The following is a 72,089-nucleotide window of genomic DNA, read 5'->3' on the forward strand; positions in this document are numbered from 1 at the left end:
TGCTAATGAGTATCTGCGGCCAGATTTGAACTTCAGTCTTCCTGACTCAGGGCTCAGTGCTCTATCCACTGTTCCACCAGGTGCTTTTAAGGCAGGAAGAGCCCTGAAGACACACAAAGTAACTAATAACGGCTAATACCCTGGGCTCCAGAACCTGAGCATGTCAGACAAGAAGTGACAACTTACCCTCTATTCCAACAGTTGACAGGAGAGAGATGAAGGCTTCAAGTCTAGAAGAGAACCACAACATCAGGGAGGTGATGCCATGATATGCGAGTGAATTGGATTTAGGTGAGGGAGGGCCATGCAGTCATATAATATAGCTTCTATTCACCAGGATGTTCAGGAAAACTAGCTTGGGGGGAGGGAGGGAGTTAACTAGCTAAGGATGATGGAGAAATGTAATCTCTCTATCACTGGGAGAAATTAGTGTTAGGAAAAACCTTCAGTCCAGGGTTGTGCCAGAGCCTTCCCTGGCCACCACACGCAGATTAGGGCATGAGACTATACCAGTGTTTCTGAAGTCTTCCTGTAACTTATGGGTAGAGGAGTAAATATGCATTTCCCACACTATGGGACTGTGCAACACGTTAAACAGGTTTTTTTTTTTTCAGCTCTCAATAGGGCAATTTCCTGGGGTTATGTGCTGGCTAGAATTCCAAGATGTCCATAATAAATTATAGCACATAGAGTCGGAAAAACTTTTAAAGGTCATGGATAAGTACCAAAGTTGAAGTTCAAGTCCATGTCATGTAACTCCAAATCCAGAGCTCTTTCAAATACATCATTCTATTTTTACATTTTAGGGGGTGGAATGATTTTTGTTAAAATGACCCCAAACCTAATCTAAATTCTTCATCTCCTGATGAAGGCTGTAATGATTTCTGAGTTATGATTCCAGAGGAACAAGGCAATGAAGAGCCAGAATAGATCTGAGACAGGAGGGAAACATCAGGACCAGGGTAAAACTCATTCCCACATCTTTTTAATCTCATCTACCTCTAACCCCTGGGAATCAGAAGTCATTTCTGTAGTCTCTGGGTCTTACGGTTCTGGTAAGAGATACAGAGAAGCCTGAGACAACAATCAATGGTGCTTAAGGGAAAGCTGGTGGGGCTGCAAGAAGGGCTAAGTTGAGTTGGACATAGCTATCACACGTGATGTATACCTCCATACACCACTGATCTTAGGGATAGACAGGCTCTTTCCTAAGGCCAAGACTGTCAAGGTAAGCAGAGTACAGTGCCTGGGAAGAAGGAAAAAAATAAATATCAGGTTCCATCAGAAAGCGGGAGAGAGCCAGACTCTGATGAAAGGAGGTGGAAGAGACTGGCTGACTGGGCAGCCCAATATATGGCTGTGTTTTGAATCCAAGATTTAGTGGCTTTTCCCAAATCAGTTGATTCTCACTGTAGCAGAAACCTCAAAACAGCACTTTGCAATTAATTCTTCAAGGATTTGATTTCCACAAGTCTAATAAAAGTTCTTATTGATAGCAAATGGGAATCCTAATATTTATAACCAATGAATGGAACCTGGTCAAATCAATTTTTCTGCTGAGAAAAGGAAAATTTACTAGAAATTGTCTCTGCTCAGTGACAATCAGTGGAAAAGTGGTTTATCAGAAAATTATTACAGAAGTCTTTTGGCAAGGTTTACTGAACGTAAAAATTGATAAAGACAATCATGACAACTTTTTTATAGGAAATGAGATTTGAAATCAACCAAGTAAGAACTGAAAGCCTGTCTTGAGGATTAAATCTGAGATGAGTACTTCAACCTAAAGCTGTTTAAGAGAGAATATGAATTTGTAGCTTATAGGACCAGGAAGAAAATTTCAAAAAGACTGAAGAGACTGATTTACAAAAGAATTCCTAGAGGTGAATATACTTAAAAACAGGTTCCTAATTTAGTCAGATTTCACAATGAAAGCCCTTAGTGCCAAATGGACCTTTAAGGAGCACTTAGGATAAATAGAGGAGTAAATCTTATATATGCCAGGGAGTTATGGAAGTCATGGGACTAAGTCAGCTGACAAACATGGAAGTAAGAACTTGTACTTTTACTTACATTTGACAAGTATAGTTGCATTAGTGAAGTATGTGAGGGTATTCCCTGAACTTTCTAAGAAGCAGAAGGAAGTCTCCTCAAAAGGAATGTCTTCTGATATCAAGTGATGTAAAAAAAATCATGTCACTGATTAATAAGGATGTAAGTCTAAAGATATAACATAAATATGGTCAATTTCATACATTAGGCTGGTCACACAAAGAGAAGGAAAGGGGAAAATTAATGCCTATTAACTCTGAAATAAAAATTCAACTTTAATACAGATTTCTGTTAACAAAAAGAGAAAAAAAATCAGCTCTACCTTTAGTGCCAAGGAAAAGAACTACATTTAATTACTGTTTTTAAAAACAGCGCTGTTTTTGGTATTGCCAGTACATGATCTTGTAAGTGTTCCTCATTTTATATTCAAAGGATAAGATTTTCATCCCCTTTCACCATTTCCATTTCAACTCACCCCATTTGCAATCACAAAAATCTCCAAACTTCAGATGCAACCAAAGAAACTGTTCACTAGTATAATAATGACTAAATCTTCCACTTACACAAGTAGGCAGTATTGTTAATCTGTTGACATTGCATTCATATACCTACTTCCATCTTCAAGAATAAGGAATGCCTTTCTTCTGGAATAGCTGAAATGACCTCTAGAAGTACCCTGCAGTTTTAGAAAAATGCTTTTTAAAAGTCTTTTACATTGTTGTCATCTGTTTCCCTAAAATAAACTATCAATTGAACAAACTATAAATATTTTAACCTTGGTAGAAGAACTATTGTTAGGCTTTTCTTTCTTAACTTAGCTATTACTGATGCCTAAAAACTTTGGCTTCATGTTCCCTAGGAACTTCAGCACTTTCAAATTCAGAACCACATAAAATCCTCCACACTGAGAGTAATGAAATATTCATGCCTCTCATTATCAATGCTTAACCGATTGATTTAAATGTGCAATGTGTAAACATATACACAAGTACATTTTGCAATTACCATCACTTCAGAAATAGAAATAATTCTCTTTACTATGTTTCAAATGAGCATATCTGAAGTCTGATTTTAAAAATGTAAACGTACAACTAGACTTTACCAAGTAGTAACGTTTATTTCACTGAAATTCTTAAAAATATTTATCTGTAGTTGTCACATAAAACATCCTAATGTAAAAAAATGAATGGTTTAAAAAAAAGAAAAGCATGAAAAACAGACCCAAAATGTTACGGTTTTATTTACAAAGCTTCTTTTGTTGTACAGAAAGTAAAAATGGTATTACAACCTTGGTGTAACTGGTAGCCATCGACAATCATGACTCACCTATCACAGCTGCTCTTCCTGCTAACAGCAATAGTCTTAGAGGAAAACCTAACAACTCTGCCTATTTTGTGGGGTTAATTCCCCAAATTTACTGGTAACTGGGATATCCAATGGGGACTGATTGGAGGAATGTAGAATGTCACAGGAACTACTCTTTGGCTCTTTGGATGTCCTGGGGGCTTGGATTATAGCTACCACTTCTTTTACAGCTACCAAATCAATAGGAGCAGTCCACACAATACTGAGCAGTTCTTTTTTCAGATAACCTGGGGTCTTAATCATCTCCTTCTCCTTCGTCATCTGTCTCTCTCTTCCTTTTTTCACCTTTTCCAGTCTCTTCATCCTCTGTACAATAAAGAAGACACATTGTGAGATCGCCAGATAGGAAATTTCCAAAGGGAACATACTTAAAGTTGTTATTAGCTAAACTTTTTCATGTAAGGTGACGACAACAGAAGAAGTTTTTTTGAGCCCTTCGGAGCATTTTTTTTTAATGATTACAAGAGCCATACGAGGTTCTTTTCTCTTTCTGCTAATTCTAACGATCTTACCAGTTATGAGGGAATGCTGTACACATGGCATATTTTAACATCAGCAATATATTTGATAAAATCTTCCGAGTGTATAATGAGAGGGTCTTCAGACTTACTGGTAGACTTATTAATTATGAGGCCTTCTGCTACAAGGTTGTTCTTGATGAAACAGGACTATTCTCCACAAAGTTGGTAAGTATTTTGGGGGGTTATGCAGAGGAGAAGGTTCCAATTCATTCCTTTTTATTGAGCAGGTCAGGAAGGCATAGGGGTAGGAAAAAGAAATTATCCCAGTCTCTCAATTCTATGTCAAAAACTCTGTGGAAGAATTCTCCAAAAGGCAGAAGGGTGGATATCCTTGGATTAGCAGCTCTAGTTGTCTGACCCTTAGCAGACTGCTGAGAAACCCGTCTTGAGAGGTACTAAGAAATTAATAAGGCCCTTTAAACTCACGGAAATGGATCTAATACTCACCTAGAGGAGAAAGGCCCTCAGCTCACAACAGGCTGGTCACAGATACTACCAACTATGCCTGAGGCAGATAGGAACCCTCTACAGATAAGATCTCTCATCCCCGGAGCTGATCAATAGTCCAGGTTCAGGGAGATGGAAGTAAAAAGGGACTACCCCTTCCCCCAGACCATGTGGTCAGATTTTTTTTGTCTTCAAAAAGCAGTGAGTATTACTCACATCTGTTAAACCTCAGCAAACAGGGTGTCAGGGCCATCAATCACATCCAAGATCGTAGAGGGGAAGAACAAGCTGAACCACTGACCGATGCCAAGGCACATCATGGCCAGAACCATTGTGACTGAGAATAAAGCGTGTACTAGATGTGGGTTTATAAGGGAAAGGCCCACCTACCATGATTCTATAAAAGCTGCAGTTGAGAAGTCTCGCTAAAGAGTATTGGAGCATGGAATCTGGGGTTCTGCTACTTATTCTGGGAGATACCATGGACAAATCACTTCAACTTGCTAGGCTACACAATGAGGGGATTTAGACTGAGTAATCGCTAACGTCCTTTTCAGCTACAGGTCCTATGATCCTTAGAAAAAAGACTAGTGTTATCAGTTTCCAGAAATTGGAGCTGTGGAAGACATGAAAGGGCATGTGGAGAAGAGTGAGGCTAAGAACGTCAGACCAGGGTTTCTATGTCTGGTGGGTGTTTGTGCCTCTGGTCCAGAAGGGGACAGGGCACAGGGACACAATCTCTCTATGAGGTCACCCCAGGGGCCTCTCCTGATCAAGAGCAGGAACATTTCCAGTATGCCCTGAACTGGGCCAGACTACACTACAGAGGCTGAATTCTGGGCACCACAATTTTAACAAAGTGGTATCCTTCTAGGTGGGCAGTCAAAGTGCTGAAAATCCTTATGTTAATATGAAAACATGTTGGAAGAATGGGAATGTTGAACATGGAGAAAACGCTAAAGGATACGTAGCCTTATGTATATTTATGTATATTTTAACACTGATACTATTTTCCAAATATTTTAAGGACTGTTCTGTAGGAGACATAGGTTTGTCATTCTCCGTCACAGTGCTGCAGCTTAAACCCAGGGACGCCAAAAACGGTTGCAGTTTCATGGTGTGTTGTGGTGGAACCATCAGAAAGAATTCAGTCACACCATCTCTAATCTAAGTATAAACATTTACTGAAAGTGACACCTCTCATGGAGCGGGCTAAGTTCCAAGGGGACCCAGCACCTTCAGAGAAAGCAAGATGGATTTGTATAGGGTAAAGATGCAATTGCATAACAGAAATTATGAATGTTAAAAAGGCAGGAAAGGTTTGCTAAGAGATTAGGTAACAGGGGAGTGGGTCCCGGCCACAGTGGAACTGTGCATGTGATTACCCGCAATGCATACAGAGAAACCCATTTAAGGGTGTGTGTATAATTACCGCGCAGGTGCCTGCTCTACATCCTGGTGGTGGTGTCTTCTGATTGGCTGGTTACTGTGGTCCTGTCTAAGGCTAGATGGATGTAGTTGTGGTTGAGTGCATGGACACACCTGCTGCTTCTGTAGGAAATATGAGGAATGGGTCTGGGGGCAGGGCCTAGGCAGAGGCAGTGACTGGGTTCCCATGCCTACTGTTTCTGTGAGAACTATGAGTTCATGGACACACTTACTGTTCTAGTGAGCAGTGGGTCTGCTGTTCACTGGGACCTATAAAGAAGTTAGAATATTGGGGCTGGGGGTAGCTTTATTAGGACTCCATCAACAGGACAGAGTTAGGACCAACAGGTGGAAGTTACATGGGGGAAGCATGCAGTATTTGCCTACTAGGATTGCTGAGATGATCAAAGGAGATATTGTACATAAAATGCTTTTCAAACATGAGTATCTTGCTTTCATTACTATAAGAATCACATGCTGGCTCCATACAATTATATATGTAAGGTGCTCTGCAAACTGCAAAGCACCATGGAAAGTAAATCTTTATTTTATGTTAAAAATTAAAACTTCCCAATAATTAAATGAATTATGTTGTGTCCTGAGTTTCCTATTATTGGACATATTTAAGTAGAAACTGTACGATCAAGCACAGGTGAGACAATGTGCCAGGCAAGAAAAGACCAAGCACATTCTTGCTGAGCTCTAGTTCTCCTGCCCTGGCTTTTCACCTAGCAGTTCTAGTTCCTAAGTTTTATCTTGAGAACCCTTGTATCATCTGGCTGTCTTAGCTTAGATGTGGACAAGCCCTTTTCCCCTTTATCTTAGCCCATCTCTAGGGGAAACTGAAAGAAGAATATTATTCTATCATATCATCTGTCAAAGAAAATTTGGAAGCAACTCCTTGAATGAATGAAAAGCTGGACAAGATGATACCTAACGACCTTTCCAGCTCTATGATTTTCACTCTTACTCAATCAATGCCAACTTCCACCCTGGTGGAAATAATGGTTTTGTCGGATGGATGAAAAGGAGGAAGGAGAGGGCATAAGCTCAGCAAGATAACTAACATTTACAGAGTGCTTTAAGGTTTGCAAAACACTTTATAAATACCATTCTGTTTGATCTCACAACAACACTATAAGTGCTATCTATATTTTATAGATGAGGAAACTAAGCCTGGAGGGCATGTGCCTTGTCAGAGTCACACAGCTATTAAGTATCTGAGGCAGCACTTGAACTCAGGTCCCCTGACAAGTCCAATTACCACCCACTCTGCTACTGAGCTGCCTCAGTATTTTCTGGTTATTGTTTTTTATACCCACACTACCCATCTCAGAAGGAATATTTAGGATTTCTGTAAGGCCTGATAAAATACCACAGCAAACTTCCTGTGTTAAAGGAAATTAACTTTAATAATCCTGCAAAAAAAGCTTTACCCTAATTTGTAAATGCTCATCTAGAAATTATATAATCAAATCTTTTTGTATCTTTACAATAAGCCAACTGTAAATGACTGGCAAAGGAAAGCTTTCTTCCTCTAGATTAAAAGCCTTTCAGTTTGACCTAATTTCCTTTCTAGTTATGCAGGGGGAAATGAGACAATGCCAGATTTTTTCCTTTCATTATGCCTACAGGAAACTGAAGTCCATTACCTCTGAGGTACAGACTGACAATCCAAGAGCTCAGACAACAGGCAGTAACTAAACAGCTGAGACTGCAAAGAGGGCCTCCAGGTGCAGTAGAGAAAACACTGAAATTGGAATCAAGAGACACCTGGCTTCAGACTCTGATTGCAAAGCTGACTGTTCAACTTTGAGAGAATGTACCACGTACCACCCACCTCACAGGACTGTGGTGAACAAGTGCTCTGTGACCCTTCAGGTGCCACAGGAATGTGGAATACCACTGTTGTTGCTGCTGCTACTACTTCTAGGGCAGAAAGGGGTCTGATTTTATAGGAAGGAAGAAAATATTTATTAGGTGCCAGCTCTGTGCCAGGATCTTTACAAATGTTTTCTCATTTGATCTTCACAATAACCCTGAGAGAGAGGTGATATTATTATCCCCATTTTACAGCTGAGGAAACTGAGTCAATCAAAGGGTATGTGATTTGTCCAGACTCAGATAGCTAAGGATATGTCTGAGACTGATCCAAACTCAGGTCTTCCTGATTCCAGTATCTTTCTCTCTACTGGGCCAACTCCTGCCTCTAACATCCTGGCATACTTTTTTCACTGTATGAATATGATTTGATAGACTAAGGGACAGGAATATTTTGTTTTCCTCTCAGGCACAGTTATGGTTTTAATATACTGAATAATATCTTCTCAACCTTAGTCTACTTTCTTCTTAGAAGCCACTGGGATCTCCTCTTCCCTCCAGTCTTACTGAGAGCATCACTCTCTCATTCTCAGAAGCAAGCTGCCCCTCCCATCCAACTACCTGCATGCTTAGGCCCACAATCCCCTTCTCAATGGTTATGGTTCCATAACCTTAACCTTCCTACCCCTTGGCTGCAGGGTGGACAAAGTCACTCACATTGCTTTAATGAATAAGAAATTACAAACTACAATTCTCCCAGTAAGATGGTGGACTACTTGGCCTTACCATCTCTCCTGCTACTGAACTCTATGGACCTCCTGACCTTATTCTAGATACCTGGATGCTGAATTCTACAGTTATCCCAAGGACCAACAGGCCTTTCTATTAGCCCCTCAACTGAACCCTTCCATATATGTCCATATATGAGCTTCTCGAGAACAGGAGATGGCATACTTTTGTATTTGTATATCCAGCACTTAGCATAGCGCTGGGCATACAGTATGTACTTAATAATAAATACTTTTTCATTTAAGAAGACTACATGCCTTATAAAAGCAGCATTGTACAGTAGAAAGGATTTGGAGTTGGAAGATGTAGGTTTAAATTCTGGTCTGCTACTTATTAGCTGTGTGACTTCTCTGGATTTCAGTTTCCTCATCTTAAAATGAGGGCCAAAGAGATGAAAGGAAAATGACGTATACATACAAAAATATTTATAACAGAATTGGAAACCAAGGGGCTGTCTGTCAACTGGGGAATGGTGAAACAAGTTGTGCCATACGATTGTGATAGAAAACTACTGTGCTGTAAGAAACAAGGAGGTGGATGGTTTCAGAAGAACCTGGGAAGACTTCTATAAACTGACGCAAAGTGAAGCGAGCAGAACCAGAGGAATGTTCTACACAGTAACAGCAATATTACAATCAGCTGTGAAAGACTTAGTAATTCTGATCAATACAATGAACCACCAAAAACTCCAAAGGACTCATTTTGTAAAATACTATCCACCTCCGACTAGAGAACTGATGGACTCAAGAGGGCAAAATTGAAGTATATTTTTTATTTATTTTCCTTGCTGTTTATTCCAGAATATGGCTAATAGAGAAATATGTTTTACATGACTTTATATGTATAATAGGTTTTTCTCAATGGGTTGGGGGGAAGGTGGAGGGTGGGAGGGAATTTAGAACTGAAAACAAAAATTAAAAATAAATAAATAGCTTAAAACCACAAAAAATAAATTAATTAAATGAGAGGGTTTGGTCTAGATGACCTCCAAAGTCCTTTCCAGCTCTAAATCTATGATCCTATAAAGGCAAATATTCCTGAAAATACAATGAATAATTTAGGCATACCTTCATCTTCATCATCCTCATCCTCATCTTCGTCATCATCATCATCAACTTCTCCATCATGTCCAAATTCTTCTTCCTACAGAAGAAGACATAAATCCTACAATATTATGGAAATATCTTGATACTATTTTCCTTTTTTTAAAAGGAAAAAAGCAAGATGCTGAAATGCATATTACAGAACCTCACTATATTTTTGAATGACCTAAAATCATACTATTATACAAATTTACTTTTCAATAAACTCTGTTTGAAAAACATGTTTAAATTAGTTAACTATTATAGGCTATTGTTCCAGAGCATAAAAATTTCATGATCTTAAATCTGATAATATTTAAGGAAACAGTTCCTTTTAAAATCCCACTTATATGAGACTTCAATAAATAGGGAGTTTTATTACAAATTTTATATACAGAGAATAGAACCATGAGGCAGGAGCGGCCCTATTAATTTTGTACTATATTGTGCTAATTACAGTTTAGTAGAAAGGAAATGACTTGTTGCTAATATGGGAGTTGTTCTCAAATTAGATGGGTCCATTTATTTGTTAAAGCGAAGAACAAAATTTGTGAAAAGCTAGAGGAATAAAAGGCAGGAAAGAATAAGTACGTGTTTGGAATATTTTGATTTTGACATATTCAAACAAGTTACTGATGATGAAAAATGGGATACAAATGAAAGGACACAGACATGGCTTATAACAACTTCATAGGAAAGTTCAACAGGAGTAAACCAGTTGCACTATCAAAGAGATGAAAGGGGCCTAAAACTTGCTTTAGTCAGAAAACATTTGACTTATTTTTCCAAGTGGGGATATATGGCAGCCAAAGGCAACACTGTTTTAGAAGATTTTATGGAGATGTAATATAAAAGTGAAATTTATACTGTCTCAATGTAGTGTACAGTTGTATGCATGTAATTTGCATATGTGTAATGTGACATACATTTTATGAATAATATGAACTCACAGAAAAGAAAGAAGATGTTGAAAGGTAAGATCAATTTAAAGGAAGTTTAGGAAGAGACCTATCTAGCCATCATCTCAAAGGCATTTAAGGGCACTGTACACAGAGGGAAAGCTGAGGTAAGCTTATAGGAGGACATGGACAGAGTTACACAGAGTGGCACAGAAAACATGGAATTTTTCCAGAGAAAATTCGTTTCCCCCCTTTTCCTTCTCACAAACATCACCAATATACAAAAACAGAAGTCTAGGTTTGATAAAAACTATTTCTGAATAGGTATAAAGCATAGAGTAAAGCAGATTTGGTTTTACCAAGTCAGCTAAATGCAAAGTCGTCTCTCTCCAGACTTGAGACCATTTAACGAACCCTTCAGTAGAGTAAGAATGAGGTATCTGAGCCTGCCAAGCAGTCTAGGTCAACGATCCTCAAGTCTCCCAGGCTGCCACCGCCTCGTCACCCTCTGAGTTTGTGCCCTTCTTCCCACTCACCATCAGGGCAAATCCTTCCTCCGCTCTGTCTAGCTCAAATAAACATTGGCTGGACTTAAAAATAAATGTGAATAGCTAAATGTTCTATTCATGACATTTAACGCCAGCAATCCTTCACATGTTGGTCGTTCTCACCACTGTCAGGAACGTAGCAGGGGGCAAAATAGGAACATGAAGGCTGGCTTGGGAACACTTCCATGACACAGACCTCTCCACTGACATCATATTCATGATCCTCTCCTTCTACATCATCCTCTTCATCATCATCTTCTTCATAAATTTCATCTTCATAAAATTCATCTTCATCATCTTCTTCATCTGGAAATACAGAGTTACATCTGCTTAGTTTAATATTTTAAGTGCCCCTCAACTATACAATGCAAAGTCCTACAGAATCTGGCACCAGCATACCTCTCCAGATTTATTTTACATCACTCACCACCTTCATGCACTCTATGGTCCAGTCAAAACCAGCTTACCTGTTGTCCTTCCATGTGACACTGCAACTCACATCTGTACATGTACATGTTCCACCTTCCTTCTTGGAATCCCTGGTTTCCTTCAAAGCAACCTACTACGTAAGACCTTTTCCTGATTCCAACACTATATTTGGCCCTCTTCTGAAATAACTTTTTGTGTCTATATACGTACACACACATACGTGTATTAACTACTAATTACATATTTTTCTCAATAGACTCTTGAGGGTAGCTGCCGTCTCGTTTTTGATTTAGTGCCTGGCATATGGTAGGTGCTTAATAAATGTAGTTGACTGCATATATTTTGCAAAAATCCACGTCAAGAGCCTTGGATGAGATGATAAAGTCTAAGGAAGAAGTAATTCAATTTGAAGGCACACAGTCCAAATCAGAGGTACACATACACTGTTGTAAAGGTGGCAATCAAAGTCGGAGGGTGGTTAATCCGTCATCACAGGGTGACTCAAGTCAAAGCATTGAAGGCATCCCAAAAAATGCTTTGAGGTTTCTGGGATACAGCAGAACAAGCAGCATTACTGTTTGCTATACAGCCCCCAGCACCATCAACTTTGACATATATGGCATATTCTGTCAACCTGACAGAAGATGTGTTCCATGCTAGCATGGAAGTGCATGAGCATCATAACACAGTTTAGGAAAATGTAATACATCATGTGAATGAGGATCAAAACAGAAGAAAAACTAAGGTATGGCCCTTTCCCCACGGTATCACAGTCAGGAAGCATTTATTCAGCACCTACTACATGTGAGGCACTGTGCTAAGCACATGGGACTGCAAGAAGAAGAAGTATGAGGACGTAAGTCATCAGAGCCAAGACAATGTGTAATACAACAACAATGCAAACAGAAAGAATAACCACATGTACAAAGAAGGTCAAAGTTTAGCGCTTCAGAATGATGAAGAATAAGCAAGCCTCAAAATAAGAGAGAGGAGAAGAAACCCCACCCCACCCCACCGAGGTGGGAGGTTCACAAGTGTTGTACATCAGACATCATTTCACACTCTGTCAATGTACTCATCAGTTCGTTATACTGATTTTTTCTCTTCTTTAACAATATTAGTTGTTACATGGGCCTGTTATAAGCTCTCTGTTATACAGATTGTTATATGGACTCTCTGAGGGGCTGGGGTAAACATATTAGGGAAACTATGGTAATGTAAAAAATACAAGATAATAAAACCTTTTTTAAAAAGCAATTTGAAAAGATAGGAGTGACATCAAGTGTAAATGAAGTATTCCATTTTTTTCACCATTTCAGGGATTTGTACCTGTGAAATCAGTCACTCCAGCTCCTGCAACATATAATTTCACATCTAATAGTCTTTGAGAAGAATATAGAACTGAAAAATACCCCATTTGGTTACACGGATGTTGATTTGCACATGACAATCTGGAGGCAACATCAGATTCCCTAAAAACCAAGCCTAAGCACAATCTCTTACATGAGATCTTTCCTGATTCTTCCCCCTAACATGACAGTATCCTCCCAAACTTATCCTGTTTTCGCTTTATAGAAATACTTTTATGTGTACATGTTGTTTCCAATACTAAAATGTACTCCTTGAGGGCAGGGCCTATTTCATTTTTATCTCTGTATTCCCATGATCTAGTACAGATACTGGCACAGTGTACAGTAAATGCTTAATAAATGCTTGAGGGACAGATTTCTGAGTCATGAGAATAGCAAGACAGAGGACTAGACAAAAAGTTCCGCAAGTAACCAGGAGAAAGACATTTAGGTACAAAAGTAAGGAAATTCCAATAATGCAAAACTATTCTGCACTCACCAGAAAATGTAGGTGGGAATGGAATACTGCGTTCCAGAGAGCAATGGAACTTAGGATAATGTGTCATCTATTCTGCAAATGTGAACTTAGCCATAAATGAAAATAGATGGAAATTTTCAACAACAAAGGGTGTTTGAAACATTTTTAGAAAGAAAAACAGAACTGATGAGATGATATTTCCGGAACAGCTCAAATAACAGAAATAGAGGAGGAGCACATAAATACATCAGCCAAGGACAGCAATGGTGACAGCAGGGCAAGAAACTTCTTTCTATGTGACAGAAAAGGAAAATAACAAAATGCTGGAGGTGCCACAGAAAAATAAGCGCACTAATGCACTGCTGCTAGAGCGAGTTCACAAACCAATATTATATAAATGTATATGCTCTGAATTATTAGCATCCAAGTTCATATGAGAAACATTATCTGAGCTACAAGAGGCAGTGAGTGACACAGAAGTGACAGGAGACTTCAACATCACTCTTTTAATTTTGGATGAGTCTAAGAAAGACAAACAAAAGAGACAAAATGGAAATGAACAAAACTGCTGGAGAAACTAGAGATGAAAGACTTATGGCACCTCCTAAATGGGACGGCAAGGGCAGTTAGGAGGTTCAGAGGACACAGTGCTGGCCCTGGGGTCAGGAGGACCTGAATTCAATATAGGGCAAGTCACTGAACCTCAACTGCTCCAGAAAGTAAATGGGACTGCAAAAGAACACACATGGACACACACATGGACACACACACGGACACACACACGGACACACACACAGACACACACAGACACACAGACACACAGACACACACAGACACACACACACACACACACACACACACACACACACACACACACACACACACACACACACACACACACCCCTACCCACATTCTCAGCACCACATGGAATCTCTACAAAAATTGACAATACACTAGGGCTCAGATATGTGGCAAATACATGTGAAAGGGCAGAAATACAACAACAATCAACATAATTAATCGTGTTAAAACTAGGTAGCTTTGGACAGCTACATTATTATCTTAATAGATGCAGAATAGGTCATTGACAAAGTACAACACTTTTACAGAGGTACCTTTTTTAAAAAAAATCATCAAATGAATGTATCTAAAATCAGAAGTAAGCATTATATGCAATGGGGATACACTAGAATGTTTTAAAATACATATGAAAGTGAAACAATCATTGTACTCTGTCCACCATTATTTGATATGGTTCTGGAAATGCTGTTTGTCATATGAGATGGCTCTCTGGGAAAGGAAAGGGGAAACATATTTGGGGTAACTCTGATGATTTAAGAAATAGCAGGTATCAATAAAAACTCATTTAAAAATGCTTGTTGATTGAGGTTTAGCTTTATGACCACTGGACTCCTAGGTTTTCAAAGAGCTCCAACAAGGGATGCAGAAGCACATACCCTTCTTTTTCATACAGAAGTTTTCTTGTGACAAGGACATGATTTTCACGTATGACTTGAGAAACAAAGAGCATCTGCCTGAATGAAGTAGGTGCTCCAGGTTGTGGATGTATGGGACAGGAATTTGAGTGATTAAGGAGGAATGACTTTACCTAAATAACATCTTTAAAAACTCTTGCTGGGCAGGTAGCTCTGAGATTTTCTGGGTTAATTCACTAAGATTAAGAAATCCAAATGGAATTCTCCCAACATGAGTGAACAAACAAATCCTTACACATAGAATGGGCAAAAAAATCAGATTATGTCCCTACTCCAGAGAACGGTCATGGAGTCATGGAGGTAAAGCCAGGGAGGGCCAAATGTTTCAGGGGGAGTGTGGGTTCCAAATGAAACAATTCCTTGTGACTAGAGAGAAGGCTGTAGTAAAAATGGGATTTGGTCCGGAGATTGGGCAGTACACATTGGCCTCTTATAACTCAACAGGAATATGCCTGGTTCTTATGGAAATGTATCTCATGTCAATCAAACCAAGAGGGACTTCCTATGTACCAGGCGCTGTGCTAGACACTGGGATATGAAGACGAAACGGACAATTCCTATTTTCAACCTAGAGCTGCAGAAGCTCTGGAATGAAGGGCTGCCTGTGTAGGCACTTTCCCACTATCTCACAGTGAGGACAAGAGAGGATGAATAGATGGCAAAGATGGAAGTTTCCAGAAATCAACCCCATCGTCTCAGAGTCAGGGTGGGGAACTCCCCTGGGTTCAATGGCTAGCTGCAACATAAGTTTGCAGAACAATGCCTGAGTGTGCCGCTTCTCTGTCTTTGAGCAGCGCCTCCAGGATATCTCTACTTATGGTGGTTTGGGGTTGCTAGAAATGTCCTTGGTAGGCCTTCCACTTGCTTTTCAAGGGAAAAAAGTTATTAAATAGTTATTAAATAGTTCAACGAACTACAGAAGACCATGAAGCACTTGAAGTTAGTAGTCAGTCACATCTTTTGTGGCCAAGTGTAGATCCCTTTCAGAATGAAAATTCCTTGATTAAGTCTCGTTCCACAGTACGTTGTAGAATGGTACTTGAACATCAACAGCGCAGCATGGCACAGACACTAAATGGTTGCTTTGGCTACGTGACCCACATAGTCCGAGGAGAGAGTCAGAAAATGCAGTATAGGAAGCTTCTGGTTATAGGCTCAGGGAGAGGTTCAGAACGAAAGTTACTAAATTAAGACAACTACGTAACCTCCCTGGGCTCCAATCCAATGGCTTAGGCTAAAGCAGAAGGTCTGAGAAGTACGGAGCATGAAGGAGCAGGGATCGTGTTCCCGGGGAGACAGAAGGCACTAGCTTGTGGATGGCTGAGAGCCGAATTATCCCAAATTATCCCTATCTCTATAGCCAGAGCAGATCACAAGGTGTGACACAAGGACCTGGGTCAGAAGATCAACTACTCTAACGAAGGGCATGTTGAGGACAGAGGAAGGGGATGAATTCTAGTTCTAACAAGTCATGCTAACACAGAAGTACATTGTGATCTTCTGCATCACCTCCCTGGAGCCAGTTTCTCCCTCTTCTCTCCCATCTCAGACAGTTACCCGATTATTCTCCCTGCTCAAGCGCCTTCAGCGGATCCCTAGTAAATATTAAATAAAATCCAAATTCCTCACCTCTGTTCTCTCCACCCCTCCTCCAAGTTTGGTTTCTTTCTAAATCTTATCTTTTTAGTTCTTTGGAACTTTTTTTTCCCTTTTTCTTATCCTGTTCTTATCTTAGCAAGTTATCTTTTCTAGTTCTTTTATGTCCTGGGCTTTAGTCAAACAGGACCACTCAGTTCATGATAACTGCGTATTGTCATGGAAACCTTTCTTACAGAAGCTCGCTCAAGGGTGCCTCAGTATAGCGCTCCTCAGTCTATATGGGAATTCAACATATAGACATACATAATCATCTCTGGTGAGTATTAGAGTAGAAATGTGCTAGTGCCTGCAATACAGAACCCCAAACCATATGTGCTAGGTCCCCAGTCCTCAGGCCAAATTGTACGCACTCGGACCCCTCATTTCACAAACTCCATGGGCCTCGCTTTTCTCAGTTGTAAAATGAGGGTGCTGGATTTAATGACAGTCGATGTGGTTCCCTCCCAGTCCTAGATTTATGATCTAAAAGGTGACTTGGCTATAACTACAAAATGAACACTTCCAGTTATTTATAATATATGGTTTAGCTGAAGTAGGGTATTATAGAAAAATATAAGGTTTACATAAATAAAGCAATCTTAGAGGTCAGAGATTTCTTACTCCTTCTGTAGATGTACAAATGAATATATTTTTCTTTATTTTGGTAACTGAATCCAACTTCTTCAAATCTATTAACTATCTAAAATTACAGTTAAATATTAGCAGTCTAAGAGTTCTGGTATGCTCTAGAAAATAGAGTCCAGGATCTTGGGTCTCCAAATTCTTAAAACCCTGACTCCATAAAGAAAGCCCTAGACCACCTATGTTATACTTAGTTGACTCTGATGTCTTGATCTTGAAAGTCAAAGGATTAAGCTGTCCATGCTCCAAATATAATTAAGAATTTAATGAAGAATTTAAATGATCCCTTTTCAAAGGAACAAAATTCAGTACCTTAATATAATACCATGAGAATTCACATTTTCAAACTCACCTTCATCATCTACCCCGTCTACTTCGGCATCAGAGTCAGGGGCTTCTTTGTCATCTTGGTCATATCCATCAAGGTATGTTAATTGTGGAAGGAGTGTGAAGACACTTTCTCGGTAATCATTCAGTTTTGTCACCTCACAGTTAAACAGGTCCAGGTTTTTTAGATATTCCAGCTTTTTCTGAGGTAAGGGATCAAAAACAACCAGAAAAATTTAAAAGGGAAGCTTAAACAATTAAATTTTACTTCCTATAAATCAGTTAGGTGCTGCCAATTTTATTTTGTAGGTAGAATAAAGAAAAAATTATCCTTATGAAATATTTTACTGGCTCATCAATTTTCTTATTAGCCTTTTTTCTGATACGATAGGATATGGCATGTCCTAGGGACATATGACTTTAGCAGTCCAAAGAAATACAGAAATAGTAATATTAACTTCCATTAACGTTTAGATTTGTTCACATGGTTTCTCTTGCACTAAGCCTCATTTTATGGTGTGTGTTACGATGAATCAAATAATCAACCAACAGCTGTTTTTACTGGTGCTTACAATAATCCCAGCCCTATTCTGTCAAGGACATTCAAGACATGTATGAAATGACCTCTATATTCAAAAGACTTATGGTCTAGCTGAAGCGATGATGGAAATCAAGAAAATAGAATCCTGAAGAGTTTATGCAACAGAGAACAGGGAGTATCCCAACTCTTTTACTGCTATCAATGAACTGGAGACTGGAGGAAGGGGACATAAAAGTGTAGCCAGTACTAGAAATTATAGCTAAGAAAGCGGTATCATTCACAAGAAGCCAGGTCTCAGTGAGTAGCAGAAGATGGAAAGAGCAAGAAAGGATGACATTTAATATGAGTAGTTTGTTCACAATGGAGCAGGAGTTCCAGAGCACATGTTAGAATAGGCAGTCTGGAGGGGGACTGTGGGGAGGGGAATGAGGAATGTTAAGCATGTTAAAATGAACTCGATCGATAGAACTAAGGCAGCAACATTTTACCCATGATGACAGGCATGTGAAAACTGTAAAAGACATTGATCATCAAGGATACATAAGGCCAGAAAGGAAATGAGCCGTCACTCACTAACAAGAATGAGATAACAGATGATAAACACAGAGAGCATGCTGATATTTTCAAAGAAATGAAAAGAATAGGTTTCAAGTAGCCTGGGTGGACTGTATCCTCTGAACTATTTATGGGAAAACAAGGAGGCCCTAGGGAAGTTAAAATTTTTAAATCTAGATAAATGAAAGGGATATTCATATTGACAAAACAAGTAGGAATCTTTTTAAAAAAATCAACATTTAAATAATACTTCATTTATAACGTAGAACAGGAAATTATACATGAAATTGCTAATCTCAAAGCTTCCCACAGAGGGAACTGAACTTCCTTTTGTTCTCTTCTATGTATTTTAAAAGTTGTTTTCCTTCACACCGCCACTATTGTTATATGAACTGCTCTCTAGGTTCTGCTAGCTTCACTCTGCATCAATTCACACATGTCTTGCCTAGGTTTTCTAAAGGAATCCTTTTCATCGCTTTTTATGGTGCAATGATATTCCATTACATTCATATACTGTACTTCACTGCCACTCTCTAAAAGATGGGCACCCCCATTTTCCCAGTCTTTTGTTATAACAAAAAGAACTACTAAAATAGTTTTGAACAAATGGGCCTTTTTTCCTTTATCTTTGATCTTTTTAAGGTACAGGCACTACTGAGCCAAAAGGATATGGACAATTTAATGATCTGGGGGATACCACTGCAAATTGCTTTCCAAAACGTCTGGACTAACCCACAGCTTCACCACCAGCATGCTTGTCTTCCTGCAGCCCCTCCACCAATCATCATTTTCAGAGTTGCTTTAATTAGTTCTCTAAGGCATTTAAAAAATATACGGATTTCTTCCTTTGAGAACTAGCTGTTTGGATTCATTGACCACTTATCTACTGGGCAATGGCTATCACTCTGACATATTTGAATGAGCACTTTATGAACCTTAGATATTAGATTTTTAAAAGAGAAATTTGCTGCAAAGATTTTTTTTCCCTCCCCTAGTTAACTGTTTCCTTTCTAATTTTACTTGGACTCTTTGTGCAAAACCTTTTTAATTTGATGCAATCAAAATTGGTCATCTTATCTTCTTTTATATTCTCTATACACAAACTCATGTCTATGTATACGTTGTTATAAAAGGCATTTTCTTTCTTGCTACTGGGTTTTTTTTCCTTTGTGATATTTTTTATTTAAGTCATACATACATTTGGAATTTACCATGGTATATAGTCTGAGACACTGGTTTATACCTAATTTTTGCCAGACTGCTTTCAAGTTTTCCTAAGAGTTTTTGTCAACTAGTGAATCCTTACCATAGTATTTCTGGCCTTAGGATTTACTGAAAAAATAAAATATGGTGTTTATTTGCTTCAGTATATTATGTATTTAATCTTGATCAAATTTTCTATTTCTTTAGCTAGTACCAAATAGTTGAGATCTGATATGGCTAATACCTTTTTTTCATTATTTCCCTTGAGAATTCTAATCTTGTTTTCCCCAGACTAATCACACACACACACACACACACGCACACACGCACACACACACACACACACACACACACACACACAGTAGTTGTTTGTAATTGCAGTCATTTAGTTCCTGAACGTCTTGTTACTTGTGCTCAATATTTTATACATTCTGTAGTGATGTAGCAGACTGAAATAAATTCTGCCTATACTTTGGATTGTACCATGTAGTTAATCATAAAAAACTATTCCTTTCAAAATATGAAACCACAAACCTCTCAGCACAGTGTCAGGCTTAAGAAGAGCAAAGTCGGAAACCAATAATTAACTGACTGAAAAGAAATGAAAGAATTTTGAGCTTTAAAAATGGTCTAAGTACATGAAGTACTTACATTTTATAAATAAAAACTATAGTAGTATATTTCTTGATAATAAAATAAAATTACTAAAAGCTTTTCCAGTAGTAAAATGTTAGGCCTTACAAACTGAATTTGAACAGTAACCAATCCCTCTTTCCAAATGGTTTATTACTCACCAAAGGTTCCAAGGCACTGATATCTTTCAGTTTGTTTCCACTTAGGCTTAAATGTGTGAGATTTGGAAGTTTTTCTGCCAATACATCCAAGCCTCCAAAAATTCTATTGTCACTGAGTTCAAGCTGGAAAAGAAGGAGGGTAAGGGGCTATTAGTTCAAAGGAAATGTGGCCACTCTATTTATGTGTCAAAGAAGAAAGTTCCCAAATATCTGTTGAACTCAAATGAAGCTTTTTTCTACAGTTCCCACACATGTAGCTAAAGCTACGCCCTAAGCTTTGCCCTATAAATGGGAGGAGGAAAAAATGAGCACTATATTTTGTTATTATGTTGATAATAACCCACTTTAGAAATTTTTATAATACTCATAATTCTATGCAGTGATTTTATATTATTTATAATGTATATTGTAATATTTTTCTACTTCACATGGACTACTTTGATAGTGAAGCCTAGAGACATCTTTACAAAATAACATTTTTAAACATGAAATAAATTATGTAAGTTGAAAAAGAATTAAAATACATTGAAATATAGTTATCAAAACATACTTTTTTAAAAGTTTGTGGAACCCAAGTAGAATAGGATCATGTCTTATTTGTCTGGGTTCTGAGAGTTGAGGTGAACTGCCCACAACATGTGTCAGAAGCAGGCCTAGAATCCAGATCTTTCCCAACTCCAAGACCAGCCCTTGGCCCACCATCCACTATGCCAATGTTTCTCCAAGTACGGCCCAAGGAAACATGTGGATCCCCGAGACATTTTCAGGGGGTCCATAAGGTATAAAACTTCTTCTCATATTGATTTCTACCCAGGCCCCGTTCTCTATCCACTGCACCACCTAGCTGCTCTACTTGTTCTATCATGCTGACTCATTGTGATCCATTTGGGCTTTTCTTGGCAGAGATACTGGAGCGGTTTGTCATTTGCTTTTCCAGCTCATTTTACAGATAAGGAAACGGAGGTAAATTAGGCTTAAGTGACTTTCCCAGGGTCACACAGCTAGTAAGTGACTTGAAGTCAGGTATGAACTCTGTCTTAAGACTCCACACTCTATCTACCAGGCCACCTACTATGCCTGGCTAGAGACAGATGAAAGACATCAAATGTGAAGTGCACAGATAGAAAAAGGGCTATATATGATCTACAGGCCTTTATAAAAACCCAGGAAAGCACTTGTTGTAATATAGATTATTTCCCATTGCAGGGAATTTATTGTAGCCACATGAACAAAACCTTTTAACTATGGGCCATCTTCTAAAACACTAAAATTTAAAGATTTTCATATTGCTTTCTTTGCAATAAAAATTTACCTTTTTTACTTAAATCAACTTATAAGAATTAGAACAACTGCACCAGAATTCCTGAAGATTCTAAATGATTTTACTTACTGCTTATCTAGTAACAAAAAAAAAGTAATCCCAAACAATTATGTTTTCATTAACTAGAGATACTCTATAACTTTATAATGAAGTTGTGAGAAAAATAAACAATTATAGTTATTTAACCCTGTACTTTCCTTTAAAATAGTATGCTCTTGCGATGCCATAACTGGTAACACATTCTCCTCCCAGATTTTCTTCCCAGGTATTATTTACTTTTCAGATGGGAACCTATTTTATGTATTTTTAACATAAATTAAGCCTAGATGGAAATTTGGGGTAAAATGTAGCACTCAAAGCATTATCATCCGACTGTGTTCTTAGAGAGATAGTTTCAATTATCAACCCTGCAGAAAATGAAATGGGGAAAAAATTCCATATCAAATTAAATGACCTAAAAAGTAAAATATTGGCTAACTGTAGAAAAACTACCCTCAATATGAAAATATTAAAAGTTCAACTACTGGGCAAGTTGTTCGAATTGTCTGGTTCTATTTCCTCATCTCTAAAACAAGAAGGCAGATTTCTGACTAACATTTTGTCATGCTGTAACTGAAACATGATCTACTACACGCATACAGGATCATGTATATCCTCATCAGGAAATCCCTATCTTATTGTTAGAACAAAAGGATAAATGCTTACCTTTTTCAGCTTAGGTAGTTCAGGGAGATTTGAAACTGTAGACAACCCAACATTTATTAAGCTGAGGAACTCTAAATTCACAAATTCAGCAGTTAAACCCTCAATTTTCCCGTCATCTGTCCTACAATTGTCCAGGACAAGTTCTTTCACCTATGAAGGAGAAGAAAAAAAGTGATGTTAAAACAAACACAATCAGTTCCAGAACCCACTTTCTCCCAAAATGCCTTCCTAGGAATCTTTTCACAAAGAAATTGTTGTGTAAATGCAACATGATTTAATGTCTTTATAGTGACAATATCGGAAGGAGCCACAAGATGGAGGTGTTACTCTATAAGATATTTCAGCTACAACTAAAATGACACATTTTATACTTTTCAAAGAAGTAAATTTAGTTTTTGGTCAGTAAAAAAAGAGGAAAATGTTATCTCCTCCAAGCTTTTTAATTTTTTCTAAAGTCGTTTCTAGAAGTGACAATATTTTAGAGGGGAAAATGCCAGTATCCACCTTAACAAGGAAGATATTACTTCAGAGGGACTGGCCACACAGAGAGGTTTTGTTCCCCGCTTCAATACCAAGATCATGAAGTCCAAGCTTAAAACTGTAAATTTTGTGGCCAAAGAGGGGTTGTGCAATAATATCAATCCTATCTTCAGTCTCTTCAGGATTCTTTCATCTTCGATAAAGAGAACACATGGCTTAATTTCTACAGTCTTTTAAGTAATATAAAGGATTCATCACAACAGCAAGGCCAAAAGAGCTTAGAAACTGTTTAAGCTGTCAAGTAAATGATCATGTCAAGTCATTCATTTCTAAAACATTACCGAAGAAGACAGTGAAAGATCCTAAGAGCGATGTCTCACAGAGCAGCAGAAAGTGGAGGAATAAAATCCAATTATGCCCAATTATCTCAGCAGCATTAAACAAAGATTAAGCAGGAAGCAGAACAACAAACAGATGCAAAAAGGGACAGATCTGCTGGCATTTCCGTGGTGATGTGTTCTCATCATCAAAAACAGTAGTAATGGTTCCACTAACACCAGAAAGCGAAAACATAGAAAATACAAAGTTGGCAAGGACAGCTGAAGAGCTGTCTGCCCAAATACAACAGGACAGAGACATAATTTTCTTTCTTTTTCACATATCAACTTATTTTAGTTTTCAACATTTACTTCCACAAGATTCTGAGTTCCAAATTTTCTCCCCATCTCTCCCCTCCCCTCACCCCATGAGGGCATGTATTGATTCTTCTTCCCCTAATCTGTCCTCCCTTCTATCACCTTCCCCCTCTTATTCCCCGGTCTCCTTCTATTTTCCTGTAGAGTAAGCGAGATTTCTATACCCCATTGCCTGTATAACCTATTTCCCAATTGCATGTAACATTTTTTTTTAACATTAATTTTTAAAAATTGAGTTCCAAATTCTCTCCCTTGCTCCCTCCCCACCCACCCTCATGAAGAGGGCAAGCAATTTGATATAGGTTGTACACATGTAGTCATGTAAAACGCTTCCATAACAGTCATGTTGTGGAAGACTAACTACATTTCTCTCCATCCTATTCTGCCCTCACCCATTTATTCTATTCTCTCATTTGACTCTGTCCCTCCTTAAGTGTTTGGTTCTGATTACCCTCTCCCCTAACCTGCCCTCTTTCTCTTACCTCCCCTCTTTTATCCCCTTCACTCCTACTTTCCTGTAGGGTAACAAACAGATTTCTATACCCAAATGAGTGTGTATGTTATTCCCCCCTTAAGCCAAATCCAGTGAGAGTAAGGTTCACTCATTCCCTCTAACCTTTCCCCTGTAAAAGCATTTTCTTGCCTCTGTTATGTGAGATAATTGATCCCATTTACCTCTCCCTTCCTCCTCTCATTACATTCCTCTCACCCCTTAATCTTATTTTTTAGATATCATCCCTTCATAATCAACTTACCCTGTGCCCTCTGACTATATATCCATATCATCTATCAATCTATCTATCTATCTTCCCTCCAACTATCCTAATAATGAAAAAGGTCTCATGAGTTACAAATGTCATCTTTCCATGTAAGAATGCATACAGTTCAACTTTAATAAGTCCCTTATGATTTCTCTTTCCTGCTTACCTTTTCATGCTTCTCTTGAGTCTAGTATCAGAAAGTCAATTTTTCTATTTAGCTCTCATTTTTTTCTCAAGATTGCATTCCTCTATGTCATTGAATGTCAGTTTTCTCCCTCATTGATTATACTCAGTTTTGCTGTGAGTCTTGGTTTTAATCCCAGTTCCTTTGACCTCTGGAATATCATATTCCAAGCCCGCTAAATCCTGTCTTATCCTAATTGTGTTTCCACAATACTCAAATTCTTTGTGGATGCTTGCAATATTTTCTCTTTGACTCTGGAATGTGGCTATAATATTCCTAGGAATTTCCCCTTTGGAATCTCTTTCAGGAGGTGGTTGGTAGAGTCTTTCAATTTCTATTTTTCCCTCTGGTTCCAGAGTATCAGGGCAGTTTTCCTTGTTAATTTCTTGAGAGATGATGTCTAAGCTCTTCTTTTGATTATGGCTTTCAGGTGGACCAATAATTTTAAAATTCTCTTTCCTGGATCTATTTTCTAGGCTAGTTTTCCCAATGAGATGTTTCATATAGTCTTCTGTTTTTTCATTCTTTCGGTTTTGTTTTATAATTTCTTGATTTCTCATAAGAACCATTAGCTTCCATTTGCTCCATTCTAATTTTTAAAGAATTATTTTCTTCAGTGAGTTTTTGGACCTCCTTTTCCATTTGTTCAGTTCTGCTTTTAAAGGCCTTCTTCTCCTCATTTTTTTTTTTGCACCTCTTGTGCCACTTTGTCTAGTCTACCTTTTGTTTGTTTTTAGTTGCTATTGTTGTTTGGGGGAAGGCAGGGCAATTGGGGTTAAGTGACTTGCCAAGGTCACACAGCTAGTAAAGTGTCAAGTGTCTGAGGCTGAATTTGAATTCAAGTTCTCCTGACTTCAAGGCTGGTGCTCTACTCACTGCGCCACCTAGCTGCCCTTAGTCTATTTTTAAGGTGTTATTTTCTTCGGTATTTTTTTTGAATCTCCTTTGTCAAGCTGTTGACTTAGTTTTGCATGATTTTCTTATTACATCGTTCTCATTCTCTTCCCAATTTTTCCTCTATTTGCCTTACTTGATTTTCAAAATCTTTTCTGAGCTCTTCCATGGCCTGAGATCAATTCACATTTTTCTTGGAGGCTTTGGATGAGGAGCTTTGACTTTGTTGTCTTCTTCTGATTGTATGTTTTGATCTTCCTTGTCATCAAACTAAGATTCCACAGTCTTCAGTTTTTCCCTTTGTATGTTCAACTTCCTAGCCAATTACTTGACTTTTTAGCTCTTTGTGGGCGTACTGTCAAGCTTCAGAGGTTTTGTGCAATTGTTTTCAGAGATACTTCTGGGGAAGTTTTCAGTTCTTCTAAGGTATGATCTAAGGAGAGGTGTTTACTCCTCTCCTGGCCTGTGCTCTGGTCAGTAATAAACATACACACTCTCCTCTGCCCTGAAACTGTGAGTGAGGAGGGTTTCCTTTCTACTGCTGCCAAAAGCTCTGCTATGCCAGTGCTTGCCCCCATCCCAGGACTGCAACCCACATCCAAGTATAGGCAAAACAATAAAATCCTGCCCTGTAATCTCCTTCTGATCAATTGTTCAATCCCTTTACTGTCTGTGGGCTAAGAGCTCTGGAAGCAGCCAGTGCCATTGCTGCTGCCACCCTGGGACTGGCTGGTCTATACTTCTCTCTCACCCAGGTCTGATAGACCTTTCCTACTGACCTTCTAAGTTGTCTTTGGTGTTTGCAGGTTGAGAAGTCTGGAAATGGCCTCAGCCACCAGTGATTCAGTTCCCTGAGGCCTGCTCCTTTCCCATCAAACCATCCAGGTTGTCTTGAGCTGGAAATTTGTTTCACTCTGTCTTTTTGTGGGTTTTGCTGCTCTACAATTTGTTTTAGAGTCATTTTTTTTTTTTTACAGATATTTGGAGGTGTTTGGTTTGCTCAAGCAAGTTCCTGCTTTTACTCCACTACTTTGGCTCCATCCCTCTGGGATTGTAATCCAAAGACATAATTTTCAAAGCACTGAGTGAACAATTTTCAAAATATCTCAAAGAGGGAATGATATCAACAAAAGAGAAAAAGTGATGTTATTAAAATAAGACGAAAGACTTAGATGACTTCAACATTTCTGTATCTATATACCGACTTCTCATTTCCACAAACTCTTCACCAGAGTGATGTACATATTAATTGAATCTATACTTAACAAAAATGCAAGAAGAGATGAGTCAGGCTTTTGTAGATTTTCTGCTGCAAGGCATAGCTTCTCAATTAAAGGACCGCCTAAAAGGTGCTGATTACAAGATCTCATTGTACTTATTTATTACCAAAAAAGTGTTTAACTTGATCGAACAAAAGAGAATCTTAAAGACTCTCTTCCAATAAGGTATTTCTCATATATACATGTGTCACAATCATATAAAATTTCCTGATAGATGTGATGCCATGGTGTTAAACGTGTCAGATACCAGAACACCATAGAGCCTCCTCAATGAGATTCACAGTCACTCAAAAAGAAACCTAACAATCTGTGAAGGAAAAATCAAACAGATACAGAATGTATTTTGTTATGGGTTATGATGGGCTGTCAATTGAGAATACCACAGATTAGACAGAGAGGTAGCTAGATACTGCACATGGCTAATGAGATAGGCCCACAATAAAGGAGCAGAAATTGCATTTAGGAAATTGTACAGAGGTTTCAACAATCCCAAGTGGCTCCCTGATACAAAAATCCATCTAATACCAATACTCTTCAAGGCCGTGAATCATGGACTATCACAGTCTCTGAAAAATCAAATCCTAATCTCAAATTGTTAGCTATGTGACCCTATTATCGCAGCCTCCCATCTCCTCATCTCCCAAACAGGGATAATACCTATTCTGTCTACCTCAAGGATTTATTAAGATTAAATGTGTGGCAGTACTTCTTAGGCTATAGGTTACAAGTTTAAGTTACTTATTACAATGAATAGTTTAAGTCCTACCTGAATGGCTCCTTGAAGTAAAGGATTTTCAAGATACCTATGATTTAATGAACAATGTAAACCAAATAAGTAAGCTATCACAATCCAACACACAGCCTGTAATAACTTGGGTCATGACTACAGATTTCAATAAATTTGGAGACTTTGACATGCTATATTAGTCAAAAGATTTCACTAGTCAATTTATTTCATTTTCAGATAGCTCTATTAAAAAGTCCTACTTTTCAGAAGTTCTACTTTAGTAGAAGAGCTGAGATCTGTTGCCCTGTTAACATACCTACTGGTCCTTATTCTCTTTATTCTCCTCTCTATGGCTACAAAGAATTATGGGAACAGTTATGTCTCTTCCAGATGTCAATCTTACAAATATTAAAAGAGTTAGCACAGCTAGTAAGCCAGGCTGCAAGGCTATAGTTGTGGCTAATAACATGCATAGTCTGTCTTTCATGTTGGTACTGCTAGCAGCCGGAACATAAAATAGGGGGAAGGAGAGGTTCACTTCTGGTTTTGAGACTAGCCTTCACAATACTGTTTATGTAAAATCCTATGGTGCTAAATGAAGAACAAAGGGACAGATGGAGCTGTGCTCTAACAAATAAATGTTGCTAAGAGGTTCGGCATATTCAAGGTTGCCTTTCCCTGTGTATCTATCTGCTCTCTCTGTGTTACATGTGCTCTCCCAGCGGTTTCAGGGGTGCTGGGACATGCTGTTATATTGACTGAGGTTTGAAACACACATGGCACTAAAAAATTTCTGAAGTGATGAATGAATCTGTATCCCAGATTATCCACTGAGATCCAACTCTCTTCCCTAAGGTCACCTGAAGTCAGGGGATCCTTGATATAAAGACCACTTGATAGCCTACATTTCTGTGGCTCAGGTACATTATATCCCTGACCCTTACTCAGTCTTCATTTGAGAAGCCTTAGGTTTTTTTTCCTCACAGAACTGCTAAGAACTGATAAGCCATCTCACTCAATCCTGTACATGTGCTGTTGATTTTTTTGAAGATGCAACACAACATGGCAGAAAGAGCTCTAGAGTCAGAGGACCTGCCTCTGGAGAAGTCACTTAGCCCTGACTCTGGGTCTCAGTTTCCTTAAAATAAGGAGGTCAGACTAGCTTGCCTCTGAAGTTTCTTCTAGATCTATTAATCTGCTAGACTTTTTACTTATCCCTCCTGAATTTAATATCTTGTTAGATTTTCCACATTATTCTAGCCTGTTAAAAGCATCTGGGATTCTGTTTCTATGTAATATTCCTAATTATTCCCAACAGCTTTCTGTAATTTAAACTTCAATATGTATAACATCTTGTATTTCAACTGAGTCATTGATAGAAATGTTAGACAATAAGGACCCAAGACAGATCTTTGTGTTACACCACTAAAAACCTCATAATAGGATCCCAAAGTCATAAATGCTTTGGGGCTGCCTCCTTTCCACCTAACTATTCTTGCATTTAGCATGCATTTTACCCTAATTCATAAAGTCCCCTGATGTCAGGTAACTATTACTGAAAATAGGTATCTAAACTTCAGTAAAGCTTTCAATGCTCTTTCATATGTATGTATATATGTATATTATTTATAGCACGTGTTAGATTTTATGTATATTTGTATAGACTAGTTCTTTCTCATTCCCTCCTATCCCTGCCCGTGATTTTCTGGGAGAACTGAGTCTATGTCTTCCTGACAGCTAGGTCAGTTCTTTATCTACTACCCCACACTGCCTCACCACATATACCACTATCAAAAAAGATTAAATGAGGTTTGCGTTGCTTTACATGATAAACAGCCTTGCTATCTGGTTATAGACAGGTGTTTCCTGTAAGATTCAAGGGCAGGTACTGCCTGTATACCCCAAGTATGATCAAAGAAAAATCACAAGCAACATGGTTTATTACTAACAGCTGATCGCCTGTCTTCATGACAACATCTGTCCAACTTATTGGAATCTTGTATTATTGCAGGTTTCTTAATTTCCAACTCAGTCATCTCTACTTGCTCCAGTCCTCCCTAAGTGAATTTGAAGGTATTTATTACAAAATATTAACATAATTAGTCATTTGGTCTTGTCTTATCCCCCCCCACACATTATAAATGGCAAAACTGCTTTCATTCCTAAGTCAACAAATCACTTGAAAGTTAGCTAGATAATTCTGTACCTGAACTCTCTCCCGAATGCACAAAATACATGTTTGGGAGAAGGCAATGAAAGAAAATGACTTTTTTTTTGTCAGGGGAAGTTATAAAAGCTGAAGTCATGTAGCAAAGTCATGTAAGTCCAAAATGGTACACACTCTCCGTTACAGATACTGGAAAGGTAATCAGAATCAGCAGAGAGTGGTAGACTGCTAGAAAAGTTTTTAAGATGACTAATGCCCAAAGGCTGAACAGCCAAGGTACAGCAAGTAAAGTGCAGGTCAAAATGACAAGTTTTCATACTGAGTGCTATACCAAGTATAGCCTAAAGTTAGAAATACAGACTAAGACTAGAAAGTCCAGGACCCTAAAACAAAAAGCAATCAATGTACTTATGCCAGGATTAAATTACATAGTCACTTGGCAACATCTGAAGATTTTTTTTTAAGAAAGATTTCTATTTATATTCACGTGTGTTTAAATTTTATTCTATTGTTTTTCTTAAAATTGTTAAGCAAAGGTAGACATCAGATATTATTGAGTTTATTTAATAAAATTTTACTTTAAATCTACTGGTGTAGAAACAGTAACTCTTCAAGTGTTAAGTATTCATTTAAAATTTTTCAGTTATCTATGCTGGGGGAAAAAAAATCTAACCACAAGTTTTGCACACCGAAAGAGAAAAGACTACTTTTCACCACAAGGCAGGTATGTGTAGGTGGGGGGAAGCAGCAAAGTAGAAGATACAGAATAAAACATGAGAATTAGCTTCTTTGGGGGCTTTAAAGTTCTTGATAGATTCAACTTTTGACAACCAGGAAGATGAAAGTGGTCCTTTGTCTATGTAACACACATTAATATTACCACAGTTATTCTCTGGAGCTAATGAAGGAAAGAAGAGGAAGAGTCTGAGGAAGGTACTAAAATCAGTGAAGGGCCCCACTGCTGTTTCCTTTTTTGCTTAAAGACATTACAAAGGACTTCCTGTTTCAGAGAAGTTTGGCTAGAGCACTGGGGCACAGATGAGCGTAGAGTCACAAGGCCAAACACGGATCAACACAAAGAGAGAATGGTCACATAAACACAGACCCAAGCAGACATCCACACTCAGTCACAAAGACACAAGTACAGCCACACAGACAGACATCCTCATCCTTGCAGTGACAAAGACACACAGAAACATACTTAGTGGCAAAAAGACAAACATGACACAGCTCCTTGCTTTGTGTGTATGTACATATACACATTTCAGTACAAATACAGTTCCTCCAAAGTCTGTAATGGTTCCTTGGCATCTCTCCAGGTTCTCAGGTCTTCTATACAGTCTCTACACTGGTATTAGAAAGAATTTTCTGATGCATGGATCTAAGCAAATCACTTCCCTGTTCTAAAACCTTTAATGGCTTCTCAGTACATCCTGCACAATGTCTGAACTCCTGAGTCTGGCATTCAAAGCCCTCTGAAATTTTGCTTCAGTATACAGTATGCTTTTCCAGACTATTTCACCTATTTTCTTCACAGTTTACGCTTCAGACAAATTCAGTGAAGTATATGCTAGTCATTTCTCTTAAGAAACTGAACAAGCCAAGATGTCCCATCCCATGACCTCTCTAGTTTACTATAGTTGTTGGGGTGTGTAGGGTGTTCCGGGAGGACTCTGCACCTCCAGTGTGAGGGCTGCCAAGACCTTTTTAGGGCTGCTCGTCCACCTTCGGTGTCCACCTTCACCTAAAAAGGTGTAGCATGCGCAGCACCCATACCCCTGTAAAATTGTCTCAGCAGACATGCTAAACCAGGTTGAGGGGAACCACCAGGTCTCAAACCAGTTGTGAGTTAGGGGGGTGTCTGCCACAAGCACATGAAGATTTCCCTCACTGCAACGGGGAGATGAGAGTATTTTGTTTGTTCCAATAGCCATGGAGGCGGCTAAAGCAGATGCTGTGGAATGCTTAGAGTCTGGCCAGATACTGAAGATGCCAAGGTCATCCATTGCATCCCAGGCCACTGCCAGTGGTGTTGACTTGTGTCCTTCCACAGGACTTTGATGCCTGAGGAAGAGAAAGGCTGATGACATTGCTCAACCCTGCCTCATTTAAATCCAATTCAAGACACATCTGTGATTTCCTCAGTCCTCTTTGAAAAACAAAGGATGAAGAACACTGTCTGCTAGTATTAAAGAGTGTGAACAAGAGCTGGGCAGGATGAGAAAGCACAGAAGAACTGAGGGGAAGTGAGGCGGCAGCCCAGTGGGTCCCAGACAGTTATTCGCTCATGGCCCTGGGCAAGCAGATGATTTAACTTGTCTGCCTCAGTTTTCTTGTCTATAAAATGAGGGTAACAGCAGCATCTCCTTCCCAGGATTATTGTGAGGATAAAATGAGATATTAACATCTGTAGAGTGTTCTACAAGCCTTAGTGTTCTCTATAAATGCGAGCTATTCTTAATGCGCATTGATATTGATGAAACCCAACGCGATCAAGGATTCACTAAAGTATCAAACTAGGATCAGAGACAAAAAAGAAAAGACACAAGCAAGAGATAAGTGTCACAGATGGTTCATGTACCAAGAAAGTGACACTACAGCATCACATGAAAATGTACAGTCTCATTAGCAATTTTTAGAAGTGCTAATTAAAGCAACTTCACAGTTATATTTACACACATGCTCCTATCAGACCAGCTAAAACAAAAGCAATAAAACACAATCTCAAGAGTCCTAGGGAAAAATGGGCAGATTGTCCAGGGAGCACTTCAATTGTTTAACCTTTCTGGAGAATAATTTGGTAATATGTAGTAAAGGTTTTTCATACCCAATCCAAGGTAGGAGAGGCGTGGTTACGTACTAATTTGTCTGAAAAGATCGAGGGTATCGGTGGACTGCGGTACAACCCCAATGGATCAGCAGACCAAAAAGCTAATGTGATCTTGAGTCGCATCACTCCCAGGAAAAGGGGGGTGATGGTTCTTTTGCAGCCTGGTAGGCCTGTAGGTGGAACATTCAGGATTGGGCACCCACCACGGTTTCAGGGGGGTACTGATCATCTGGCTAGCTTATAGGAGAGCCAGACAAAGACGGTGAGGGCTCCTGAGTTCATGTCACATAATAACAATAGCTGACATTTTACATATAGCAACATAAACCTAGCTACATATACACATGTGGATTACGCACATCTATACATGTGTGCCTGCATTTATTTATTTATTACATGTATCATCTCACTTAATCCTTACTTGCTATCATTTTACTGATGAGGAAACTGAGGCTGACAAGGTTAAGTTGTGCAGGGTCACACAGCCAGCAAATTAACAGGCAGCATTTAAACTCAGGGCATGAGGAGCCATTGAAAGAACTAGACATGCTTCACTTAGAGAAAAGAAAACTAATGTCATCTGGTTTTCAAGTGTTTGAAGGGCCACTGTGGAAAAAACAGGATTCTGTATCATTTGGTTTCAAAGACCAAAAGCAAGAGTAACGAGTGGAAGGAACACATTTGGGCTGGATGCCATCAGAGTTTCTAACAAGGAAGCCTGTCCAGAGGTAAAATAGGAGATGATGGGTCCCCTCTAGCCAGTCACCAGTGGAGTATGCTGCTATCCTTTTGGAGTTGAATTAGATGACTGCTGAAGTCCCTCACAACTCTAAAAATCTTGTGATTCTAAGTAATTCCATTTTGGAGATAATGTATCCTAAGGAGGTAATCCTAAAGGAGAAGTAAAGCAGTTTATACAATGATGTTTATAAAAATGAAACTGGAAACAACATAGATGCTTATTACCTGCTTTAACCTTTTGTGAATCACTTAACTTCCCTGGGTCTTAGCTTCCTCATCGGTAAAATGAGAGAGTTACTGTACTACATGGTCTGAGGAGGTCCCTTCTATCTCTAGACTGATGAGCCTATGATGTCATACGACGTAACATAAAGCCATTAAAAATGACAAATACGTAGGCTCTGTCAATAATTGAAATATTTACATGAAATGTTATATGAAAAAAAGTACTAAGTACCAAGTAACATAAAGGTGACTTGAAAAAAAAAAAACCCAAACCACAAACCAACCTTAAATATTCAGAGAAATTTTATTCCCAATATCACAAATTACTTAGTGAGAAGTATGGCTTTTTTTTTTTTTTGGTTTGTTTGCTTGTTTTTGCTATCAAAAAGCATTTTATAACTCAGAACAATAATTTAGCATTGGAAGGAATCTTAGTCATCCAACACTACCTTCGTGTTTTATACACAAAGAAAGGGAGCATCACAGAGGTTATCTGAGTCTCCCAAGGTCTTACTGAAGGGGCAGGCAGGTCTTCTCATGCCAAATGTAGTGCATTTTCCACTACGAAGAACAGATCTGGTATTTCAGCAAGCTTGTTTCACTTCATTGCCTTTACATTTTAAAATTCCATTTTATTTATGATATCCTAACTTTATTAGAGTAGCAGCGTGGTGTACTGGAAAGAACTGCTGGATTTGTAGTCAGTGAGTAAGAGGTTAAGATCTAGGCCCTGTCATTCATGAGGTATGTAACATTGGGAATGGGAAAAAGAAGGAAACAAGTATTACTCTAGGGCTTAGTAAGTGCTCAGCACTGTATGAAGCAATTAAAAAATATATATTATCCCACTGATCATCATAACAATCCTTCAAGGTAGGGGCTATCACCGTCCCCCATTTGACAGTTTAGAGAAAGGAAGCAAGCGGAAGTTAAGCACCTTACCCAGAGTCACACAACTGTAATGTGTCTGAGGCCAAATCTGAACTCAGGGATTTGTTAGTCTGATCACCACCATGACAAAGGACCAAAATCCTGACAGATGACAGACTCAAAATGCAAAATGAAAAATGGATTTTTGGGCAGAGTCAATGGGAGAATTTGCTTTACATATCTACTGATGTCTGTCGAGACTGTTTCTTCTTTTTCATTTAGTGATGAGAGGACAAAAAATTCTTATTAAAAATAAAATAAAATTTAAATGAAAAAATATACCTAAACTGCTTTAGGAAGGCTATCTCCTAACCAGGCTAAAGATCATACTTCTTGAACAAAACCTTCCCAATAATTTAATTATTTTATCAGTCCCAAAGGTAAAGAAAAAGACTTTACACCATCAGCTAATATGTATCTAATTGTACAGGCATGTATGATACAATGTAGGCACTTAATTGTAAGGATACACAGCATCCCAAAGTTATCCTAGGTGATCATGTTCTCTCCATGCTTCTTTGGATAAAGAGAATCTTTTAGTTAAGGCCTACTCTACTAGGACAGTATTTGGCTCAGCTGGACACGGAGTATCTGCCTGAATTCAATAAATTCAATTCCATCAAGATATATTAGGTGTGTGCCATGGGCAAGTCAATGGGGGAGGCCCTCCTGCGGAATCAGAGAGGGAACCGGAGGCCTTGCCTTCCAGGAGCTTCCATTTTGTTGTGGTATATAACCTGGACACCAGGAGATACAAAGTATCTAAAGAATAACAGAAAATAATTAACAGAAAGAACCGAGGCACCAGGAAAGGCCTCATGTGGGAGATGGCTCAGCGCTGTGAAAGCGGAGGCAATTCCAAGTTACTCAGGTAATTGTCCTCATTTTCTACTGTATTGATGGTCATGATACAACTACTTTATTCATCTACAAGTTTTCCTCCCGAGGCTGAAGCGCACAGGTAAGATCTGGAGCTGAAGGAGACTGCCGAAGTCGCCCAGTCCAGTCCCTCCTTTTATCGATGAGGAGGCTAAGGCCTCCAGAGGTAGGCTTGCCAACATCAAGATCGACTGTGGTTCGGCAGCTTCCTGGTCATGCCCACTCCTTGTGGCCTGATCCAGGGTCTTCTGGGCAGAGACACTGGAGGGGTTGGCCACTTCCTTCTGCAGCTCATCTTACAGATGAGGAAACTGAGGCAGGCAGGGTGCAGTGACCCGCCCACGGGGTCATGGAGCTGGCAAACGTCTCAGGGAGGATCTGCACTCAGGTCTTCCAGATGCCACACCACCCACCACAAGGTGCCCGGCCGACAACACCCCGAAGACTTCGCCTGGTACGTCTGTGCTCGGCCACGCCCCCGTGTCCTGTCACGACGTCAGCACCGCCGGTCTCCTCGGCACCCCCATTCCCTTTTCTCCACCTAAGCCCCCACTCTGAGGGGGGCACGGACCCCACCAGGCCGCCGGAGGCCCCCAGGGCCTGACTCGGAGGCAGAGCGGAACTTCAAAGGGTCACTTTCGTGAGGATGGCGGTGTAGACATGGCGGTGAAACTCTGTAATGTCTAACTGAAAAACTCGTGACTGACTTCCTTTGGGACCCTGAGCACTTTGATGGTTTAGACCCTGCTCTGAGGGGTCCGTGACACACACACACACACACGCACACGCGTGATGAGACTGATGCACGCACGTGTCTACCATCAGTAAAGGACTGAGCCCTTACTGCGCGAGGCGGTGAGGACTGAGGAGGGGCAGGGTTTGGGAGGACACCAGGAGGCGGACACGAGGAGGGAGCCCACGAACACGCCCCGAGTGGGGAGTAGCCAACTTTAACGCTCCGCCCAGGCGCCGTCCATGACCAGAAACGCCAAGCACTCCTCCAGGAGGGCGGGCAAATGGAACAACAATCACTCGTTAAAAACACCTCTTTCTGGACTCGCTCAAGCCCCGCTCACGGGCCTTTGGCCCAAGATCACGCTTCGTCCACCCTGTGCACCGCGCCTCCAAAGGCCAGAACCTGGACCTGACACCTCCGGAGCTTTGCCCCGCCCCCACCCAGAAGCGCCCCAGAATTCTCAAGGCGCTCCGGCCAAGTCGCCACACCTAAAAGGGGGTTCTGCCCAAGGGCCGGGACCGAGCCAGGGGGCGGGGGACGGCGCGGCAGGAGCGCGGGGGAAACACACCCCCTCACCCCTCTCCGAGAAGGCAGCACCGGGGCCACGTGGCCCTCCCCCTCCCCCCCCCCGCGCGGAGCCCCCAGCCCCGCCGGCCCTCCACCCAGGAAAACTCGTGGAGCCGACACGGCCCCTTTAAGAAATGAGGGGGGGGCGGGGAGGCCAAGGCCGAGGGTCCCGCCGTCTGCCGCCTCCGAGGAGGCTGGGCCGCGCGGGCCGTCCGCAGGGCGGGGTGGGGGGGCGCGCGGAGCCGCGAGGACGCGCGGGCGGCGGCTGGCTGCCCGGCGGAGTCGTCTCCGCGGAGGGAGACGGGATACGAACAACATGGCGACGTCGCGCTATGGCGCACCTACAACCGAGAAAGCCCCGGCCGCCACCCGCGCGGAGGGGGAATCGAGCCCCCGGGGGAGGGAGCAGGGGCCCGCCGCTCGGGAGAAGCCTCCCCTCCCCCTCCGCGTCCCGCCAGCTTCCTCCCCAACCCCCTCGTTCAACGGAGGAGAGACGGAGAAAGAAGCGGGGGGAGGGGAAAAGAGAAAAGTTTTATTTTTAGCCTACAAAAATGGCGGGAACCGAGGCCCCTTTTTAAAAACTTGGCCCCGAGAGGCGGCCCTCGCGCGCCTCCCCTCCCCCCGGGCCGCGCCCTCCTCCCGGCGCCCCCCCGCCGGGATGGAGGAGGGCCTTCCCCTCCCCACCTCCCTCCCTCGGCACTTGGGGTTCGGTCCCCGCCGCCTCCGAGGTAGTTCACGGGGTGTGTGACGGTGGGGGCGGGGGAGTCACCTTCGCGCTCCCGCCCAGCCCCCAAACCTGCCCCAGCGCCCCCCGTACAACGCAGCTCGCCCCTTCCAGGGCCTCCCCCTCCTCCCCCTCCCCGCAAGAAGCCCCGGGGCGAGCCCGGGCTCTCCGCCCCCCGCATCCCGGAGAGAGCCGGTCAACATGGCTCCCGGCGTTACACAATCTCCCCCTGCCCGGCGCGGGCCGCCCACCTGCACCCCCGCCAGCCCGGCCGGGAAGGGCCCGCGAGGCGCGAGGGGAAAAGTTTGTTCCCCAGCCTCCCCCTCCCGCTCCCCCGAGGGCTTGGGCTCCGGGCGGCGCCCCAAGAGTTCAGCCTTCTCGGGTCCCCAGCTCGAGCGGACCGCCGGGGGGTGCCCCGCTCCGGCCGGGCTCCGGGGCGCCGCCCCCCAGGGGGTCCCCATCTCCTGCAGGGCCGGGGGCTCCGCTTACATGCGACGGGGTCTGGTTCCTCAGCTCCAGGTGGATCCTCCTCTTCATGTCTCCGTTCGTTGGCCCCCCCCCTCTTCAAACTAACTTTCCGGGGGCAGCAGAGGGGAGAGGAGGGGCTGGGCGCTCGGGAGGACGAACTGTCCGAAGGCGCGTCCTTGAGGGCGGCCGGAGCGCTTCTCCTCCCCGAGGAAGGCGCGAGCGGAGCCCGAAGCCCGACTTACTCACAAGAGCGAAGCGAAACCATGGAGGGAAAGCGGCCTGGAGAGCGGCTGGGCTGGCCTCGCTACCGCCGCCCCCGGCCGAGCGCGGCACGGCGCTTAAACAGGCGACGCGGCGGCGCAGGGGCGCAGGGGCGGGCGCGGAGCGGGGCAGGCCCGGCGCGCACCGGGACCAGGCCGCCGGGACGGGAGGGGGAGGAGCGTTACCCCCGCTCCGCGCCGGGCCTGGGGGATGAGGGGAGGGCGGACGGGCGGACGGAGCGGGACGGCGCGCGGCGTGTCACCGCGAGCACAGCTGCCTGCTTGTGGAAGTGCGCGTGGGTCAGCTCTTGGAGGAAGAGTCGGGCTTCCGAGGGATTCTCCAGTGGCGCCCTCCCGGGAAAGGTGATGGGTGATGCCCCCACGTCGGGCACCGCCGGCCGTGTGGCACGGGGCAGAGCTGGGAATGTGCCCGAAGGAGGGCCGCTCGCCTCCTGCCTGCCCCGCTGGATGAGAGCGGTAAAACCTGCGTCTGCATAACCGGAGGGGGGATCCGCGCCCGCCTCCTGCGCTGCCGTGGGAGAAGGTCGGCCAGGCCAGCCCAGCCAGGCCGGCGCGGCCCGCGAGCGGTGTCGGGCTTTATTCCACGACGATCCAGACCCCGGGTGTGCCTCGGGCGCTTGGTGCCGCCTAAGGCGAGGGGTGCGTTTAAGTCTGTCACGACTAGATTATATGGGGAAGTGGTCACTTATAAGGGCGCCGCTTTCAGAAAGATCTGACCGCAGAAAGAGCCCGTGTCTGACTGGCAGCGTGCGATGCCAGGCGGGTGCCCCTGGGGCGGGTGGCTGGGATGCCCGCCGCCCTGGCACGAAGCGCGCTCCGTGGCTTCTCAGGGTCCCAGTGCGCTGCCTTCGTGTTTATTCCGAGGAATGAAATCATGTATTTTACAAGTGCCAGAAGTATCTGGTACAAGTTTAAATCTGTTTTAGCTTCCGGGCTGGGAGTGAAAAGATGCTTAGGAGCCGAGACTTCATTTTAACTTGCTGCTCGTTGGCCTTCGATCCTGCCAGGCCGCGTAACTTTGTTTTCTTGAGCGTTAGAAGGAAGGAAGTTGTGTGAGAGAATCAAACGGACGTACAAGTGTGTGGCAGAGCTGGGGGCCGCAGCCTTTAAGATGGAGGCTCTGGGTCAGGACAGACACATCTGGCGAGGGAGCTCGTGCCCTGAACGAGGCCGGCACTTACCGAGTGACGTCAGCTCAGCGCACCGCCTTCGCACGGTGCCAGGCACCGAGGCCCTGGCCCCAAGAAGCAGCGAGCGTGAAGCCGTGCGGTGTGCCCGTCATGGAGCGGTACGGAGGGTGAGCGCTGTTAGGCTGGAGGGGAGGAAACCCGCACCTTGGGGGAGTGAAGAGGAAGGTGCCGACCCCCCATCCTCGTGCTACAGACGAGGAGACTGGCCCAGATGGGAGGATTGAGATCTACTGGAAGTCACGCCTTCTCTTAGTGGCAGAGTCAGACCTAGAAATGGTGTTCTGTGACCTCTGTGTAAACAAGGTCTCTCAGGCCCCTTCCATCCGTGAGCTGTTGCTCTGTCCTGTGATCCTGGAAAAGTCTACCCCCAAGAAAGGACCTGAGGTAGCCACAAAAAAAAACTCTTCAGAAACAGCCAGAACACCTGCCTGGTGTCCTGAGATTGCTAGGTTTTTTTAATTATCTTCTTGCGAGTAAAAGAAGCCTCCAACAAAGTCCATTTCTCTCTCCTTTTTAGCAACATTCACTTTAGGGGCTCTTAATTTTTTTTTGTCATGGACCCCTTTGGCAGTCCGGTGGAGACCATGAGCCTCTTCTCAGAATGTTTTCGAATGCACAAAATAAAATACATAGGATTACAAAAGAAACCAACTGCTTGGAAATAAAGATGTTCTTTTTCCTCCCCCGCAAGTTCAGACCCCCTGAAATCTGACCATTGTCCAAGAATCTGATCCAACCGAGGCAGCGTTGGAGTGGTTGGGCTCCCCAAGCAACAGCTTTGGAATTTAGCATCTCCAGGAAATACAGATGGTTCCTCCACATGTACAACCAGCCCCAGAGTCTGAGGGAATGCTGAAATGTTCTGAAGAGAGACTACAAACCACATGGACTGGATGGGCCCACACCTGGTACACACCAAGCTCCCGGCAGGGAAGTGAAACTGACCAGATTACAAACCACTTGGACTGGATGGGGCCCGCACCTGTACACACCAAGCTCCGGGCATGTGTGAGTCGGGAAGTGAAACTGATTTGGGAAAGAAGAAGGGAAACTGACATAGACCAGAGACTGGAGACAGTCTGTGAATCACTGGGAGAACTTGGATAAAGGTGAGAAGGATGTTCCAGGAGGAGAAGACAGACTCTGAGCAAAGGGACCCGAGTCAGGAGTGATTGTGGTGTGCTTGGAGGACAAAAGAGAACGGGACTAAGATAATGCACAGAATCATATTACTAAGTAAAATGATGTTCAATTCAAGGCTTCTGTGGAATATACCATACCACTAATGTGTAACATATTTTCAAAATATACACATGATCTGCATGACTGCACATAATGTGTAGATCAGATAGGCCGCACGGTGGACAGAATCCCAGATGTGCAGTCTGCAAGACCTCAGACATTTAGCAATTGCTTGACCCTAAAGAGTCACTTAGCTATTCTTGACTTCAGTTTTCTCATCTGCAAAATGGACCTACCTCCCCGGGTTGCTGTGAATGAGAAAATAAAAGATTTTGCAAACTTGAAAGTGCTATATAAATAATAGCTATTGTTCTTCTGACAAGTAGTGTGGACAGTTTGAGTATCCCTGACACTTGATAGCAGCCCACAAGCACTTCATTTTCTTGCTTTCTGTAAATTACAGAAAAGCAGAATTTCAGTTAATTAAGCAGGGGAATATAGTATATAATTTAGCCACCAAGAAGCCGCGTTCACCAAGCAAGCAGCTTCCTCAGACGATATTTAGTGTTACATGCACTGGTTTTCCTGACACCTTTAGTATAATCATAATAATCTAACAATTACTGTTGCTATGGTGCTTTCAAGTTTGTAAAGCACCATATATATTTCATTTGATCCTCAAAACAACCTGGTGAGGTAGGTGCTATTATTATCCATTTTACAGATAAGGAAACTGAGGCTAAGAGATTCAGTGGCCTGCCTAGGGGGTAGAAAAGCTAGTAAATGTCCGAGACAGGATTTGAACTGAGATGTTCTTGACACCAAGCCCACTACTTTATTTATTGTACATTCCTTCCATGCTGCTTAATAGAAGGTGCTTAACCTACAGCTGTGGTATATAACTCAAATACTAAATTGTACATAAGGATCTCTGCAGGCCACATACTGATTTAGAAACATATTAACATTATCCGTGTTCTACTGTATTTTTATGTATTTTGTTAAATACTTCCCAAATACATTTTCATCTGATTCCAGTGCAGCTAGCAATGCTGCTTTCAGGCCTTGTATTTGAAACCTCAGGTTTAGACACACCCCTCCCACCACCTAGAGCTGACCTGACTCTACTTGGTAGCAGAAATGTGAGCTCCAATTCCATAATAATCTAGAGACATGGAAAAAGAGAAGGAAATACGACTATGAAATATGAATAAGAAAATTAGAAACATCTTGATTTGGCACTCACTCCAACCCTAAATTTAAGAACTCTGTTCTCTATTGAGTAACTTCATTCATAAGATGTAGATAATTGACTATTTAGTGGCCATATGATTAATAGCAGCAGAGAAAATAACTGGGAAAAAAGCTACCTCACAGCAAACCTCTAAAGAAATCACTTTACCCATCGCTTTTTACTCTGATTCTCCTCATCAGTTGCTTCAGGGACTAGGAGTAGCTGAAGTAGTTGAAAAAGGACACTGCCTATTGGCCTTGAATACAATGAGGAAAAAAGAGAAGAATCCAGACTTGGAAAAGACCTGAATAATGAATTGGAAGACTCATAACAACAAAGAGAAGAGGAGGTTCAGAGATGCTGGGAAATGTCTGATTTCCAATGCTACCCATTGTCATCTCTGAACTAGTTACCCACAATCAACTTCCAGGAAGAATTGGAAAAATCTGCCAATGTGTCCTTTCCTCTTTCTTATCTATATTAATATGTATTAGTATATCCTCTAAGAGCCTCCACTGATGAGTTAATCTGATGCCTCACCACAGCATGGATTTTTCAAGACTTTGGCAATGGATTTTAAATTCTGGGAAGTCCTACTGATCTAGAAAGGTTGCAGGTTCTCAGCCAGATAGTTGACCTGAGGTCCCTCTTCCAAAGACCAAACCAAATTCAGAAAAACTTTTCATTATAAGATGAAGATTAGTCACCAGGGAATGATTTTTTTGGTTATAGCAACTTGTTAAAGTATGTGATCTATATTGGTGATAAGAATTCCCACACAAAAGTAATCATTTGGAGAAAAAAAGTATAAACCATAAGAGTAAAGTGGGTATATACTGGTAGACTATAAAATCCACCTAACAAGTATTATTTGTTTTAAAAAACATAGTCTTTAATGAGTCCACTGTTTGTATTGGCAAGTGCCAGAGTATGAAATATTCTTTGTATGACTTGTAAATTTCAGGTTCAAAACAGTTTGCTAATATCTTGCTTACAGTTTTTGAGGCCTGTAGTGTTTTCTAAACACTAAATGTGGTAGAATTATTTCGTTTTTGCTACATCTTAAATTTTAAAATATTATATTCCAGTGGCTAGGAGGAATAGATCAAGTCTTTAGGAGTACTCAAAATGTTTTATATTACACGTGCGTACAGACACACACACACACACACAGACACACAGACACACACACATTGAGAAACGAATGCAGTCTTTAATCTTCCAGGAACTAGTTTTGCCTTGTGAAATGCTTTATGAAAACCTTTCATTTCAATTCAAATGTTTGTTGAGTGCCAACTATGTGCCCAAACCTGTACTAGGTCCTGTCTGTTGGGGAGAGTGGAAATGGGAAAGAAATACAAAATAAGTATGACATATTCCCTAGGCTATAGTAATGATCTCTAAAATGGGGGCTGTGTACCCCTAAGGGATCATGGGATAATTGAAGGGGTTGTGGGAATAACCAATTGGAAAGTGAAAAAATAGGTTTCATTCCATTCTCTTTCGAATAGCAAGTGGAAAGGCTTGTCTTCAACATAACTCTACCACTTCCTTCACCTATTTTTGATCTAACACTCATCTATTCCCTCCTACCACCCTTACCCCATGAGGTTATAGTCTGGGGAGGTTATAACCTAATCATGACCAACGTGCCTGCATCAGTTACACCTGTACTGTTGGAGCAATCCTTTCCTTACCCCCTACTCCCACCCTCAGCTCACCAACACTGTGTCCCAGATTACTTCTTGGTTGCAGCAGGTGCTTCTCTAAAAACAGCATCAAGTGACTTACCCAGGGTCATACCGTGTTTGAGGCCAGATCTGAAAACTTCTGACTACTGGTCCTACATTGTATCCACTGCACCACCTAGCTGCCCAAATACTTAGTAACTGATTGATCTTTGAGGGAACTTCCAAGTCCTTGAAACTATAGATTAATTTGTATATCTTGAGAGATCCACCTGCTTGATTTCAACGTGTACAAACTTAACTGGTTCTCTGAATCAATGAAATAAACTACAGAAAGAATAAAATATTTATTTGAAAAAAACATGAGAAGAGATACACTGAAAAAAATGTTCAGAGTTCTAGACTCAAGTACTAGAAAAATGTAAATGTATTTGAAAAAGATATGAATATGATATGAAAAAGATATGCAATACACTGAAAAAATTGCAAAGTCCTAGGTACAAGCACTAGAAAAAACATTTTACCATGAAGTATTTATTTGGCAAGTGCCAAAAACTTTAAAAAAATATTTTTGGTTTATTTTCCTGAAAGAATGACTTCATGTCTAAATATGCTATCAAAAATATCATTGACAAAATTTTTTTAAAAAGCATCTGAGTTGTTTTAAGTAAGTAGAAGTTACTCTTGACTTCAAAAAGAAAAACAAAGGCAGAAAGGTACAAACAAAACAAGAAAGAAATAAAAGACTTCCCCAAACTCTTACCTCCAAAAGATTTCAGAAGCCAACATTTTCTCCACAAAAAAAGTTTTCTGCTTAACTCCAGGCAAAATGTTTGAGTGTTGTAAAATTTGAAGGTGTTATACATTTTATTTTATAAAAAATTGAATATTCTGAATTTATTGACAAATAGCTATCAATAGTATGCTACTTAGCAAATATTTAAATAAATATATAAACACATAATCTGTCCTTTCAAGGTGAGTGGAATAGGTTTAGTGAAGACTTCTCAGACTGGAATTCTTCTCCCAGGGGTGAGGTAAGACCGAGAGGCTCAAGGTTACAATATTTTTAGAGTGCAATAATTCCATATAAGGATATAAATCTGTGTAGTACATTAAGGTCTCAATGATTGGATGAAACTTACATAATTCTTCAATGTCTTCATTTTAAAAGGGATTGGTTAGATTTCGCATCTAGAATGTAAAATCATATTCTCAGCCAATGCAGATAATGGTCAGTGGAGGGAGGTGGGTCTTGCATTAGGGTCTATAAATATCACTGCTTCTCCTTTGTCTTCAGCTTTTCCTGCTCCAGGTGAGCTGGTACAGGAATTGCCCTGCTTCTCGAGAATCAAATAAATCTTTCAGTCATCACTTTGAGAGGCCTCTGAGTAATTAATTTAAGTAGGGATCTGAGCCATCCCACACAGTTTTGGGGGGCATGTACCAGGATCTGTGGCTTTCCAGAGAGATGGCTGGCAACTCAGCTCAAGGACAGGAGCGCCTGTGGGGAAATTCCTCGCATGGTCCTTGGAACGGAGTTGTCAAGCCTCCCTCTCTACAAAGTAACGACCCGAAGCAGAGGAACTCAGTGAGAACAGAAAGAATAGAGATAAGGACTCCAAAGACTCCAAAGCTGTGAAGTGTGTGAAAATGCCAACCGGTTGGTGTTGAAGGTTGCAGTCAGGCAACTTGTATGCATACGACCCGGCAGTAAGCACGGGGGTGGGGACCTGGGGGTCAACTCGAGAGTCTTAGATAGACTCAGGGAGAAGGTGATGACTCCCAACCAAATTAGTGGACTGCAGACCCCAAGGTCAAGGGCCCCCCCCACCAAAACGTTTGCCGGGTGACTGCTAGTGGGTGGGAGACTGAGACTCTCTTGCCACTGAGAGCTGGCAAGAGAGCTAGCAAGGGAGCTAGCATAATTGGTTGAGTCTTAGACTTGGAGGTGTTGGTGACAACCCTCGTGTAAACAAAATGGGACAGAAGCAGTCCAAGAACCAAGCTTCGGAGTGGAGTTAGGAAATACTGGTAAATAGTCCCTTGGGAAATCGATTACAGAATTGACATGAATTACCAAAATATAGAGGAAAGGACAAGAAGATGATTTAAGTATTGTTTCATATGGGGTGAAAAGACATCGGAGGATGAGGCACAATCTGGCCCAAATATAGTTCCTTTGAGGACTAGGTTTGCCAAAAATTTAAACCTATATGTACTATTTTGTTTTGTTAAATGTTTTGGTCTGTATATGTTGTGTTGGTATTTCTGTGTGAATGAAAGTCTGTGTCTCTGTTTTATCTGATAAGATTGTAAATTTAGCCAGCCAGCCTGCAGGAGCAGAAAGGCTGAGCTGAACTGTCCTTGAAATTCCTGTTACTCCTCTTCTTCAACCCTTCTAGATCAGTTTCAGAGGAGTGGAGGGACAAGGAAGGAGAGAAAGGGAGAGAAAAATTATTTTACTGTTCAGTTTATATGGTTGGTAACAGCAAGTAAAAGAATGTAGGAGAAGTGTCAGGTTAAGAGTAGAAAGAAATAAGTTATGTGCAGTTTCAAAGGGGCTTGAGGGAAAGGCAAGAGAATTTAAGCAGGTAGAGATGATGAGAGGAGCAGGGGTACTGTGTAATCAGAAGGCCTGGAAGAAGTACAAAAGGGAGGGAGGGAATTTATCTTTTTCCCTCAGACCAAAGAGGCATGCTAGCAAGCATTTAACCATTTCCTGCCTCACCCAAAAGAAGAAATTTTAGTATAATGGGAAATAACAGAAAGTTAACTGACGTCATTCTGGTCGTAATTGGAATTGTGAATAGGTGAAATGTGTCATTCTTAATTTAATGTTTAAGATAGGTTAGAATTTATTAAAGTTTGGTGGAAGTAAGCAGAAGATTAGAAAGTAAAAAAAGTCTCAAGTAAGCAACTTAGAGCTGAGAGTTTTGAATTTAGGTTTAATTAGATCAATATATTTGATGGCAGACAATGTATTTAAAGTAAAAACTTAAATAAGTTTAAATTTTTAGGTAATCCATCCAAATATTGTATTAGGAATTGCATTGTTAAGTTAATTAATGAATTGGTTAAAAAGAGCTGTTATGAATTTTTTTGTGAGTTTCCTTGTAACATTCTTATTGAGAGGATGAGAAAGCTTTAAAAATGTACATTATATATATATATATATATATATATATATGAGTGTGATTTTCAAGCCTGTTCCATCTGAGGATGTATTATGTTAAAAGTTTATTTCTGCTGTTGAAAAGGAAATTTTAGCTAAAATTGTTTTTGCCATGAATCAAGCATTTACTCTAAAGTTATGTTTGTAAAAGAAAATTTATGGGCAAATGTGAAAAGGCTTTGGGTTTAGGTCTTTTCTGATGATTTCTGTCAATTAGTTTGAAGGGGATTGTGATAAATTGTAAACTGTTCGTAAGAGAGGAAATATTTGTTGTATTAAGAAATACTTTGTAAAATCTTTTGTATGGTTTTTGGCAGGCCTACCTATCCAATTTGTATTTGTAAGTTACATAAGTGAGAAGAATTTAATTTCTCTAATAGGATATGAAAATGCAATTGATGTCATCTGAAATTTATTGTTCGAGTTCATAGCTAAAACAATTTGTTATCACTTATGAAAATTATGTTTGCCATTTATAATTCTAATGCTAAAACCTAAAGCTGGTACACAGTGTGTGTATGTGGGGAAAGAAGCAGTCCTCAGGCTAGTAACAAGTACAGCCCCAGCAGCTGAGGAGATTGTATATAGAACTTGCTTTGGTGAGAATTTGAAAATGTACAAGAAATGATCTTCAGTGATTGGCTTTTTAGGGCAAATTTAAGATCAAAGATGTAAGATAAAATCCCTGGGAACATTCTTTCTAAAATCTAATGGGAATAAATAGATGTTGTATCATTGTTCCATAGAACAAGATTGGGATTTAAAGTTAACTGTAATTGTATTTTATTTACAGAAGGATTCAGGGAAAGGAATCCCTTACAAAAAAGGGTGGCCCCAGGTGGTCTGGGAGCTCCAGGAATGGTCTTGATGGGAGTGGTCAGTAAACTGGAGATTTGGACTGATAGAATTAAGAGTGGGAAGTAGAATAGAGTTGGGCATAGAGTGGGAAGTGGGCCTTAGGAGAGCCAGTTCACGTGGGAAAAACAAGGAGTTTTCAAGGTGAGGTTTTCCAGGGCCTTTAGGCAAATGGGACTAAAACTCTTTTGGGGTAATGGACAAAGGTCCCAACTTGGAATGAGATCTTTACATATTACAAAATGATGTAAAAGCAATTAGCATTAAAACAATTGACTGAATTAATTACTGAGACTAAATCAGAGACATCTTCAGTTTGGGGAAAAGAATTTCAGTCTAATTTTCTTAGAGGTAGGTAGCCTCTGGTAATATTTGGCATTGGAAGTTAAATGATTGTTTTGATTTGAATTCATTACATGAACATAAAAGTTCAAGTTAGTGTTTGCACTTATCACATGTGTAGCTCATTCTTTTAGATTGCGCAGGGTTAGAAAGGGATAAAGTAGTTTGGGAAACGGATATAAATCTATTAGAGCAATGACTTATGATTGTTATTCAATCAGGAACTAGAACATGCATAGAAAGGCATGTAAGCTGCTTAAGACTTGCTTCAAAAGATGTTCCTTGGCCAATGTGAAATTAGTCATGTTTGAAACTGATTATTGGAGCTTGCTATTTTAAGATTTTTGTGGGACTATTAACTGACTGTTCTTCTGAGTCTAACTCCAGGTGTGGATAGCAAGAGAGGTGGTCTGAGCCACTGATCCATGATGCCAGTAAGCCTGTGAGATGCTGGTATGAACTGCAAAAAGGTGATCTCATGGGAAGGTCGGGAGAGCAGCTGTTCAGCCTGAGCTGAGGTAGGATTCTCCTGACTCAATTTCCCCACTGACACCTGGCAGACGTGAAGCCTGGCTGAACGCCAGTTGACAATCTACTCCTGTCTGGAACTGACATGAAGTAAGGGAGATGATGTTTCCCTGCAATGTCCCTACTCTTAGTGGCAAATTCCTAAAATCAGAAGTTTTGTAAGTAATAATACCAGATCTGTTGAATAATAGATTGTTGGTAGGGGAACATCTGAGGTTAAGTTTAAAATTGAGCTAACAGGTTTAGGACTTTAGACCAACAACAATAAGTTAGGGTCCTGTAATTCTTAGTAATAGTGTGGAGATGATTAGGTCAAAGACTTGTGAGACTAGCATGCATAGTTATTATTTTGTCTCAGTTGGTTAATGTTAAAATGAAGAGTGGTTTGTGAACTATATTGTAAATGCTTTAAAAGAAGCATCGCATGATCAGAAGTTGGAATTGTTTTATGATGTGATATGCACTGTGTTAAAAATGATTATTTATTCTATTTATGTAAGTACTGGAGCCTGGTATTGACTCCTTAGTGAAATCTCATCTTCCTAATGAGGGAATGAATAATGAATTACTGTGAAATGTAGAAGCTGCTTTTTAATGTGAATTTTCTTTTTTTTTTTAAAAAAAAAACATGACAATTTGTCAAAGTTTCAATTTTGATTTTTGTAAGAGTGATAGGAATGGTAATCTAAGATGATATTAAGTTTACTTTTATAGGAGAGTGGACATCTGGATTTCTACAAGAAGATAAAGAGAAGAAGATGCTGAGATGCTGTGCTGAAGATTGTTTGAAGGAACATCCAGACCAGAAAACTGCATAAGATGATACTTCTCCCCAGACTGCTGTATGAGATGGAACCTCTAAATGGACAGTTCATTAATTTAAATCTCTGTCCCTGTACTTATAACAAGGGGACTGCCCCTTGTAATTTGCCAATGTGTCAGTCAACTTTGCTCCCTTCCCATATTCATATAAAAAGGGAGATAGATGAAGGGAAGGATTCATAGGGGAAAGAATGTGAAGAGGTATTTATTGATTGGATTTAGGTGTGGAAACAGGAATAAATAAGAGGAGGGGAGGAATATGGATGGGATGTTCTTGAACCTTGAACTATCTATTCCCCCATCCCAATTCAGAAAATGTTTAGCATGATTGGGAAACCAGTAGACGAAGTTATGGAAGGTTATTGCATTTAAAAAAAAATTAAAGTTGTTTACTGTCATTTATAATTATTACTATTAGTTATTAAACTCCCAAGCCTCATGCTTGGAAGACACACTTTGTCAGTATTAAAAGCTCCGTTTAAAGCATGTGTGAGAACACACAGAATTTGGAAAGGGATAGCCAATGAGGCCTGTATATAAATTCATTATATGTCTTGTTGTTTGGGGAACTATACTAGGGTTATTATTGTTTGTTCTTAACAGAGCAGTACTACAACATAGATTGATCTCAGATTATTTAATTGCAGAAGAAGAGGGACTTTGTGGAAAACTCAATCTGTCCACATGTTGTTTGAAAATTCATGATAATGGAAGAATAGTGAAAGAGATCACCAAGAATATCGGGAAAGTTGCCCACGTTTCTGTACAAACTTGAAACTCCCTTTTTAATACATCCTGGTGGTCTTGGTTTGAAGGGAGCTGGTGGAAGAGACTACTGTGGTTTGGCCTCATAGCAGTTAGTGGTATTATATTACTTCCTATTTGTTTACCTTGTTTGATTTCACTTCTTACTAGAATAGTTAGAAATTCTCTACTAAGGCTTGCTAGAGTAGAAGAGAGGACTGAAGGAGCCATTCAGTTGATGATACTAAAGAAGGAAGGATGGGCACCTGTGGAGACAAAGGACAGGAATGACCCTGATTGGGATGAAGAAATTAATAGACAGCGTGAGATCCTGTTACAGAACTTTGGTTGAAATATCCGTGAGAAGTCTTCAGGTTAATAAATAAGAGGAGGGATTGAGTAGAATAGGTTTAGTGAAGACTTCTCAGATTGTAATTCTTCTCTCAGGGGTGAAGTAAGACCAAGAGGCTCAAGGTTACAATATTTTTAGAGTGGTATAATTCCATATAAGGATGTAAAACTGTGTAGTACATTAGGGTTTCAATGACTGGATGAAACTTACGTAATTCTTCGATGTCTTCATTTCAAAAGGGATTGGTTAGATTTTGTGTCCAGAACGTAAGATCGTATTCTCAGCCAAATGAGGATAATGGTCAGTGGAGGGGGGTGAGTCTTGCGTTAGGGTCTATAAATATCACTGCTTTTCCTTTGTCTTTGGCTTTTCCTGCTCCAGGTGAACTGGTACAGGAATTGCCCTGCTTCTTGAGAATCAAATAAATCTTTCTGTCATCACTTTGAGAGGCCTCTGAGTGATTAATTTAAGTAGGGATCTGAGCCATCCCACACAAAGGTAAAAGTGATAGATTTTAAAATATCTTTTCTTTTTATATCACCTTCACTTCTCAATATGTCTTTTACCCCATTCTCCCAACTGTCCCCCAAGAGGTCCATCTCTTATAACAAACAATAACAAACAGGAAAAATAAGTTGTTAAAAAAAACCTAACCAACGCAGCTGTCAAGCCCAACAATTTATACCCTTTTTCATACCCATAGTCACCCAACTCTGCAAAGAAGGAAGAGATGAATTCTTATACATCTTATTGAGCCCAGTGCACATCATTTACCACAATGCCTGGATAGTAGATGTTTACTAAATTTTTATTGACTGACTAACTTGGAGCTGAGCTCGCATTATAATTGCATAACTTTTGGTTTTAGTTTTGTTATTCTTTCCATTTACATTGTTGTAGCCATCCTATATCATTATTTTCCTGGTTTTCCTTTCTTCATTTGGCATCAGTTTGTCTAAATTTTCCCATGCTTCCTTGGACTATGCATATTCAGAATATTTTACGGTATAGTACATTCCATTCCATGAACCACAGTGTGTTTACATCTCCCCAATACTGGTCATCTACTTTGTTTCCAGTTCTTTGCTACTATGTAGCAAGTACCACTAAAAATGTTTTGGTGAATGTTGGGCTTTTCATTCTATCTTTGTTGGGGTATATGGCTTTTGGTGAGATCAAAGGGTTATGAACATTTTAGCCACTGTCCTTCTAAATAGCTTTCCAGAATGACTGGACCATTTACAACAATGTATTAGTGAACCTATCTTTCCACAATCCTACCAGCATGGCCTATTCCCATCTTGTGTTAACTTTCCAACTTTCTGGATACAAGGTGAAACTCCAGAGTTGTTTGCATTTCTCTTATTAGTGATTTGAAGCAATCTTTCATATGGTTGCTGATAGTTTATAATTCTTTTAAAAACTCTTTGTTCATATGCTCTCACCTCTTATCCATTGGGGTGTGTCTGGCCTTTTATGTTATGGACGAATGTTTGTTTCCTATATATTTTGACTATTACAGGAAGGGGACATCTTAACAAAAAAGTAAGAAAGTAACTGCTTTAAAAATAAATTTATATTATAGAGAGAAGATTTTGAAAACGGCTATTTGGAAATGTTTCTATCATTATGAGATTTTGTTGCCAAAAAGTGATTTCTGTGTAAACAATATAAAATATTAAAAACATAAAAGATTATCTTTCAAGAATAAATTAAACCTTTGCACAATTGGTGAGAGGGATTGAAAGTTATGCTTTTTTTCCTATGTGAATCTATGTATCCTTATGAGGAATTCTTTCAGCTTTGGCAAAAATAAATTCAAAATAAGCTGCACTTAGAAACATACAATGTGTATGATGTAGAAATAATGTGAATATGTGTGCACACAATTTTTTTTAATGGATGGTGTGTTCAGTCAAAAAAGTTTGGAAACCCCTGCCGGAAAAAGCGTAGATTCTGGGTGGCATTTGCAGACTTACCAGCATGAGAATTTGAGAACAACATAAGATGAAATAAGCTCCTTTAGAGCAAAAATTGTTTCAGTTTTTAGCTTTTGTAACTTACTGCAATGTCTGGAACATAGTAGATACTTAATACATTCCTGTTGATTAAGTAAAAAAATTAAGTAAAATGAGATATTTGCAAAGCACTTAGCATAGTGCCTGGTACATAGTAGGTATTTTAATAAATGCTTGTTTCTTTCTCCTTTCCTTAAATATCAAATGCAACATTATTTGGGATAAATTTAGGGTACAGGAGAAGGGAGCGATTAGCGTGAAATCAGGAAAGTTATGCGGAGAAAGTGGAACAAAGGGTTAGGATTTATACAGATAGAGTCTAGTATAAGCAGAGCATGGAGACAAACAATTAGGGAAAGAGTAAGTAAGAACTTTCCTAGAATAAAAAGCATTTATAAAGAGTCAGGTTGCAGGGGACCTTGAAGGCCAAACAAAGATTCTTAGACCTTCCCTGCAGGCAGTGAAGATTTACTACAGTTTTTTTCATTTTATTTTTTTTTTAGCAGAAGAGTGGCACCATTAAAAAAAAAGAGGTTAGCATGTAGGTTAAAATACTGTTCAAAGAGTAGGGGCAGAGAGACACAATCTTGTCACTGGTGAGGGTTAGAGCAAGCCCTGTAAGGGATTGTCAGTTCCTTCTAGGAACTATGCTCTGACCTTGGTTCAGTTTTATCAAGTAAATAGTTGCTTGTAGAAGAAACATAGCCTAATAGTTAATAGTTGGTCAACTGAGTAACCCAAGTTAAGTCAATGACTAAAGTAAATGTAAGCACGTCTCAAAATATTTTGATTCAAAATTTGAATGAAAATGATCCCCACTTGATCCTGCAGAAACCATGAAGGCTATATATGTCAGACATAATAATGAAGGTTATATTGTAATGTGCATTTAAGTATGTAGGTAAATAATAGCTATGAAAAGCGAAATTTGTTCTTAGTTACTCTAATGTGTGTAAATGTTTGTTTATATAGCAAATCATAACATAGTTAATTAGTTTTACCAAACACAAATAAATCTGACACCAGTATAGAACAAAGAAAAAAGAAAACAAAGGCAAGCAAATATAAAAAGTGTAGTCTCATATTACTTCTAAAAATATGCTTTTGGAGGCAGCTAATGATATAGTAGATATTCCTAGAATCAGGAAGATCCAAATTCAAATCTGTCCTCAGGCACTTACTATCCCTGTGATCCTGAACAAGACATATATCCTGATTGCCTCAGTTTCCTCAACAGTAAAATAGGGATTATAATAGCACCTACTTCACAAAGTTGTTGTAAGAATCAAATTAATTAATATTCATAAGAGCATTTAGTACACAGTAGGCCTTATATAAAGGCTTATTCCCCACCTTCTCTTCTTCCCTCCTTTCTGTTAACAAAGAGAATATATTCCATTGAAAAACACCCCCTCGTTAGAAATATTCTTATCAACATTTCATTCGTTATTCATTTGCTTCAGTTCTGTCCAACTCTTTGGCCACCCTATTTGTGTTTTCTTGGCAAAGATAGTGATTTGTCATTTCCTTCAGTTCATTTTACAGATGAGGAAACTGAGGCAAATTGGGGTTAAGCTACTTGCCCAGGGTCACACAGCTAGAAAGTATCTGAGGTCAGATTTGAACTCAAGAAGAGGAGTCTTCCTGACTCCACATACTTCACTGTATCCACTGCCTATTTATTCGTTACTAGGTGTACACACACACACACACACACACACACACACACACACACACAAATTTTGGGATTCAGGAGAGAGCACTAATAGCCTGTAGGATTAGGAAAGGCTTCCTATAGGAAATGATCCCTGACCTGATTCTGGAAGGTAGAAATCCAAAGAGGCAGAGGTGAAGGGAGAGAGAATTCCAGGAAGGAGGAACAGTTTATGCAAAGGCAGAGATGAAAGATAGATTGTCATGTAGACAGTAAATCCTCTTGACTGGAACAAATAAGGATAATAATACGAAATAAATCTGGGGATATAGTCTGGAGCCAGATTTGAAGGGGTTTAAATGCCAAATTCTGGAATTTGTATTTTATCCAAGAGATGGTAGGAAGGAATTGAAGCTCCTTGAGCAAAGGAGAATGCCAACTCCTTGAGAATAGAGATTGTTTCATTCTTTGCATTTGTATACCCAGCGCCTAACACAGTGCTTGAAACAGAATGCTTATCAATTGGTGGACCTGTGCTTTAGAAATATCACTTTGGTAGAAGTGTGGAGGAAGAATTAAAGAGGGAAGAGATAAGAAGCAGGAATGCTACTTAGGAAGCTGGGTTTGGTTATGAAAGATGCTTTGGAAGTAAAATTCAAACAACAACTTTGAAGCTGATTGGATATAGGGGGGAGGAGGAGAATGTGAACTAGGGGATTGGAAAAAACAATAGTACCTTTGACAGAAATAGAATTGTTAGGAGGAGGGAATGGATTAGAGGCAACGATAATGAGTTCTATTTTAGTCATGTTGAGTTTGAAATGCCTCTGGGATATCTTGATGGAACTGTCCAACAGGCAGAGTGCTAAGAAGTTCTTGATTTGCCTTAACGGTAGTTTCATTCTTTAGAAGGTAAAGGAAGAAACAAAGTGAATTGCTAGATCTAATCCTGACCAGTAAGTGAGAACTGATTTCTGACGTAGAGAGAACTGCAACATTGGGAAGAAATGATGACTTGCTGATAGCTAAGAAACAGAATACCAGGCAGAGTTGTTCAGTGTTCAACTCTTTTACAACCCTATTTGGGGTTTTCTTGGCAAAGATACTAGAGTGGTTTGCCATTTCCTACTCCAGCTCATTTTACAGGTAAGGAAAGGTTAAAAAATGGCCTCATGTCCTGGACTTCATGATATTAATGATCAGAATATTGATATTAATAATAATGAAGATAGCTTTCTCTCAAGGAATCTCATATGATTTTGATATATACATGTAGAAACTTTGTTGGAGGAGTCTTTTTACTATATTAAATCAAATGCCTTTTTTATATATACAGGGATTATCTTTACTTCTCACCATAAATAAAACCAGAAGACAAAAGAAAGCTGGATGAAAAGTGGGTTCATAGGTTCTCCATAGAGAAGCAAATAGAGGAGTTAGCAAATTTGTTTTTATTTTATTTTCAAAGGCAGCAAGTTACCTTTTCATGGGTATTTGTTCATTAACTTGCTATGTTAATGATAAGCAATTAAAAAAATCACTAGGGATTTGTAGTGTATGGGCCAACATTCATGAGAGGATGTGAAAAGAAAGACATACTATAAATAACTTGAGAAGTCCCTCCAAAAGAAATGGATATATATGTAAGCATATACATGTATGTATATATGCACACACACACACACACACACACACTTATATATGTTTATATGGTAGTTGGCTTTAATGCAAAGAAGGACATTAGGGAGGATGATGGAAAAAATGTATTGGAAAACATGGTTCATGAAACAAGGCCAAAATCTTGTAGATTATAAAGAAGACTCACACTTATAGAACATGAATAATTTTATCTCAAAAGAGAGTAAAAAGGAATTGCATATGCTAAGCTATAAATAGCATCACATACACAGACACACTGATGTGCTTTCTATTTTAGTAGGAGTAGCAGTACTTTTCAAATCAGCTATTGGCACACAATCACAACAGTGATGTATTAGGGAAAAAAATCAGGATCAATGCCAAATTAGGTCATTAAAATTTTATTTAAATTATTAAAAATTAGAATGTTAAAGATAAGAAGATATAGCATGCAAAGAAATGAGGCAACTCATTCCTGATTTATTTAAACAAGGTATTGATACTGGAAAATTTTAAATGGATAAAGGAATAGAAATGGATATAGACTATCACCATTTCCTAAGGAAATATAACCAGTTTAAATCAAATGTAACAGTGAAGAGACTAAAGGAAACTAGAAACTACCCTAGCAGGCAAGTACTTGATCGCTTTGCCAAGCATAATGCTCTAGAAGTCAAGGACAACACCAGTTCAGAAATACAAACTTATAAAATTTTACAAAGAAGCATAGTTGTCATACCTCATAAAATGGCAAGAAGCAGTGGCTAAAAAACCACTAACAAGTTTATTGAAAAATTAGCACATAGACCAGATCATCCCCACGGTTCTTATGCACGATGTTGAACAAAGCACAACAGACAAAAATTTTAAAAGATGTGTAGAGACTATGTTGCAGGATTTTGAGACTTGAGTGGCATTCAGAGTTTTGTAGTTCATAGGAATAAACTTTCCTTTTCCAGCATTGAGACTGAACTATCATGATATTTAAATAGGGAGATGAACTTTGGTCATACCTATAAGTTTTGAGAAAGGAACATGAAGTCTTCAAGAAGTCATTGAGATGAATGGCACATACCATAGACAGAGAGCCTGACTGGAGAGGTTATGGGAAGACAGTAGCATAAAAGAAAGCACCAAAAGGTTGTTATTAACTCTCCCTAAATTCCTCTCTCCATGCCTGTTTGTTAATAAGTAGTTCCACTTGATTTATCTTAGTAGTTTTAGCTGTTTCTTTTTTTCTTGATCTTTCACTTAATGTAAAAGTTCATGATAGATCACGAATGCTTGAATTGTATGTCTGTATGCCTCAGAAGAGGAAGAAATGAAGAAATCTAGTAACTAACTGGGATACACAGACATTTGAAAAAAAAATTCGGTCAGGAGTCAAAACTCTGTCCTAGTCATAGGACTTTGGTTCTGATCTTAGACCTGAGAGACTGTGATTTTTACTAATTATCCACATTTTTAAGCTCTTTAAAATGGCAGCAAAAAAGATACATATGGAATTCTAGATTATTTTACACCTAGGTTAAAAAAGAGCTCATTGTTGCAGCAAGGGGTCAAACTGATCAAACTGCAGGATGCCTTGGGTGAAACTCTGGCCTGAGGAGAGAAAGGGCAGGAACAGAGCTGTTTGTCTTATAGAAAGGGATACCTATTTGGAGGGAATTAAAGAGTGAGAGCTCAGCTAAAATTGCTCTGCAGCACACCTGGTGGTTAATATTACAATAATAAACTCTTTTCTCCCTCAATGACGGTTGAGTCATTTGGTTTCATCAAGATGCTCAATGTACTGCATGAGAAAGTAGTCATTGTAAAAAAGAAAATAAAGTTGAAAAAATGTTCCTCTATTAGACTCATCATACAAAAATGATCTTCAAAATGGAGGCAACACAGTATTGGAGGCATTGAGCAATCAATTCTCAAGATAACTAGAAGAATACAAGATAACAAAGGATTTTTTAAAAAATTACTATTCATTTTATTACCAAAATTATGTAAAGCCTCAAATGAGTTAGCCTCAGGTATCCAATTGGTTTCCAAACCCAAGTTTCAGTACACCAAATCCTTAAGGAATTTAAAGTAAAGCTTTGAATAGTCACAGTTTACTCTTGGTCATCCCTATCAACAAAAAATACTATTTCCCCAAATACCACAAAGAGTTCCTAACATGGGAAATGATCGAGGACCAGATGTTAGATATTTTGGGTCCTCGCCATGCTAATGGACATAAACAGGATTGCTTCTGGAGGGTTCAAATAGGAAGAAAGTAGTAGTAGTAGGAAATGAACCCCAATAGATGTTATTACATTATACCAGTGGAAATCACAGTACCCATATTAGCAATCTGGACAGATTTGTAGGCAAAAAATTATGTTAAATATTCATCAAAATTAAGATAATAGATAAATCACCCCCCATTTAAATTTAGAAACAAAGTTAATTCTTAGTGTGAAATATGGGACCTTAGCACAATAACCAGATTCATTATAAAGTATTTATTCCCAACCATCAGAGATTAAACACTAAAGAAGGCAGCTTATTAACTGCTATTAAAGTCCCTGCTTCTTTATTGAGTCCCAGTAGTTTTAGATGGTCTCTATGTTAATTGGTCTTGTTATCCATGCATATTTTTCTTTGTTCTCTACTATGACTTCTGTCTTCTGTGGCACCATTCCTCTAAATGTCTCCCAGTTTTTCTTCCATCTGAATCATTATTACTGATGGTTGGATGTGGGCTTTTCTATGAAATTTTATCCCATATTAATAAGATTATTATAGGAGGATTATTTGAGCCAGTAGGTTACTGTTACTGCTAAAATGCTCCTCTCATACAACTGTTTTATCCTCACAGCCTCCATCTTGGAGTCCCACACCTTGAGGTGTATTGTCAACCTCTTTTGTGCCACCATAGTATGGGAGAGAATGAATATTGTATAGGCAGAATGCCACTCTCGTACATATGAAAGAAAAATTGTATAGAACAACCCTACAGCTAGGCAGTTGCTGTAAGGCATAGAGCAAGATAGACTCTAGACAACCCTAGCAGGAATGGATGTGGGATTGAAATTTAAAAAAATATTTTGTAAATCATTAATAATTGTGTAAATTATTTTTCATCTATTATCTACCCTTTAATTTCTTTTATAAATTTTTTAAAAAATTTATTTATTTTTAGTTTTCAACATTCACTTCTATACATTTAAAATTTTCTCCATCTCCCTCCCCTCCTCCTTCCCCAAGATGTTGTGCAATCTGATATAAGCTCTAGGTATTAATTCTTATTAAACATCTTTTTCACATTAATCATGTTGTACAGAAGAATTAGAATGAATGGGAGGAATCATGAGAAAGAGTCCCACATTTCTTAACCGTATACATGCACAGAGCCAAGATGTAGGCTTCTTTTTCTAAGTACACTCTAGGAAACATTCCCATTGACCCCTTCTCTTACTTTCTATGACTGTCTATGATCCCAACCAAAGGAGAAGCAGTCATATCACATTCACTAATTAAAGTATAAACCTTAATATTTGCAGTACCATCTCTTCATTCTTGTAGGTCTTCAATTCCTCAAACTCATTTCATTCAAGTTTTAAACAGTTAATTCCAGGATTTCTTAATGCCAATTACTGGAGGATGATATTATATGTGGTAATTTCTTTTGATTTTATGCTCTCAAGCCCATACTAGTACTTCCTGAGCAGCAAAACAGAATCCCATTTTAGTGAAACCACCACATTTGAATTCGAAGATCAAAGTCCTTGATGTGATGCCTAAGGAAATACCAATAGAATAAAAGAAAACAAAGATGGAAAATGCAACAGATCGAGTGTTCAAGGAAGTTATGGAGCTTGAATTTCTAAGATGGTGTATCAGGCAATCTATTTACTCCCACTAGTCATTCCTGATGTGGTTTGGTGGTTTGCAAATGCAAAGCCAGATCTTGGGTAAGTATCAATTCCAATAAGATCTTCACACTCTTTATAATGGATGAAGCCCCCCACATAGTCATCTGGGTGTTCCTTGTTAGGAATATAGTAGGGATTAGTGTCATCATTTTCCACAGGTAGCCTAGGTAGGTTGATCGTATATATCTAACTTGTACAAACTCATTTTCTGAACTTGTTCTGATCCTGGTTTCTAAAGTTATTGAAGGGTGTGTTTTTACATCTCTGCATTAATTACCCACATTGCATCTTTTTCATTAAGTAAATGATGAGCTATGTGATCCGACTGAAGTTTATTAAGATTATTTAGTAAGATGGAGAACTTTTTTCTGATAAGCATTTGTTCATCTCTCTTTATCAACCCCCTAATCTTTTGGTTTAAATAAGCATTAGGGTTAGTGGCTATACTATTTGTTAATAGTATTATTGTGTTGTTCAGTTGTTTCAGTCGAGTCTTACTCTTCCCAACCCTATTTGATTTTTTTTTGACAAAGATACTGTAGTGATCTGCCATTTCCTTCTCCAGCTCATTTTACAGATGAGGAAACAAAGCAAACAGGATTAAGTGAATTGCCTAGGATCACACAGCTAATAAGGGTCAGAGGCCAGATTTGAATTTAGGAAGATGGGTCTTCTTGACTCCAGCCCTAGGACTCTATCCACTGCAGCAAAGACATAAGTAATTATCTACACTCTATCAGTTATGAGAAATATCAAACAGAAATCACCTTAACTATCACTACAGCTGCTGATTTCTCATTTCTGGAACTGTAGTCCTACCATTCACTTCTCTCGGGATATCAATTAAAGTCTCTTCTCAAGAAATCTCTTCTTATTTCATCACAAGATAAGACTTAAATACAGTTCTTTCAGGAGTCATCTCTTTTTTTAATTTTATTTTTCATTTTTAACACAGCTTATGACAGATAAGACAATTCAAACTTTTGGCCAAAAATACTTCTTTTTAAAGTATTTACAATATGGACCACAAAAGAATTTTTTTAAAACATTAACCAACTGAGACACAAATAATATTTACGTTTGCTAACTTCATAAGCTCTTGACCTAATTTTCTCCACAGTATTACTAAGAATGAAAGGACCCTAACTTATTGTTGTTGGTCTAAAGTCCTAAGCCTAACAGCTTAATTTTAGACTTAACCTCGGATGGTCCCCTACCAATAATCTATAATTTAATAGATCAGGTATTAAGCTTACAAACCTTTTGATTATAAGAAATTGCCACCAAGAGTAGGGACATTGCAGGGAAACAATATTGTCCCAACTTCATGTCAGTTCCAGGCAGGAGTAGATTGCCAACTTGCATTCAGTGAAGCTTAAAGTCTGCCAGGTGTTAGTGGGGAAATTGAGTCAGGAGAATCCCACCTCAGCCCATGCTGAACAGCCACTCTCCCACCCTTCCCTTGAGATCAACTTTTGTAGTTCATGCCAGCATCTATCTCACAGGCTTACTGGCATCATGGATTGGAGGCTCAGACCACCTTTCTTGCTATCAATATCTGGAGTTAGACTCAGAAGAACAGTCACTTAATAGTCCCATAGCATCTAAAAATAGCAAGTTCCAATAACTAGGTTTCAAATATGATTATAATTTCACTTTGGGTAAGGAACATCTTTTGAGGCAAGTCTTAAGTGACCTACATGCCTTTCTATACATGTTCTAGTTCCTGATTAAATAGCAATCATAAAATCATATTTACCATTAAAACCTTAACTTTTCCATCAATGCCAAGGAAATTTAGACTAAAATTCTTTCCCCCAAACTAAAGATGTCATTGATTTATTCTCAGTGATTAATTCAGTCAATTGTTTTAATACTAATTGCTTTTACCTCACTTTGTAACAGGTCCAATTTTTCTCCCCATCACTCCCCTCCCCCTGCTTCCTAATACCTTGCATTCTGATTACTCCTTCCCTCAATGTACCCTCCCTTCTATCACACTCCATCCTCCCTCATCTCCATCTTCTCTCTTTTCTTGTAGGACAAGATAAATTTCCATAGCCCATTCCCTGCATTTCTTATTTCCTGATTATATGCAATAAAAATTCTTAACATTCGTTGCTAATACTTTGAATACCAACTTCTCTCCCTCCCCCACTCCCTAACCCCACTGAGAAGGCAAGCAATTCAATACAGGCTAAATATGTATCATTTTGCAAAAGACTTCCATAATAATCATGTTGTATAATACTAACTGTATTGCCCTCTGTCCTACTCTATCTCCCCTTATTTTTTCCCCCTCAATTGACCTTGTCTCTTCTCAAAAGTGTTTATTTGTAGTAACTCCCTTCTCACATTTGCCCTCCCTTCTATCCCCTCACCCCACTTGTTGTCTCCTCTCCTACTTTCCTGTGGTGTAAGATAGATTTTCATATCAAATTTAGTGAGCATATTATTCCCTCCTTAAGCCATATGTGGAGAAAGTAGTTTCACTTTTCCCCTCTCCCCTTCTCCCTTTTCTTCTCCATTAAACAACATTTTTCTTATCTCTTTTATGAGTTATAGCCATTCCATTTCTCCCTTTCTCCTCCCAGTGTTTTCCTCCCTCAACCCTTAATTTTTATTTTATTTTATTTTATTTTGTGTGGATATCATCTCTTCTGATTCAACACACCCTGTACTCTGTGTCTATATATGTGTGTGTGTGTGTGTGTGCGCGTATGTACAATCTCTCCATCTACCCAAATATGGAGAAAAGATTCAAGAGTTATAAATATTTTCTTTCCATGTAGTAATGTAAACTGTTCAGCTTTAGAAAGTCTTTTATGATTTTTCTTTCCTGTTTACCTTTTCATGCTTCTCTTGATTCTTGTATTGTAAAGTCAAATTTTCTATACAGATCTGGTCTTTTCTTCAATATGAATGATTGAAAGTCCTCTATATCATTGAATGACCATCTATTCCCTTGAAGTATTATACTCAGATTTGCTGGGTAGGTGATTCTTGGTTTCAATCCCAGTTCCTTTGACCTCTGGAATATCCCATTCCAAGCCCCTTGATCCCTTAATGTTGAAGCTGCCAGATCCTGTGTTATCCTGATTGTATATCCACAATACTCAAATTGTATCTTTCTAGCTGCTTGCAGTATTTTCTCTAGGAGTCATCTTTGACCTTTTTTTTTCTGTCTTTCTTCAGTCATGATAGTTAAGTCTCATCAGAACAACAATTAAACTCTTTTTCCTTAAGAATGACAGTTAAACCATCATTCTAAGATTCCATTAACTTTTAAAGATATAGTAACTGTTTTTGTGGGAGAAGCTGTTGAAGCTGACGTTTTCCAGAACCAAAAAATTTTCAGTCCCCCAGAATCATTTTAGAATGCACCAACTCCATATTAATATTACAATATATCTGTATCAGAATAGAAATAAAATGTGAAGTGCCATTTGACCGGGCTGCTTTAAGTAAGAAAAAAAATGCAACACTAGGAATGGTAATAATAACAATATTAGTTAAATATTAGTTAACAATATTAGTTAAACAATGTATGCATAATACTGCATATAAATATAAAAAGTGCAAAGCAATATTGCATATAATATAATAATAAATCACAAGTAGTTAAATGAGTAATCACTTCTGCAATATCATAATCTTATTTATAGGGAGGATAGTTCTAATTCTTCTGTGACCTATCAGTCTTTCTATATCTGCACCTAATTTGATTGATGAAATTAGTTTACTACCAATATTTTTAAATTCTGTGGTTTAAATGTGTCTCTTTATTCTAGGTCACAGGTTCTCAAGCTTATTTGGCCTATTGCCCCCTTTAAAAACATTACTCAATGCACTTCTGGAAATCTACCTTCTTTAACCCTTTAATTGTTTTTTTTTTAAAGAAATTTGTGTCATTCCAAAAAAAATATGACTCATTTTTTAAATGATGCATTTTAAATTTAATAATTTATTGTAAATTTGTGACAGGTTTTCCTCCATTGAAATTTTGATGATGTAATATTGCATCATGTAACCATAAAGTATGCATTGCAAACAAGTCATTACACGCATATATTTGTGCTGATGCATGCTGGAATTCCCAACAAGGATGATATAGTAGCCAACATCTGGGGACTAAACCTGCAGGTATAAGTAGAGATTTGGAGAGTGTTGAATAACTTTTCAATTTTCCAAAAGAAATTCATTGCAATTTCCTCCTCCTGTTTAATTCTAGACCTAATTTTTCCATCTGTACTGTCAGTTCCAGATATAAATGTTGTTGGACAAGATTTGCAGAATATCTGTAAATAATATGTTAGTGAAATTTTTATGTTGGAAACAAGAATAGACAAATGAATAATCATGAGTAAAACTGTACCCATTATTCTATATAATGATGAAATAAATATCTGGTTTTTAATGGCAGCTAAAGTTACATGTGTATAACTGGGGAAAAGAAGACAAGTTCAATGCCGTACAGTGTTTGTATTTCAATACTTTCCCTGGTAAAATAGATACCATATTTCAGTGATATTAAGTTAAATTGATGTATATTAATAATTAATTCAGACATGCATTTCAAAATAACTACTCAGTGAAATTAATGACTTTGAGTTCCAAAAGATCAGTTCAACTGAGCTTAAACCAACTGATATTAATGTATCAGTAAGCACCATGACATACACAGAGGGGGGACTGCTATCACAGGTTCTTAGATATGCATTTATAAAAGGAAAGGCAATTCTTGAGGGGTCAGTAATCACTTTTATTACATTTAACATACAGGGAATATATAAGCAGAGAAATAAAGAACAACAGACAGGGTTCTTACTGATTGAATCAAAGCAATAAGCTATACACTTCACATACATCCCTAGATTGAGAGAGCCTTTACATCTGAGCAGTAGGTGATCTGAATATGGCCACTCAGTCTTGACCAGGTAATCACAAGATCCTTCTCATAAGGGAACCCCCAAAGTAAAGTACTAACCTCTCAGTATATATAATGAAGACTCAGCTCTGGATTGGCACAGAGTCAGTAGGCATGAAACCTACATGACTCAGCACAGCTGTGAATTATCAGGGTTCAAAGAAGATTGAACCTTCAGATGCTTACAATTTAGCCTGAACGTGTAAAACAACTCCAAATAAACAAATCCTACTTTGCTTGCTGTTACAATTAGACACTGTACTAAGAACTATTAATTTACCAGTAGAATTTGGTGTTTGATTACAGAGTAGCATAACTATTAGTTTGGATGAGTGGGGTGTATCAAGTATTCTCTCAGAATTAATAAGGAAGAATACATTGCATCTTAGAAGTAAACAGAATTAAGATGAAATGAAGTTGGACTGAAATTGAAGTGAGTCCTCAGGGGTAAAGAGAGTCAAGGAGAGTCTGTGTGAATGAAGCATATAACTGAGTTATACAGCTGGGCAAGTGTTAGGAAAATTCTCAGCTTAATAGCAGACTTAGTAATCTGAAGCCTAACTGACTTTGGTTAAGTTGTAGTACAAGCTGTTGGAAAGTTGTAGTACAAGCTAGTGGAAAGTGACACCCTGCCTTGCAACTCCAATCCCTGAAGTTCCCCAGCTTTCTTTCTGACTGAATGCTATTGTCTCTCTTATGGATAGCATCTTTTAGTCTAAGAAATAAAATCATATATCATATTGCTTGCCTTCTCAGTGGGTAAGGGGAGGGGCTGGACAGAGGGAGAGAATTAAAGCAAAGAAAACCTCATTCTGTGAGAGTTATTGACTTCCTACCCAAACTAACTTGTCCTTTTGTTCTTTTTACTTTATTCTCCTTGAGGAGAAAATTTCAATGGACTTTAATCCTTGTCCGTGTGACTAGTTCGAGCATCAAATAAATATTTGGGAAGAAATTTTGACCCTTCCAAAAAAATTCAAGGCATTATTCCTTTTTGATCATGAACAGAAGCACTGAGAAAAGAGTTAGAATGGAACCAGTTTGTATTTTCCATAAGAGTATCATGATTATATTTCTTTTTTATAATTGTATTTTATTTATTTTAACATTTAAAAAAATTTGAGTTCCAATTCTCTTCTTCTGGAAAGGAAGATAGACACCTCCAGAAAATACGCAGTTAATGGAGGTCATGGCAGTAGTGGCTGCTCTTTCACTGCAAACAGTGATGGAGGACAGGAACGTGTCAGAGTTTTCAGTGTTTCCTTGGCTCACCAACACCCACTCAGCTTTCAGCAGTCTTTCTGACTTCCCACATCTCTGACAGCTACTGTAGAACTGTTTTAAAAATCTCCTCTTTACTCAAACTGCAAATACTAAAAAATTATGTTTTTCTTTAAAAAGTCTTTCCAAAATTCATAGAAAAGATCCTTGGAAAAGGTGGGTGATTATAGGTCAAGGATGAGAAGGTTTTTCTTAGAAAAATGCTTTGGAGGTGATAACCACACTAAACTCTTATTGAGATAATATCATTGCCTTTACCACTCAAGGGAAGTGCTCTCTTCCATTTGAAGGGATATATCCTCTCTGTATTCTATTCAGTTTAGATTCCCAGCATAGACTTGATGTAGATCTCTGTGAGGAGTCCATTTATTTCTTGAAGGGAGTGGTCCAGAAAGGATGGGATGCAACTTAGTTACTCAACAAATTCTGTAACCCAAACTGTATTTTAAGATATCCTTTCCTTTTCAAGATTTCTATAAATGCTACAGGGGCTGAAATCTTTTTGGGGCATGGGTGACTATTCCAGTTTAAACATCTCTCTGTCTCTCTGTCTCTCCGTCTGTCTTTGTCTGTCTCTGTCTCTCTCACTCTCTGTCTCTCTCCCTCTCTCTCCCCTTGTCTTTCTATCTCTGTTTTTCTTTGTCTGTTTCTCTCCAAGTTAAAAATGGCTTGGAAATAGATTAATGATAAATTAAATAAGATTGTTTCTCACACATGTAAGCCTAAATTGCAGAGCACAGTATTAGTAGTAATATTTTTTTCTTCAACGTACCAATCTTAGATGCATATGAAAATCTGAAGTTTGTTAGAATAAGGTGAGGGAGAAAAACTGCAGCTCAAGGTAGTGAAGATGATGGGTATCCTCACTGTTTGAAGAGAGCACAAGACCTTAAACTTTCATCATTGAAGTTGTAAAGGCTAGATCCAAAGCACAAGCTAAAAATGAAGATGAATTTGTTAATCTAGTCAAATTGGGCTGTCTATATTGCCAAAGCAGGTAATTTAGACACCAAAAAACCCAAACCAAACCAAATCCAAACCAAACCACTTAACAGTCTTAATTATTTGGTATTATACACATTGGTTAGAGCAGGTAAGTGGTGCAGTGGATAGAGTTGCCAGGTCTGGAGTCAGGAAGACCTGAGTTCAAATCTGACCTCAGACACTTCCTAGCTGTGTGACCCTAACCAAGTCACTTAACCCCATTTGCCTCAGTTTTCTCATCTGTCAAATGAGCTGGGGAAGGAAATGGCAAACTATTACAGTATCTTTGCCAAGAAAATCCCAAATGGGATTATGAAGAGTTGGACATGACTAAAACAACTGAACAACATTGGTACATTGGTTAGATAAGGCAAATAATTACCATATCTCATTTTCATTTGGAGTTGTGTAGAAACAGTTTAAGGATACTCCTCATCTGAATTATTTTTTTTCCTCAATTCAACAGTAATTTATTAAATACCTAAGATGAATGCTGGGAAATTATAATGACCAAGCTTGGTCCCAGAGTAGAGGTATAAGAAAGCATCTCCCCCTCTGGTGCACCAGAAAGAGTACTGAATTTAGAATCAGAAGTGCTGGATTCCAATCATGACTCTTTCATTTGTGACTTTTCCTTTGTGACCTTGGGCAAGTTCTTGAGGTTTCAATTTCCTCAACTATAAAATGAGAGAGTTGAACAAATGACTTTAAAGGTTCCTTTCAGCTCTACATTTACAGCCTCTTCTTTGCCGAGGTGTGGGGGTGTAGTACGATATGGATGTGCATATAATGTCAGACTTAACTGATGTATTGCATTGTTTGAGAAACTACTTTATCCCTCTTTTTTATTTGTTTGTTTTAAGGGATGACTCTCTGACAAGAGGACTTGAAAGAAATATATAAAGGAATGAAAGTGATGCAAGAAGAAAGTACATAATAAAAACAAAAAATTAAAAAAACCCAAGAACACCAAACAATTGTTCTTTTTTTTTTGGAAGTTATATGTTGAATTTACTATATACTAGAAAAGAAAACTATATGTAATAAATTTGTAACTTCATGTGTTGCTGTTCAGTCCTGTCTGACTCTTCATGACCCCATGGACCATAGCACACCAGCCCCTTTTACCCTCTGCTATCTCCCAAAGTCTTTCCAAGCTCATATTTGTTGTTTCTATGACTGTCCATTTCATCCTCTGCTTTCCCCTTTTCCTTTTGCCTTCTATCTTTTCCAACATCAGGATCTTTTCCAAAGAGTGCTGTCTTCTCATTATGTGGCCAAAGCATTGAAGTGTCAGCTTCTGTATTTGACCTTCTAGTGAATAGCCTGAATTAACTTCTTTAAATACTGACTGATTTGATCTCCTTTCTGTCCAAGGGACTTTCAAGTTTCCAGCCCCGTAATTTGAAAGTGTCCATTCTGTGAGACTCAGCTTTCCTTATAGTCCAACTCTCACAGCCATCCATTGCTAAGGGAAAAACCATAGCTTTGGCTAGATGGACCTTTGTCAGCAAGGCGATATCTCTGCTTTTTAGTCAGCTGTCCAGGTTTGCCACAGATTTCCTTGAAAGGAGCAAGTGTCCTTTATTTATTTATTTATTTATTTACTTACTTACTTATTTATTTTTATAGTTTATTTTATTTTATTTTTTTAATGTTCTACAATCACTACCATAAAATTAAGATTTTAACCCCCCACACTTACCCCCACTACCCCCCTCCCTCCCCAAGACAACATACGATTCTGTATAGGTTCTACATATACTTTCCTATTGAATATGTTTTCACTATTGTCATGCTATGTAGACAAACTAAAATAAATGGAAGAAATCATATAACAAATCAAAACATAATACACAGACACACCCACACACAAACATGATCTGCTACACTCTGTGGATGACTTCCATAGTTCTTTCTCTGAGTGTGGAAGGCATTTTGCCTTAGAAAACCATTGGGATTTTTTTTTTAAGTTCTTGCGTTATTACAAAGTTCAGACAATTATTCTAATAGGATATAATGCTTAAATGTTGATGGCCTAAGTTTAATTGATGGTTTTGGTCAAGGAGGAGCAGGAGGGTGGGGAAGGGCCTCTGTGTCCAATATTGGTGTGGAAAATCCTTTTACCGAAAATGGTCTGCAACTCCATAACTTATACACAATTTTAGGGAGTTGTTTGAGAGAACTAAAAGAATAAATTATTTTCTCCTGTTTACACAGTCAGTGTATGTTAGAAGCCAATCTTGAATGCAGACTTTTCTTACTCCAAGACTTTACCTGCTATCCCACCCTGCCTCTCATAGATCAAACCAAACCAGACCAAAATAAACCCTTTTAATAGAATTATATTAGATTTCAGTCAAGATAGGAGCTAGACTTTTTGTCTTTTGAGCTAAATTGTTATCTTTCCTTCATAATATATTTTTAAAAAAGATTTTCCTTTCTTACCCTTTTTCTAGGTGCAAAAATTTTTTTACATCTTTTTTCTTTTTTCTTTTTTACTCCCCCCCTCCCCAATTCATCCTCTCAAACATTTTCTTAAATCTAAGGGTGTAAAGCTCCTACTATAAATGTGAATGAGGGTAAGAGTTCACTGAATTGCATTGCTTAGCAATGTATGTGCACCTTCCCCTATCCCTCAGATTTTTCTACTGAAGACTAGTTACAAGTGATTGTGGAAAACATTACAGAGATAAAGGTAGGAGCATCACATGCTAATTTCAATCCAAAGAATGTGACTGTGTGATAAAATCATGATGGACGTGAACATATTCAGCTTGGCCATAATACAGAATCCATTAAGGGGAGCCTTAGAAAATAAATCTGGAAAGGTAGCCTGGAGCCAGACTATGAAAAGCTTTTAATGAGAATAATCTGTCTTCCAGATGGCGCAGCTAATACAGTGCTGCACTTGGAGTCAAGAAGACCTGAGTTCAATTCCACCTCTGTTCACCTGCTTGTGATCATAGTTTCCTCTCTCATAAACTGGTTATAATAATTCTTGTAGTACCTACCCTCAGGATTGTTGTGAGACTTACATGAAATATATTTTAACAGTTCTATAAGCTTAAAGTCTTATAGAATGCTATCTATAATTATTATTTCTCTTGTGAATAGCAAGAACCCAGAAACCAAAATTCTATTACTTATGGGATTATCTGTAGTGGGTATGGCCCTCAATGTAATCTGATTTTTTTTTTTGGTCAAGGATATAACATTAGGACATGACATTACATAAATGAGATCAAAAAGTCATTTTCATACTCTGGAATTTGCTGCGGTCTCTAAAAAAGGAGCAAATTCAGAATTTTCAAATGTCCCACCCAGTCTTTTCACATTATTCTATCATAGGCAGCAGTATGTAGTGGCAGGAGCTTGGACATGTTAGTCAGAAGACCTGAAGTTCTACCTTTCCCACATGTATAACCTGGGCTCAGTCCCAGTGTCTCCGTACCTCATCCCTTTGTCTCTCTACCTACCCTAATTCCCTCACAGGGTGATTATGAGGAAAACTATCTGTAACCCTCAAAACATTCTATAAATGCATTATTTTCTCTAGCATTCTGTTCTTCTAAAGGATGAATACATTTATGCCCACACATACTCTTTATTGGTTTATTAATGTGTGTGTGTGTTCATCCTTCATTGCTGAAGAAGACCGTGCCATCAGAGAAATGATGACATGACTTGCACTTGACTTTGTTTTGAGTGAGGGAGGGCTGTGCAGGTCACCAGCCTCACTTTTCCTCCAGAACCATCTGAATCCAGTGACCAGATATTCATCAGGATGACTGGAGTTGACCAGGATGAGGCAGTTGGGGTTAAGTGACTTGCCCAAGATCACACAGCTAGTGAGTGTCAAGTGTCTGAGGTGACATTTGAACTCAGGTCCTCCTGACTCCTGCACTGGTGCTCTATTCACTGCACCACCTACCTGCCCTGGTTTACTGATAGTGAGAAGCAAGAGCAGACAGAAGCAGTATGTGAGCAGTATGTGGCCCTGTTGCCATTTGCAAAGATTGCTTGAAGTCCAGGAAGGTGAAAGGTTAACTTTTTACTGCTCTAGTGTTATTTGTCCTTTGTTCTTGAAGAGCACCATGACAGCAAGAAGATGATGCCATCACTTGCATGTGAATTGGATTCAAATGAGGGAGGGCTTTGCATGGTCACCAGCCTCACTTTCTCCTCCAGAGCCACCTGGGTCCAATAGCCAGATACGGATCAGGACGACTGGAGATGGCTCCCTAGTACTCTGTGTAAAGGCATAACAGAAGGATCATATATAATAAAGCTTCAACCAACTTTCCTAAAGAGACTGGATACTGTTACAATATGTTTAAGAGGCTGGTATTTTAAAGCAGTATTATGTAATTTGTTAGCTGTGATGGCTGGAGAGAGACAACGAGAGGACAGAGATAATGAGACTGAGTGAATTTCTTTCCTGTGGGAAAACAGGAACACCAGTTTTCTCTTGGTGGAGCTGTGAATTGACGCAGGCCTTCTGGAAGCAGTTTGGAACTGTGCCCCCATAGTTACTACACTATGTATACCCTTTGACCTAGTTACATACCTACTTATTCTATGCCTTCAAAAAAATCAGAGAAAGGAGACAAGGACCCCGTATGCAAAAATATGTACGTGAGGGTTGGGTGTTTTGTTTTGCTTATTTAGGTTATGTGTGTGTGTACATATGGGTTTGTTTACATCTGGCTCACATGAAGGTGTGAAGAAATGACTCTTGAATCTCCTCTACCCAGTCTTCTCTAAAGGAGACTTTGATTTCTGCCAAAAGAAGAAGCGTGAGGTTGGAGCAGAAGCTGTTCTTCTCAGAGAAATGATGGAGGAAGATGATATCCATCTATCTTGTTAGTCCAGACTAGAGAAAATAATTTTTAGATTCAGTCTGAGCTTTTGGTTCTTTTTCTCTTGAGCATACAGTGAATAGCAAATAAATCCATCACCATGTGAGGTTTGGAGGGCCTGCATCAGAGCGTCAGCAATGTCAGAGGAGAGAAGGGCATGCATTTGGGAGTTTTGCCAAGGTGAAATCAATGGACCTTGACAATAGATTGGATATGGCGGGGGGGTGGGGGGGGAAGATAGTGAGGAGTTGAGGATGACACCTATGTAGTGAGCCTGTGTGGCTGGGAGGATGGTAGTATCTTCAAAAGTAATAGGGAAGTAAGGAAGAGGGGAAGTTTTAGGGGAAAGGAAGTGAGTTCCATTTTGGAAATGTTGGGTTAAAATGTCTACAGGACATCCAATTCAAGATGTCCAAAAGGCAGATGGAGATATTAGACTAGAGTTCAGCAGAGGGGTTAGGGCTGAATAAGTAGATCTGAGAATCATCAGCATAGAGGTGATAATTGAATCCATGTGAGCAGACAAAACCACCAAGTGAAACAATGTAAAGGGAGAAGAGAAGTGAACCTAGTGTGGAACCCTGTGGGACTCCCATGGTTAACAGGTGGGACCTGGAAGAAGACCCAGCAAAGGACACTGAGAATTGCTAAGACAGAGAAGAGGAAAGCCAGGAGAGAGTTTTTGTTGTTCACTCATCTTTCAGT

General features: G+C 39.4%; 1 protein-coding gene across 2 annotated transcripts; it reads right to left on the reverse strand.

Annotated features, from left to right (window-relative positions):
- Window positions 1-3,271: 3,271 nt before the first annotated feature.
- On the reverse strand, window positions 3,272-38,134 carry ANP32B (acidic nuclear phosphoprotein 32 family member B). Of its 2 annotated transcripts, none has more exons than XR_011964360.1 (7): window positions 37,738-38,102; window positions 22,429-22,578; window positions 20,403-20,525; window positions 17,335-17,512; window positions 11,073-11,255; window positions 9,488-9,563; window positions 3,272-3,720 (listed from the first exon to the last, which is right to left on the reverse strand). XR_011964360.1 is itself a non-coding variant. In XM_072596708.1 (7 exons), exons 1-7 carry the CDS (start codon window positions 37,783-37,785, stop codon window positions 3,650-3,652), a joined length of 756 nt encoding a protein of 251 aa, XP_072452809.1. In that variant the 5' UTR covers window positions 37,786-38,134; the 3' UTR covers window positions 3,272-3,649. The 2 variants fall into 2 exon arrangements, 1 of the variants encoding a protein (XP_072452809.1); XM_072596708.1 differs by having other exon boundaries at window positions 11,146-11,255; window positions 37,738-38,134.
- Window positions 38,135-72,089: the final 33,955 nt, after the last annotated feature.

Source organism: Notamacropus eugenii, chromosome 3 (assembly GCF_028372415.1).
Source record: "Notamacropus eugenii isolate mMacEug1 chromosome 3, mMacEug1.pri_v2, whole genome shotgun sequence".
NCBI classification, from domain to species: Eukaryota; Metazoa; Chordata; class Mammalia; order Diprotodontia; family Macropodidae; genus Notamacropus; species Notamacropus eugenii.

Coding starts and splice junctions, on each gene's coding strand:
- ANP32B (XM_072596708.1), bottom strand. CDS start 37,785: ATGAAGAGGAGGATCCACCTGGAGCTGAGGAACCAGACCCCGTCGCAT. Junction 20,526..22,428: donor AACTACCTAAGCTGAAAAAG/GTAAGCATTTAT, acceptor CTTCTTTTCCAG/CTTGAACTCAGTGACAATAG. Junction 9,564..11,145: donor AATATGATGTCAGTGGAGAG/GTCTGTGTCATG, acceptor CTTCTTCTGTAG/GAAGAAGAATTTGGACATGA.